Source organism: Macrobrachium nipponense, chromosome 12, assembly GCF_015104395.2.
Source record: "Macrobrachium nipponense isolate FS-2020 chromosome 12, ASM1510439v2, whole genome shotgun sequence".
NCBI lineage: Eukaryota > Metazoa > Arthropoda > Malacostraca > Decapoda > Palaemonidae > Macrobrachium > Macrobrachium nipponense.
In genome coordinates, this window is record NC_087205.1 from 98,359,065 (window position 1) to 98,420,248 (window position 61,184).

A 61,184-nucleotide genomic window follows, 5' to 3' on the forward strand; every position below is an offset into this window, starting at 1 on the left:
CTGCTGTAAAAAGAGTTATATCTTTCATGACACATCAGTTCTGTAGTTTGTGTAACTGCCCGAAGAATTCTGAAGAAGGCTGTAAGGACAACGCTTATTCATAATTTTCTCTGTATATAATTCATCATTCGCGTTGTTCTTACTTCCCTCCGAGAGAGCGTTCAGCGGGCTTTCCGCCAGTGTATAAAGCTTGTATAACCATATATTGTGTACTTTTATATTTTGTATTTTATGTCTCTCAAGAAACACAAATCGGGTCTCGCCGACCCACTTTTACTCTCTCGCGGGTCGGTGACCACATTTCCGTCCGCATGCTGTATATTTATATTTCCCTTGACTGTAATAAAAATCAGTACACTTCTACCTGCCTCTTTGTCCACCTCTCACAACTGGTGACCCCGGAGTGACGGTGACCCAAGCGGTTTTGGCTCAGCCATTAAGGGACTTACTACCGCCGCTCACCTTCAGAGATCTTTAACGGACTCACACGGCGCCTCAGTATAGATCTCTGAAAGCTCCTACCGTGGAAATAACCAACGCCTCTAACGGACTAAATACGGCATACCTGCCCAAGGTGTGTTCAGGCGTTTCCTCAAACGGTTTGGCCCGCCATTCACGACTCTGTCAACCGTTTCTGTGAGAGAGGACAATGGGCGCAGACAGTACCACGCGGGAAACCCAGGCCTCCCCCGCCCCAGCGATGGCCTCGGACACAGCGGCCGCTCAAGCTGTCAAATTGCCCCCCTTCACAACGGCTGACCCGACCGCCTGGTTCTTCCGAGCTGAAGGGCAATTCCGGATCGCGGGGCTCACGAACAAAGTGCTGCAGGCTGACCTCGTCACAGCAGCTCTCCCGACAGATGTGTTCGACCGAATATCTAACTGGCTGACCGGTCGAGCACGAACCGGACTTGTCACGCTCGACGAGATAAAAGAAAGGCTCGTGACAGCCTATTCCGCGCCCATCGCTGAAAGGGCCGCCCGCGCCCTCGACCTAGTCGCGAACCCCATGCGCGGCGCCGACACCCAAGATGCCTGGGACACTGTGATGGGCCTTGTCCGTCTACCCAAAATAGGCCCCGACAGAAAAAAGAAAGAGATCAGCCTGAGCCGCAACTCGAGCCGGACGTCCGAAAACAGCTGACCAACGCGTACACCCTAGAGGACGACGAACTACTAGAGAAGGCAAAGAAACTGACGTTGTCGAACAATGCCGCGAAGCTCGCCGCCCCCCGATCCTCCGTGTGCCTGGCCGCAGAGAAGGAAGAAGACGACGACGACCCAATGGAAGAGATTGGCGCCGTATCCCAAGGGAAGTCCTCCCACACGCAGCGAGGTGAAAACTCCTGGTGCCGCTTCCACCGGAGGTTCGGGAGATTCTCCAAGAGGTGCGAAAGCCCTTGCACCTTCCAGCAGTCAAAAAACGGCGACGGCAAACAAAACCAAGGCCGCCCGTGGCAACGGCCTCGTCGGAACCACACACCGTAGGGTTCTACGTCCGCGATGCGATCTCCGGCCGGAGGATGTTGGTGGACACGGGGGCGATGCACTCAATATTCCCGCCGTCAGGAAAAGACCGTAGCCGCGAGCCCGACAAAACAACCGCCCTTGTCGCCGCAAACGGGACCCCCATCCGTTCCTACGGCACGAAGCCCCTCGAGATATCCATCTTGGGGCGAAACTACGTCTGGGAATTCACAATCGCGGACATCAGGATCCCGCTACTGGGGGCAGATTTCCTGGTGTAGAACGGCCTCCTGGTGGACGTGGGCCGGAAACGCCTCCTCGACACGGGGACATGCCTTTGTCCCTTCCACTGGCAGCAGGCCCGGGGCGCCCCTACAATTTGTACCATCGCCCCCCACAAATACGGCAACCTCCTGCAGGAGTTCCCGAAGTCTTCAAGCCGGAACTTCGTCAGGCGGCAGGGACACCGCCCAAGCACGGAATATTCCACCACATAACCACCACAGGCCCCCCGACACACGCAAAGTTCCGACGACTCCCTCCAGGGGCCGCCTCCAGGAGGCAAAGCAGGCGTTCCCGGAGATGGAACGAATGGGCATCTGCAAGAAAGCGTCGAGCCCTTGGGCGTCGCCCCTGCACATGGTACAGAAACCTGACGGCACCTGGAGGCCCTGTGGAGACTACAGGAGACTCACCTCGCTACAATCCCCGACCAATACCCCTTGCCAAACATGCAGGATTTGACAGGGGCCCTCCATGGGGCGAAGGTCTTCACAAAAATGGACCTCTTAAAATCCTATTTCCAGGTTCCAGTGCACCCCGAGGATGTCCCCAAGACTGCCATCATCACGCCTTTTGGCTCCTTCGTCTTCCATTACTCGACCTTCGGCCTGAGGAACGCAGGGGCCACCTTCCAGCGCTTGATGGACAGCATCCTGGGGGACCTGCCCTTCTGCGTCTGCTACGTCGACGATATCTTAATTTTTTCCAGGTCCTTGGAGGAGCACCTACATCACGTCCGAGTGGTCCTGAAGCGCCTGCAGCAAAACGGGCTGGTCGTCCGTTTCGACAAATGCACCTTCGGCGCCGAGAAGGTGGACTTCCTCAGGCACGAGATCTCCGCGGCGGGCGTGCGCCCCATGGCCTCGAAGGTAGGCGCGGTGCAGAAGTTCCCAACACCAACCACGGTCAAGTCCCTGCAGGAGTTCATCGGAATGGTCAAATACTACCGCCGATTCATCCCCGCCGCCGCCCGCACCATGTCTCCTCTAACACAGGTCCTGAAGGGGAAACCAAAGGCCCTAACGTGGGAGGCCGAACAAGAGAAGGCTTTCAACGAGACGAAGAGGGCCACCAAGACCCTACTGCACCTTTACGCCTCACCACCGACGCCAGCAACGTCGCCTGCGGGGCTGTCCTCGAGCAGATGGTCCAGGGTGAGCCCCAGCCACTCGCCTTCTACAGCAAAAAACTGTCAGCCGCCGAGATGAGGTACAGCATGTTCGACCGCGAACTCCTGGCGGTGTACCAAGCAGTGCGCCATTTCCGCTACCTCCTCGAGGGCTCCCCCTTCACGATCAGGACAGACCACCTCCCTTTGGTACACGCCTTCACCAAGGCGGGTGACGCTTGGTCAGCGAGACAGCAGAGGCACCTGGCAGCCATCGCGGAGTTTGGTTGCACCATCCAGTACGTGCCTGGCAAGAAGAACCCCATGGCAGACGCCCTATCGAGGATAGAAATCAACGCCGTGCATCTCGGGGTCGACTATGAAGACCTCGCCCGGGAACAGGCCGCCGACCCGGAGACCGCCGCATACCGCACTGCTATCACCGCCCTCAAGTGGGAAGACGTGCCCTTCGGACCCGCAGGCACGACGCTCCTCTGCGACATCAGCACAGGCCGCCCGCGCCCGCTGATCCCAGCCTCCCGAAGGAAAGCCGTGTTCGACGTCATACACGGACTCTCGCACCCCTCGGGCCGGACGACGATGCGCCTCCTGACGGAGAAGTTCGTTTGGCATGGAATTCGGAAGGACTCCCTCGAGTCCTTCCTGCGTGCCTTGCCAAACTAGCAAAATCAGTTGGCACACAGAATCAGGCGTGGGGGAATTTCCGCAGCCGAAACGAAGATTCGGCCACATCCACATAGACGTCGTTGGCCCCCTGCCCCCGTCGGAAGGCGCCAGATACCTCCTGACGGTAATCGATCGCTCCACCAGATGGCCCGAGGCAACGCCGATGTCGGAGGCGACCACGAAAGCATGTGCCGAAGCATTCCTCGCCAGCTGGGTCAGTCGATTCGGAGTGCCAGACGAAATCACGACAGACCGCGGACCAGTTTTCCTGTCGGAGTTGTGGACTGCCCTGGCCCGCCAAATGGGGACGTCGCTACACGCAAACACCGCCTACAACCCAGCAGCTAACGGCATGGTGGAGAGAGTACACCGTTCGATCAAGGCTTCCCTGATGGCGCGCTGGACCGACGAAAATTGGAAGAGCCAACTACCGTGGGTCCTCCTCGGTCTCAGGACTGCCCCGTGGGCGAACGGCGAGGCATCACCCGCGGAGAAAGTATACGGGGAGCCATTAACAGTCCCTGGCGAGTTCTTCCCGACCAATGCCGACGACGCTGAGGTCTCCATCGCCAGGCTTCGGTAATCCGCCGGGAAGTTCACGCCCTGCGTCAAAACCTTCTCCGACAGAACCAAACGTTTCCTCCCGAAGGCCCTATCATCGTGCAAGCACGTCTTTGTCAGGGACGACGCCCGCCGCCCGCCTCTAACAAGACCCTACCGCGGTCCCTTCCGCGTCCTACGACGCACTGACAAGGTATATCTCTTATCCATCAACGGTCGCGAGGACTGGGTCACAATCGATCGTCTGAAACCAGCCTTCATCATGGACGAGGACCTCGCAGACGCGGATTCCACAGGGCGCCTCAATCTTCCTCGGAAAGAAGCAACTCCTTCGATCGCCAAACCTCCCGGCCGTAGCCGCGGCCGCCCTCGGAAGACGGTCGAACCCCCCGAGGATCACCTCAGGGGAGGCATCCCGTCCCCGGAAACTCCCGAGGATCTACCACAGCAACTGATATCGCGCACCCGAGGGCGCCTCCGCCGCCCAGCTCGCTTCCGCGAGTGACTACCCGAAGTACAAAGAAGTCAGCCAACAATTATACCTAATTATTGTCTTAGGGGGGGAGTATTTGTAAGGACAACGCTTATTCATAATTTTCTCTGTATATAATTCATCATTCGTGTTGTTCTTACTTCCCTCTGAGAGAGCATTCAGCGGACTTTCCGCCAGTGTATAAAGCTTGTATAACCATATATTGTGTACTTTTTTATATTTTGTATTTTATGTCTCTCAAGAAACACAAATCGGGTCTCACCGACCCACTTTTACTCTCTCGCGGGTCGGTGACCACATTTCCGTCCACATGCTGTATATTTATATTTCCCTTGACTGTAATAAAAATCAGTACACTTCTACCTGCCTCTTTGTCCACCTCTCACAAGGCTCTTTAATAAAGAGCCAAATTGGAAAGAAGAAAAACGTCCCCGGAAGCATTTCATCTGGTCTTTTCTTTACTGCGCCTTGGTCCATGAAAAGCATCATTAAATTGTTGAGCAACTGCACCAAATAGGACAGTGAACAAACTAAATGACTGCCGTAGCTCGGCCTGCTTCCAGGGTTTGAAAAAAAAAAATATGTTCATGGAGAGTAGATACTCATAATTCTCATCATAGTAAGTTAACAAGTCATGAAAATAAGCCTGTATGTTAATTAATTTCTACAAGATTTGGTATATTATATTTTAGTATTCCGAGTATAAAGCTGAAACAGGGATTTTTTTATAAGAAAACGGGAAATTCCAGCTTCGTGTGCCAACGAGTATTTTGGTAACATTGCTAGTATAGTATTCATGAAAGAAATTTTTTAATATCGCATAGCAATTGGGTAACACTACCATTCGCCTTGGCAACGGTTTGAAGTGTCTGGATGTTCCTTCTAGTTGCAGTTTTGATTGCCCTTTGGAATATATAGTGCATACTTACAAACTGCAGTTACTGAGTCCTGTATCATTTCTAGCCTGCATTTCCGCCTCCCGCCCCCTCCCCCTCTCCAGTGTCTTTGGTTTCTTGACGTCTGGCCTTTGTTGGACGTCGATGACCACATTCGTTTAAACACCACTTTTCCTGAACAATTCAATCACAATCAATTGCTTTTGTTTGTATGCAATAGAGGTTTTTTTTCCTTTATCCATTTTGTGATACTGTTTGATTGTGGGTCCTGGTTTTTGTGCATGAAGCCAAACTTTAATCATCAGTTTCCGCCTTTCGTTACTGCATTAAACAAAATATCGTAAGAATCCTGGCTCAAAAAATTTGTATTTCCAATAAAAAAAATAAGAAATGGAAATGCCTTAACTAAGCCTTCTCGTCATGGATAAAAGCATCGAATTAGTCTTCCTCGCCTACGGCTACATGGAGTCTTCAGTTGTCCGAGACCTTTGCTTTCTAACAGATTTTACTACCTTAACAACATCAACTACTTTGATGGCCACTTTACATTTTATCATGGTAGAAATTGCCTGTTTGGCTTCCCCATACTCCATCACCAGATCAACCATGCTGACACCACTTTTATACTTTTAGATTATTTACTCTTCAATCTCTATAGATTTTGTCTCTCTGCATCTCTAGCCATATTAGGGACAGTGATGACTTACACATTGTGCAATTAGTTTCACTAAAATGGCAAAAAACACAAAACCAAGTTAGACAGTTTAGCAGATATGTGCATTTAGCAAAACCCATGCATAGCCAGAACCCTTCCTTTTGTTTCATCTGGGAATGGCACACATACAATGTACTTAATCCTTAACTTGTAACTGATTGTCTGTGACCATCTTTAAACCGAGCTAAAGTCCATTAATGGAGCAAATTTTTCTTTGGAGAAAACTCCTTTAACCAAATTGTCCATTAATCAGGACAATCCCTTAACTGAGGTATGAGTGTATGTACGTACTTTAGTTTTTTCATCATCACTTCAGTTCCAAGCTACATTGCTTTCTGCATATTATTTTTTATCTTGGTTTCTTTCCTCACAGTGTCTTTGAATTGTTCAACTTTACTAGATTCTAATTTTCACTTCTCATTTATAAGCAAATTTTATTGGGCAAGTCTTGTGAGAGATTTGAAAAGTTTTTTACAGACCTTGTTGAACTACTTTATATGATACTGTGCAACAGTAGGAGGCAAGTGCAGTGTTCATTAATAGGAAAATTAAGTGTTCATTTCCTTTTTCTTCTAATCTCTTTGATGATTTACTAAGTTTGAAAGATTTCGTCACTCTTTGTGATCTGTAAGCTTTTTTTTTTTTATACCAAAACACTATAACTTTTTGCTAAGCACCAAATTATATTCTTTATGTAAAGTTGTCCCCAAGGTTGAAATAATGCACATATAATAATTTCCAACTCATTTGTATTTTTGGAAAAGAAAGGATAAAAATCACCGAAAGAAATAAAAAGCATTTCTCAACATTTTCATTAGCCATTAATATCCATTTTATGGAATTAATGTAACAATCATTACAAATCCAAGTAATAACCAAGTACAACCTGTTATTGGAATAAAAAAAAAATTCAAACTATTATTTTTGGGCATTTTACAATTCATTTAAAAAAGCATTAGGCTTATAATACTTTTCAATATTATGTACTACATATAGCATCATACTCATTTATAATAAACTAAATCTGTGGTACTTTATGACCATACCTGATTTTTACTACTCTAATAGCAATGGTTTACCAGTAAAATAAAATAAAACGCAACAGCCCCATATTAAAATACAGTACAGTACGTATAGTGGTTAAATGCATGTACAGAACTTGCATTCAAATTTGCTAACCATAGGAGTGAAAAAGAAAATAAATGTTTGCTAAGCCAAGTATGATTGTAGTGTTATCAGTCATAACAGTCTCTAAGTACAGTACAGTATGTGTAAATGGATTCAAGTAATGTTCCTACAGCCCTGTATTAAGTACTCTACTTGTTACATCTCAGCATTCACAATGAAAGTGCTGGAGATGAAGAGATTTTATATAAAACACACCATTACTATAAGTTACTTGGAACTACTGAGGTAACATAAGGACTAAAGGAATGATTTTCTTTTAGGGACTGAAGTCTGGTAAAAGGACAAGGCTCATATGGAGTTACAAATGAATTATTATCTATACAGTAATGGAAATAAAAGTCATAGTCATAATTTGAGTGTATTCAAATATGGCAGGGTGTTTTTTTTACTTTTATGTTCCAATAATTATGCCCAAATTATACCAAACCAACCAGCATGACCAATTAACTACAGAATATGCTGCTATAAGAGAATGAATATCAGTCTCATTTTCGATACAAATAAAAGACTGTATATAATACAATACTAGTACTAAAGCAAGAAACAATTGTGTTCTTATATATACAGCAACAGATAACAAGACTACCATATAGCTTTCTGAGTTTAATAAATTCAAGATTCATGTATACTGTATACACATTCACTTCTTGTAAACTATTGTTTTTAAGCCATCCATATCTCATGCAATACTGTATGACACAAGCACTTCAGTGGTGATTCAAGTTTATACAGACTGTTAATAGTATGCTAGTGAACAGTAACAGATAAAGAGTGAGCAATCCTTTGGTGAATTCTACCCATTACAACTAGTTCAGTAAACATCCAGCAAGCTGTCTTTTGGCAGTGGTAAGCATTGTCGAAAATCCCGCCATCAAACCAAAAATCCATAGATGGTGCACAAATAAGAGGCTCTTCAAGTTTGCAGCAGTATTTCAAACATGGAAAGAGTCATCTTGTTTCTCTTAATAGTATGTAGCAAAGAAACAATGTTCATATAAATCATAATAGTATGTAGCAAAGAAACAATGTTCATATAAATCAAAGGAAAGCAGGAGAATGTTACATTGCCCCTTATCAGCTGAATAACAAAGGAACTATAACATGCATTTATATGTGTACTATAAGGATTTACTAAGGATGAGTACCTGGATATAAGTGTAATTATATCATAGCCAGGCATTCAAGACATGAAATATAGAAGTTTCCCAGAAAATTTTCCATGACCAGGACACAAATTCTTGTCAATTGTCAATAAAAACCAAAAGCAAAATTCGTTCAGTACTAGTCATATATATTTTCAAAGAAGTGGGGGATTATGGCTTACAGTTAGCCTTCCATGGCTTACTTTGCGCTGTACTGAAGGTTCTTAGCAGTGACCCTTCAGCTGTGATGTTTTATGCTTATTACTTCTCATCCATTCTCACTGGTAACTTGCCAACTAGCTGTCAAACTTTTCCAATCATCACTTTCGCATTTAAGACTCAGTGGTCTCATTGAAATACTGTGTGATGTACTATGTAAATAATGACTTAAACATTAATCACAACATAAACCTGGAAGCTAATTTTTTCAAAGGCCAGTTGTAACTGTAACTGACAAGTTTGGTAGTATTGTATTAATTTTTTGTAGTCATTGAATCCACCTTTAATAGAAAGGCCTTTATTTTACACTCATTCTGAAGAAAATTATTCCTTTTCCTCTGAGTTTGGCTGTCACCTAAATGACCCCAGACACAGTCATCTGTCCTTATGTAAATCCCTTTGCATATAAATACATGTATATTTTTCTCACTCTTCATCTGCAGAAAGGTACTGATACTGCCCATAATACGGCTTCTTCAGCTTCCCTTTACTTTATATTTTATCCTGATTTTTTGGTGATAATAATGTAACATTTGTGACCAGCCTAGTTTCCATAAAAGTTCATTCACTTTGGAGTACCAATAATTTATCTTCCATATTTTAAATGTTTGCCCATTTATCATAGAGCAAAAGTGTTATTTGTTGTTGATAAATAAATATAGGGCTACAACCTTGTAAATCATAAAGGTCTGATACAATACTTGGGTTAAGTATAGTGTAGTAAGGTTGGTTTAAGGTGTTTACCTGTCCAATATGATAAAAATTTGGTGGTAAAAATAAGTGATAATAATAATAATAATATACTATATTTATCATAGTAATAGAGGTAGCTGTATGCAAATGACCTAGTGGTAAATGCAGAATCGGAGGAAGAGATCATGAAAATGATTACCAGGTGCATAAGTGGAATGGAAAGATCAGAAAATTACCATATACGTAGTGACTGGAAAGGAAGCAAAGGAAAGAGTACATCCAGGATTGTGGCTAGGAGAAAGGTGTGGGGAGAGACGTGAGCTCCGTACTTTATAGTAAGAGTAATAGTTGGTGTCAGAAGGCATGCTCAGGATTACAAATTGTATGTATACATAAGGGAAGAGAGGGATAGATGGACAGGTCTTGGAAGAATTTGAAAATTTAAATTTCCATTATCTTACCAACACACTGGACTATGAAGCAGTTGTTAAGGAAGCTGTAAGAAACAGCAACTACAACACATGAAAAGAGAGGTCACTAGAAAAATGAGCAATGACAAGGAAAATGGAGATGTTGGACAGTGTTAAAACTTAATGTTAAGACATGGCTAGAGTACTGGGGGAAGAATGTATTACTATTGGGAAAATGGCAGAGATGGGATTTCCAAAGACTAAGATTTCAAAGAGTAGTTTGAATATGTCATGAAAAGGGACTGGAAAAGCAGTAGATATGGAAGTAACAAGATGAGGACTTATAACAAGGCCCGGGAAATCCTGGAGAAGAAACAGATGAAGGCCTAAACCAGATTAGAGCTCAGGTAAAGAGAGCACAGGATAGAGGAAAATGAAGAGAACTCATTTAAACATCTAATTCCCTCAAAGGAAAAACTATTGTAAAACTGTTCATGATGATGATAATGAGTACTTCAGAAAACAGAAAATAGTATCATAAAGGTTAATATAATTTGAGGAAATAATATTACACCATTATGGAATTGGGCTAAGTAGAAGTAACTGACTGGCTAAACATTAGCCTACAGGATACCTCAACTTTGCATATATAAGATGTAGCCTATTTTATCAAATTCAGTACTTTACTGAAATGATTAGGCAGTCTGTTTCTGAACAGTGACAACAATAATAATCATAACAACAGCAACAATAATATTCTATGTAACCATCTTTATCAGGTAACCATCTGTAATAATTGAAATTGAAAGTGTATATATGAATTTCTTTCCACTCAAAAGAGGTAGTATTACAATAGGTAAATCACACAATTATTTCCTTCACAGTCCACACTTCTTGTAACAATGTTTTAATCATTCCTTTAAGATAATGCATTAAATTTAAAATTACCATAATGCAACTGCTACAAAACAATGTTACAATAATGAATGTACTGTATGTCAAAAAAGGTACTGAACATATAATGTGAGGTATTGTATGTTTCACTGATATTAATCTTGGGAACACATGTCAAACAATACTGTTTAAACTCTGTAGAGAAATCTTTTAGCACTTTTCACATATTTCACTCTAAGCTCTAAAGTCTAATGATAGCAAAAGCATTTGCCTATGGTCCCTTTACAAATCTGGTTTATGGAAAAATGCAGCATTGCACAGTTGAAATTAATTGGTATTTTCTGTCTTGCATATCATGCATCAAATCTACTTACCCAATACAAAATGGCTTGCTAAAAACTGAACTGCTTTTCATTACCATGTTTTACTTATGAAAAGTGCAATACAGATCATCAATATTGAAATTAAGGATGATATAAAATGCCCACAGCAAAATTTTGATTCTCAATTGCAATGCACCAGACTTCTTGAAGGTGCAATAATTTTCCTTATAGGTTATACACACATCAATCCTTTGGGGCTTTGTTGTGCAAAAACCACATAACAGCAAATAAAAACCCTCCAGGACAGTTCACTGTATCTTGGCTTATCAATGCTCGGACTTCAGGAATTGACATTTCTACCACATCAATTAATTCACCTTCAGCTTCTAAGCCTCCACCTGGAAAATAAGGGATTTTTTAGTATCTAAGTACAAACATGTAATTATCCACTGAGTGGTTATAAAGTGCAGCTAGGTTCACCACAAACACATTACAGATATTTATGCATCAGAGTAATCTCCAGGAGTCCCCTTTTCTACCCAACCAAGCATTGTGGTCTCTGAATGCCCCTTATTTCTGACTTTATTATTGTTTTACTCATGCAAAGTTGTTACTCTTCTCATTAATCTCCTTTGTGGTGCTGGTTAGTGATTAATTTGCCATTTTCGGTTTTCGGTAAGTCCTACTGTTGAACACTTGGGTATATCTGCAGGTAGGAAACTCTCCATTGGACACCCATTCGGTCTATGGTTTTCTCTGTGTTTTTGGTGGAAGTACAGTATTCTCTCCAGTCGTTAGTGAGTCACAAATTGTGTTTTGTATATTTTCATTAGTAGTAAACTTATTAACATTGTGTGTCTGTGATAAAGTTGCCAGTACTTACAGTGGCCATATGCTTAAATATGATAATTTGGAAGATTTTTCCTTTGTGGAACTGGAACTCTTAGCAATTTTGCATATTAATTTGTTTGTTATTTTATTTGATGTAGTTTTGTGCCTTAGCTTTCTTGTACATGGTGATATTCACTGAATTAACTGTATGTATATAGTTATGATAATTATAGCATAATTACTTTTACGTATTATTTTTCTTTTTCTGTCTCACTCGAATGGGTGGTATTTATAGTGTGGGGTTCCGGGTTGCAATCTGCCTCCTTATGAGTCCATCACTTTCCTCACTATGTGCACTGTTTCTCATAGCACACTCTTCTGCATGAATCCTGGACCTACTTCGGTATCTAGTTTTTCCAGGTTCCTTTTCAGGGATCTTGGGATCATGCCTCATGTTCCTATGATTATGGGTACCATTTCCATTGGTATATCCCATATCTTTTAATTTTTATTTTCAAGTCCTTGAATATTATCAATTTTTTCTCATTTTCCTCATGTACTCCAGTGTCTGATGGTACTGCAACATCAGTGACTAATATTTTGTTTGTGATACTTTCTTCTTGATTTTGTCCATCAGCACCAGGACTGATCCATTGGCATATATCACCCTATCTGTTCTAATAACATAGCTCCAGAGGATCTTTGCCTGATTGTTTTCTGTCACTCCCTCAGGTTGGTGTTCATACCACTTATTGTTATTATTGTTATGGATCTATCACAGTCATCCTATTTGACTTGGTGGTTTTTATAGCGTGGGGTTCCAGGTTATCAGTTTCTAGGAGCACACTCTTCTGCATGAGTCCTGGAGCTACTTCAGCATCTAGTTTTTCCAAGTTCTTTTGCAGGTTTATTATTATTAATTATTAAATCATCACAAATCTGGTTTTGGCATTTAATAATAGTACGTATTTTATTTAATTATTTGTAATAAAATCCCACATTGATGTTTCAGTGTACCTGACAAACTTCATGTGCAGCATTGAAAAATCCTCCAGTTTACATATAGTAGTGCTTGGGTTAAATTTACTCAAACAGGGTTATGTGTAAGATGTGTCAGGACTGGTCTCCATCTCAAAGGCATTTTACAGTACTAAAAGATGCTGTCAATGCGCTAGCCATATCAAATGAAAGGGATGTGTCCCCAGCATGAGTTAACATTTTTGTCCAGGTTTTTAATCAGAAGCCAGGTTCACCTCAGCTCATTTTCTCGTATGAATCAGTCAAAAAGACATCAATATAGAATTGATATTAGCAACCCTTTTCTATCCATCCACCTCTGCCTAACATTTCCGCAGAGTGTTTGAATTATCATCTAATGGGTCTTAGGTCAGTATTGACAGGCAACAGATCATTCTCATTTTCCAAACATTGCAAACTACTCAATGCCTATACATTTTTTATGGTATGTCCATGAAAACTTACATCTTTATCATTCAGAGTTCATAGAGAATGATAAAAAAGAAGAAATTCTCTTCTCTGGTTCAGGGCCTTGACTTTCCAACTATTCCTGACACTAGCAACCTAGCTAGAAAATGAATCATCACTGCTTTGATTGAATTTGGTGGCAAATTACAGCTCTTTTAGTTTCATGTCCTGAAATATTAGTTTGATTTGCTTTGACAGGTAGCTGTAGTGAGCAATTAGATATTGGGCAGCATAAAATGTATGTGAGAGGCATTACTTACACTCCTTAAATTACAAGAGGTTCTACTTTTTCACTTAAATAATTAACTAACTCCGTCCTTTAAGTGCCAAATTACAAGGTTTATTCTTGATCTTACTATACAGTAACTATGAAAATTAGCTATATATGCATTTTTTTTCTGATACAATTCTAATAAACTATTTTCTCTTATAAAAGTCTTCTTAACTGAGAGGATGGCATAAGTACCACTCTAAATGCTTGAGTGTTACACAGTCAAGTAATGCAAGGTGATTTAAAGTTCAGTAGAGTAATACCATAACAACAACTGAGCATGTACAATTTAGGGGCTATAGTATAATAAAAATGTTATTGTTAGTATACAATAAGGTTTTGTTACATACTTACCTGGCAGATATACTTAGCTTACGTTCTCTGACGTCACGACAGAATTCAAAACTCGCGGCACACGCGACAGGTAGGTCAGGTGATCTACCTTACCCGCCGCTGGGTGGCGGTTGTATGAACCAATCCCCTTTCCAGCCAGATTTTCTCTTCCACCTGTCTCCTGAGGGAGGCTGGGCGGGCCATCAATCGTATATATCTGCCAGGTGAGTATGGACAAAACCTTATTGTATACTAACTATAACATTTTGTACATGAACTTTCCTGTCAGATATATACTTAGCTGATTGACACCCTTGGTGGAGGGAAAGAGACAGCAATACTAACATGGAAAAAAGGGGAAACCACACCTGTTGTAGGATGTAAAATAAAACCTTGGTTCTTACCTGTTTAGGCAGAAGACTTCATAGTTACTGTCTATTAGTCTGCGTTGCCTGAAGAGCTTCAGCGAGGGCGTGACCTACAGCTGACAGACTCTTTGGGTCTATCAAAGGGATTTGGTATCCGCTTACTTGATAGAATCCAAGCAGGATCTTGTCAAAGGGGATTCGCCCTCTTATATGACAGAAACTAACCACTATCATTGCAAGGAGCTCAAACATTAAACTGATCACCTAACCAATCTAATCTTTGTAGACATACAAACATGAAAGAGATGCCTACACGCATGCTCTTTCAAACAACCAAAAAACTTACACTACAAAGGATATGTCTCAGCTCCCTGCCCCAGCACCGAATCTGCCGATACGTATGGGCCTAACGCAAAGCACTTTTCATACGTGATTTTGACGTCTCTCAGATAGTGGGTTCGCGAAAGACTGAGTTGCAAAACGCCAGAATGTCGCTTTCATAATATTAATTAAAGACATGTTTTTATTGAAAGTCAATGAAGTGGCAATAGCTCTTACCCTCATGAGCTTTTGACCTTCAGGAGCTTGAATTGACTTTCATCACATGTCACATGCTTCTTTCACCAGGCTTCTGATGAAGAAAGAAAGCCCATTCTTAGATAAAGTCCTCCTTGGATCTCTTACAAAGCACCAAAGGCTAACATCATTGCCCTTAAGTTTCTTCTTCCTCTGAAGATAAAACTTTAGACTTCGTACTGGGCAAAGCGACCTCTCTGCTTCCTCCCCTACTAGGGCAGATAAACCTTGGATTTCAAAAAAACTCCTAGGCCAAGGATTTGAGGGGGTTCTCGTTCTTGGCCAAGAACGAAGGCAGGAAGGCACAGATCGCTGCATCTCCTTTGAACCCCACTCTCCCTTCTAGGGCATGGAGCTCACTAATCCGTTTGGCGGAAGCCAAGGCCATGAGAAAAAGTGTCTTTCTGTGAGGTCTCTAAAAGAGGCAGACTGAGGCGGTTTCAAACTTAGGGGACCTAAGGAACGCAGCACTACATATCCAGATTCCAACTCGGAATCTTCTGACGAAACCTTCTTGGATGTTTCAAAGGATCTTATTAGATCAATGAAGGTTTTTGTTTTCTGAAATGTTTAGGTCTCTGTGCCTAAACACTGCAGCCAGCATGCTACAATATCCTTTAATGGTTGATACCGCCAGTCCACCTTTTTCCCTAAGGAAAAGTAACAAGTCTGCTATTTGGGTTACAGAGGTACTGGAGGAGGAAAGGTGATGGTTCCTACACCACCGCCGAAAGATGTCCCACTTCGATTGGTAGACTCTAAGGGTAGAGGGCCTTCTTGCTGCTGCGATAGCCGTTGCAGCTCTTGCAGAAAACCCTCTCGCTCTGACCAAACTTTTGACAGTCTGAAGCCAGTCAGACCGAGAGCAGGGAGGTTTCTGTGATACCTGTCGAAGTGGGGTTGTCTGAGCAGATCGATCCTCTGTGGCAGGGATCTCGGAATGTCTACTAACCATTCCAGGTCCTTTCCTGTGAACCAGACTTGTGCGGGCCAGAAAGGAGCTATCAACGTCATCCTTGCTGCTTCCGATGCTGCAAACTTCTTGAGAGTTTCTCCAAGTATCTTGAAGGGAGGAAAAGCATACGTGTCTAGGCCTTCCCAATCTAGGAGAAAGGCATCTATTGACAATGCCCTCGGGTCTGATATAGGAGAGCAGTAGTTGTCTATCCTCGCATTCTTGGCTGTGGCGAAGAGGTCTATGTGAGGCTTGCCCCATAATCTCCACAGCTCCTGGCAAACATCCTCGTGAAGCGTCCACTCCGCCGGCAGGACTTGATCTTTCCTGCTCAGGAGGTCCGCTCTGACGTTCTTTTCTCCCTGTACGAACCTGGTAAGGAGACTGATCTTCCTTTCCTCCGCCCACAGCAGAAGGTCTTTTGCTGTCTCGTACAGGGAGAAGGAGTGAGTTCCCCCCTGCTTCCTGATGTATGCCAGGGCCGTGGTGTTGTCCGAGTTTGATCTGAACTGTCGAAGCTAGGACGTAGGGTTCGAATGCTTTCAAAGCTAGCCAAACAGCATCAGCTCTTTCTTGTTGATGTGCCAGGTTACCTGTTCCTCCTTCCAGGTGCCTGACACTTCTCTTGAGCCGAGCGTCACTCCCCAACCTGTTTCCGACGCGTCGGAAAAACGGAAAACAACACTCAGTTGGGGTTCGGTATGTGAAGGGACATCCCTTCTGCAAACCTGAGAGGGTTCGCCACCAAGAGAGGTCCTTCTTGATTTCTCTTGAAATCTTGAAGGAGAACTCTAGGTTTTGAGAAAGAGACAACGCCAGTTCCGATGTAGAAAGAACTGGAGAGGTCTGAGGTGCAACCTTTCTAGAGAAAGGAATTGCTCCAATGAGGAGAGTGTCCCCAGCAAACTCATCTACTCCCTCGCTGTGCATACGTCTTTCTCTAGAAAGGCTGTGACTTTCTCTGAACATCGGGCTATCCTTTCTGGTGATGGAAAAGCCCGAAAATCCAGAGAAACCATCCGAATCCCCAGATAGATACGATCTTGACTGGGGATTAACTGAGACTTTTGGAAGTTCACCAAAAGTCCAGAGAACTCGCCATGAAAAGGGTCTTTGTAGGTCCTCCAAACATCTTTTCTGTGACTTGGCTCTGATAAGCCAGTCGTCCAAGTAAAGGGACACCCTCACTCCCTCCAAATGTAGCCATCTTGCTACATTTTCATTAGTCCTGTGAAAACCTGAGGGGCTGTTGATAGGCCGAAGCACAAGGCCCTGAATTGGAATATCCTTCCTCCCATCATGAACCTGAGGTATTTCCTTGAAGAAGGATGGACCGGCACATGGAAGTAAGCGTCCTGAAGATCTAGGGACACCATCCAATCCCCTGGACGAAGAGCTGCCAACACTGAGGATGTCGTTTCCATGGCGAACTTCCTCTTTTCTACAAAGAAATTCAGGGCGCTTACATCCAGAACCGTTCTCCATCCTCCTGAGGTTTTGGAACTAGGAAAAGGCGGTTGTAAAAGCCGCGTGAGCATGGTTCGCTCACTAGCTCTATCGCCTCTTTCTCCAGCATTTGTTCTACTGCCAAAGTAAGAGCTTGGTTCATGATGGGATCCCTGTACTTGGCCACCAACTCCCTCGGAGTCGTCGTCAAAGGTGGTCTTGCTGAGAAGGGAATCAGATATCCTTTTCGGATAATCGAGAGGGACCAGTTGTACGCTACTCTCTGTGCCCAGACTTCTGCGAATCTTAGTAGCCTGGCACCTACTGATGTCTGGAGGACTTCTTTCCTACTTTTTCGCTCTGGTAGAGCGTGAGAAGGATCTTCCTCTCTTGAAAGATCTAGTACCTCTGAGGTAGAGGCTATCTAGAAGGAGGGCCCCCTCGAAAGGGCTCCTGTCTAGCTGGAGTCTCCTTCCTCAGTCTTGGTCTGGAAGGTCGGTCTAGGTTTCCGGGCAGACTGGGCGAGCATATCCTGCGTAGCCTTAGCAGAGATAGCTCCAGAGATGTCCTGAATTATCTTCTTTGGAAAGAGAAGAGGCGAAAGCTGCGAATACAGAAGCGAGGCTCTCTGAGCATGAGAGACTGACTTGGTCAGAAAAGAGCAGAAGACCGATCTTTTCTTAATAACCCCTGCTCCAAACAGGGAGACTACTTCGCTAGACCCATCTCTCACTGCCTTGTCCATGCAAGTAAGGACACTGTTGAGATCCTCAGGCGAAAGGGAATCCGGTTTCTGAGTTCTTCCAGCTAAAACCCCTAACGACCAGTCAAGGAAGTTGAAGACTTCCAAGACTCTGAACATTCCCTTCAACAGGTGGTCGAGCTCGTTCATCGCCCAGGTAGTCTTCGCAGACAAGAGGGGCCAAGCGTCGGGAGGAATCCACCGGTGAAGAGAAGTCCGCGTCTGCAGATGAGGGAAGACCCAGGCCTAGGGTTCTCCAGACTCATACCAGAAACCAAGTTTTCCCGTAAGCTTGGAAGTAGGGAAAGAAAAAACAGTCTTCCCTTTCTCCTCCTTAGAAAGAAGCCAATCACCAAAACCTCTCAAGGCCTTTTTCATTGAGATGGTTGGTTTCATTCTCACACAGGAGGAAACCTTCGTCTTCTTTGATGTTGAGAATAAGGAGAGAGGAGAAGGAGGAGCGACCGGAGTAAGCGCATCTCCAAACTCCTGAAGAAGGAGGTCTGTCAGGATCTTGTAAGACGAGACCGAAGAATCCTTTAACACGTCCTCGTCTGAATGTTCCTTCTCATCTACCGAAGAACCTTCAACTTCTTTACGAGAGCAGGCGGACTTCTCTAAAGAAGTGCGCCTATCCTGTGAGGAGTGTCTGGCAGCCGTCTGGCGCCTATCAGGAGAAGCCAAAGCTTCGGGAGAGCTCCTATCGAAGGAGTCCTCTGTGTTCTTGGCGTCTGTCCAGAGAAACACGGGAGTCCAAAGGGGAGCGCCTGCTAGGAGAGGAGAGCCTACTATGCTCAAGGCGCCTACCAGACTCTGTGCGCCTGTCAAGAGGAGAGCGGCTGCCTGGCGAACTGCGCCTGAAATGAGAGGAGCGCCTGCTGGGCTCTTGGTGGCCTACTAACAGGAGAGCGAATCCCTGGAGAAGAGCGCCTACTAGGTGACAGGCGTCTACCAGGATCCAAATACCTGGATCGAGACGCGTGGGTCTCTGTAAAAGCTTGTCTACCAGAAGAGAGGCTTCTTTCGGGCTCTTTGCGCCTGACAGGAACAGAGCGGCCAACATAGGCGAATAGTCGCCTTTAAAACCAGGAGAGTAGCGGCCTATCTTGATCACAGAGCGTTCGGTCAGCCAGGAGAAGCGGCTACCCTGGGGAAGTTAGCGCCTAACCAGGCTCTAGGTGCGTCTGACAAAAGGAGGATGGATGAGAGCTTGTCATTTAGGAAGTGTTCCATGCAGGGGGAGGCTCTCTTATCCGGAGATTGAAGGCTCTTCTTGGAAAGGAGCGAGAAGTAGAAGCCGTGCGCTTATCCTTAGAAGAGCGCCTACTAGGAGCTTGATTCCCGTATCACGGGAGAAATGATGTCGCCAGGAGAGCTTCCTGGGCAATTGGCGCCTGGAAGACGACTGGTGTCTGCCAAGGGAAGAGCGCCTCACTCTATCCGCTGGTACAGGAGAGAGAGCAGACTCCGACTGAGAAGGCAAACCAGGAGATGGTAGCCTAGACTTCTTGACGGGAAGAGAGACGTCCTTCTTACGACGAGCGCCTCCCCCCAAGGAGCCAGCAAGAGCCGAAATCTGAGCTTGCAGCCCCGCAAGAATCAGAGCCGGAAATCTTACAAACTTCTCCACAAGGGACGAGGTTCGAAGCCTACTCTGAGGCGAGTACTCCTGATCCCTCCTGGGCTTCTTGATGTCCACCTCAGGCTCCTCCGGAAAACACTCCGGGCTGGAAGGAAGGGCGCAAGGCGCCTTCCAGGCTCTCTTCAACGGTCGAGAGGTATCCGAGGCGCTCCATCCTCTTCTAGGCGAAGGCGATGAAGAAGAAGAGAAGCATTGTCGCAAAACCTCCTTCTTGGCGCGAATTAAGGCAGCCTGGGAACGAGCATCAGGATCTACCGAGGGGACGCCTGACCGGTGGGGGTTCTCCCTAACCTTCCTGCGGCTGTTGACTTTCCTCCTCCACTGGGACTGGGAGTCTGGAAGAGGTCTAGGCCTGGAAGCATTAAGGAGCCGATCAGACGCACCCTCCACTGCACTGGGGGCACTGCACAATTCACTTGCACTTTCGCTCTTACCTTGCAACGAACAAATTTTCTTCTCCATGCTAAGGATCGTGGCTCTCATGGTTGCCACTTCCGAAGGCGTATCTTCGGGTTCGATGCAGGGAGCAGGAGCTGAAACGGGAGAAGGATCTAGTGCTACGACAGGATTATCTACTTCTAACTCGCTGACACGAGACTTACTAGAACTTCTAGACGAAGCCTTTCTAACCCTGTCTTTCTCCAACTTCCTTAAGTAGGAAGACAGAGACTTCCATTCACCCTCATCCAACTTCTCACATTCATTACATGGGTTAATAAAAGAACATTCATTACCCCTACACTTCAAGCATACTGTGTGAGGATCTACCGCTGCTTTCGGTAGCCTCACCTTGCATTCATCCATAGAACACACCCTAAACATAGAAGATTTCTTAACCTCTACATCAGACATCTTGAAATCAAAGAAAAATCCAAACCAATATCCAAAAACAATCCACAAGCGCGTATGCCAAGCCAACAAGATCAGGTACTTCACCGAAAGTCAGTCCAAAGATATCCAAGGCAACGAGAAACGAATTAAACTATCAGGAGGTAACGACCACAGGTGTAGTCGAAACCGGCGACAGAGAAAATCTGGCTGGAAAGGGGGATTGGTTCATACAACCGCCACCCAGCGGCGGGTAAGGTAGATCACCTGACCTACCTGTCGCGTGTGCCGCGAGTTTTGAATTCTGTCGTGACGTCAGAGACGTAAGCTAAGTATATATCTGACAGGAAAGTTCATGTACAAAATAGTAGTTTTCTGCAACTGAATCTCATATTTGTAAACTAATATAACACAAAATCATACCTTGAGATTTCTTCATCTCATTTGTGACTTCAACATAGAACATTGTCTGAAGGTCTCCTGTTACTCCTACACCAGATCTGTTAATACAGGGAAGGACATGTCAGTATTAATGTCACATATTTTAAAAAAGCATATCATAAATATTAAACTCCTCTGTACAGCAAGTCCTCCTTATTAGTGATAGGTTAATTCCAAAATCAGCTGCAATGATGTAATGACAGGCTCATGATCATTCATCTTACAGATGCTGAATACTGTAGCCCATGATTAATACATTCTATTTTCACAGTTTTGAATACTGACTACCTGTTTACCATATAATAAAAAAATAATCTATAGCAAAGAAAAACAGAATAGTATATTAGTCTGTATACTTACACTGTCTATAAAGATACAGAGGGAGACAGAAGAGACTGATGGTGCGCACAAGTCTCCAGTAGATTGCCCATTTTACAAATCAATGAAAATCTTGGTAATTTGCTGAGAATAGTATGTAATAGGCTTTAATCTCAAGCAGTGTTGTTAAGCCTAAAGCCTTTCATTGGTTTTTCAGGCAGCATCATATTGAACCTTATGGAGCCATAATCTATGGCCTTCTATCCCTCAGTTCCCAAAACCAAACCAACATAGTAAACCATGCTGTACTTCCACAGTGCAGTGAAACATCATAAATGAGAAAGCAAATTTTGTGACCAATGGTACTTAATAAGCTCATTAAACCACTGTTTAGGAAAAATAGCTTTGCAAATTATAAGAAATTTTGCATACCTCACCTAAAGGTTAGTATTTTTTGGAATCTCTCCAATGGGACATCATAACCACACTCTTCAAGAACTTCATCTTTGGCATCTTGAACTAGTGACTGATCTTTGTCATGAATCCCAGCACAAAGTTCAAGAGTGATGCCATCCACACCAGGGAACTTCGAAGTATCAACAACTTTACAGTCTGGCTCCTTTTGTCTCACAATACTATAATACACAGCTGTGAATGAAAATGCATATTTTAGTAATCACAATTGTGACAGAGATGCTCAGTAGTTTTAGGAGTTCCCAAAAGCACACAGGTTTCAAAGTGAAACTACAGTACAAGAAGAGTGTGAATTATAGAGAAAATTAAGTGTACTCTAGCATAAATGGAAAACTAGTAATATGGCTCAGAAAATACCAAACTGGTAATTTAGGATTACTGTACCACCTGAACAGGTAAATAATTGATGAAAAGCAACCTGTAACCACTAATGTATATATTGTACAGTTGGAAAAGAAGACCAGTGGTCTTAAAAAAATGAAATTTTCATTATTAAAATGAAGTTTTAGGTTGTATACTTACCGAACAATTATAGAGCCGTGATTTCCACGAGCGGCAGGATACTAAATTCAAATTTAGCGCGTCGGCGTCGCCAACACTGGTGGTGATGACGTCATCTCCCTCCACTCGCGGGAGAACCAGGTACAACTGCCCAGGTGAATCCAATTCTTTCTGCCCGTCCGTCCACCTAAGGGGAGGAGGGTGGGTATAATCATAATTGTTCGGTAAGTATACAATAAAACTTCATTTTAATAATGAAAATTTCATTTTTATTGTAGTGTCCTTACCGAACAATTATAGAGCTGATTACACATTTATGGGAAGGTGGGATTCAGTGACCACTAGTATTTTTAAATAAATGGTTACATTTATTGCAATACCAGTAAACACTCAAGGTGTCTGTTGTACTTACCTTGTAAGAGAGCTACAGCAGACTGTTACTGCCTCTGGTCGGTGCTCTTCTTACTATTGTAGAGGAATTGGAATTTGACCAAAGTTAGCCTCTACAGGAGTGGAATCCTTCCGTAGTTCAAGCGAGTCAAGGCTGACTGACGGAGGATAGTAACAACAAAGATTGCCCTTGCCCTGGGCTAAGACCAGAAATTCAATCATACAAAACATTGTCACCAACACCAGATTTAAAAACATATATACCCAACCATTGTAAAATCTGACCTAACAGACTGGTGAGTATCCCAGGTACTCAGTACCCCCAGCTTCCCTTGAACTCGACAACCTATTCAAGGTGAAAAGTTAGCATAGAGGTGACGACCCCTGTGCCGTTTCTCCCAACACCATGCCAGAAACCGCCACCGGACCTAACGTTTTACAATTCTCGAAAACCGTTTCTATCTCTTTGAGATAATGACTCGCAAAAACCGAATTCGATCTCCAGAACGTGCTCTGAAGAATCGAAGCTAAAGATAAATTCTTTCTGAATGCTAAAGAAGTTGCCACTGCTCTAACCTCGTGAGCTTTAACTCTCAGAACGGAAGATTGTCGTTCTCGGACTGCGAGTGAGCTTCCCTGATAAGCTCTCTAATAAAGAACGATATAGCATTCTTAGAAAGAGGACGAGAGGGATTTTGAACCGAGGTCCAGAGCTTAGAAGATTGTCCTCTGATACCCTTAGTGGCAAACAGATACTGCTAATAGCCCTGACTGGACATAAGAGCCTTCTTCCTCCGCATGTCCAACCAAATCAGATAAGTTCCTTACCACAAAACTCCTCGGCCAAGGATTAGAAGGATTCTCATTTTTGGCTAGAAAGGTCAAAGATACCGAAAATACAGCATTGCCTTGAGAGAAACCGACTCTTTTGTCTATAGCGTGCATTCGCTGACACGCTTAGCAGAAGCTAGTGCAATAAGAAAGAAAGAGTGCCTTCTTAGTCAAGTTCCTGAGTGAAGCCGACTTCAAAGGCTCAAACGGTGGCCCCATGAGGAACTTAAGCACCACATCTAAGTTCCAAGCCACTGTATCTTGCGGGAGCTTAGTGGTTTCGAAAGACCTAATGAGGTCCGACAGATCTGAATTGGAGGAAATATCCAAACCTCGATGTCGAAAAACCGAAGAGAGCATGGCTCTATATCCTCTGATCGTCGAAGGAGCCAGTTTCTTAGAGTTTCCTAAGAAATAGAAGAAAATCTGCTATTTCTGTTAAATAGGTCGCAGAAGTAGAGACTTTAGCACTTCTACACCACTCTCTGAAGATTCTCCACTTCCCTTGATAGAGTTTGTTAGAAGACTCTCTCCTACAACGAGCGATAGCTTCTGCAGCTCTTCTTGAAAATCCTTTCGCTCTGACAAGATTCCGGACAGTCTGAACCCTGTCAGAGCTAGAGCGGACAAGTTTGGTGGAACCTCTTGAAGTGAGGTTGTTTGAGAAGCCACTTCTCTGAGGAAGAAGTCTGGGGAAGTCTACTAACAACTGGAGAAGGTCCGGGAACCACTCTTTCCTGGGCCAGGGCCAAAAGGGAGCGATTAACGTTAGCGTTACATTGCTGTGCGACATGAACTTGTTCAGCACCTCTATTAGACCGAACGGAGGGAATGCATAAGCTTCCAGACCCGACCAATCCAACAGCATTGCGTCCACCGACCAAGCTAGAGGATCTGGGACTGGAGAACAAAAGAGAGGAAGACGGTTGTTCCTCGATGTCGCGAACAGGTCTATTGACGGTCGTCCCCAAAGGCGCCAAAGTTTCTGACAAATCTTGTTGTCCAAAGTCCACTCCAGAGGTAACACTTGCTGTTGACGACTTAACTCGTCCGCCAGGACGTTCATCTTTCCGGAACAAATCTCGGGACTAGCTGAACCTTTGCTTCGTTTGACCAAACAGGAGGAGATCCTTGGCTACTTCGTACAGAGAGAAAGACTGAGTCACTCCCCCTGTTTCCGCACGTACGAGAGAGCCGTAGAGTTGTCGGAATGCACTGCCACTACTCGCCGTTCTACTAAGCTCCGAAACTGTCTGAGCTAAGAAAATTGCTAAAACACCGTTCCTTTACATTTATGTGGAACTCTTCTCCTTCTCCGACCAAGCTCCTGAAGTCCGTTGATTTCCCAGTAGGGCTCCCCAACCTGTGTCCGATGCGTCGGAAAAGAACTGTAGGTTCGGGAGGATGGGTCGTAAATCTAACCCTTCTTCCAACCTTGCTCGAGAGAGCCACCACCTTAGGTCCTCTTTTATTTGATCTGTGACAGGAAAGGTAATCGAGTCTGGTTGTGTCTTCCTGCACCAAGAGGCTCTCAGGAAAAACTGCAGAGGTCTCATGTGCAGTCTTCCCAACGTCACAAATTTCTCCACTGACGTCAATTTGCCCAGGAGCCTCATCCACTGATTGGCAGAATTCTTACCTTTTTGTCCAAGAACTCCTGAACTGTCTCCAGACAGCCTTGAACCCTCTTCGGGACAGAAAAGCCCGAAAACTTGAGCATTCAGAATCATCCCCAAATAAAGGATGCTCTGAGATGGAACCAACTGGGACTTCTGTTTGTTGACCAGAATTCCTAACTTTTCTGGCAAGATCAGAGTTGTCCAAGGTCCTTCAGCCCACGACTCTCTGATTCCGACCGGAGAAGCCAATCGTCCAGATAGAGGGAGATTCTTACTCCTAATATGTGTAGCCAGCTTCCTATCGGGGATAGAACCCTGGTGAAAACTTGAGGAGCGGTCGCTAGTCCGAAGCAAAGCGCCCGAAACTGAAACACTGCCTTCGAACATGAACCTCAGGTACTTCCGAGATTCGCGATGTATCGGAATGTGAAAATAAGCGTCTTGCATGTCCAGAGAGACCTCCAATCCCCCTGTCTGATGGACTCCAGAACCGACCGAGTGGTCTCCATATGAAATTTTGTTTTCTGGACATGCAAGTTCAGGGCGCTCACATCCAAAACCGGCCTCCAGCCCCCTGATGACTTGGGAACTACAAAAAGGCGATTGTAAAAGCCTGGAGGAAAATCCCCTTCTATCTTTGTTTTTCTAATCTCTTCTTTGAGGAAACCAAGCGCTTCCACTTTCTGCGGCTAGCGCCAGAAATTTGTCTGAGCCCGGAGAGTATGCCTGGAATGGAATTGGCACAGGTGAGAGCGAGGGAGGTGAAACGAGAGGAATACGATAGCCGAACTTGAGTACTTGCACTACCCAGGCTTCTGCTCCTCGTTTTCCCATTCCTCCCAAAACAGAGCCAGCCTGGCTCCCACTGGTGCATGAAGAACCGAGCTTTCATTTGGAAGGTTTGTTAACCTTGGCCGAGGCCTTAGACTGAGGTCGCAAATTCGATTTCGGCCGAAAGAAGCGCTGGGTTTTCTCCTCGAAAGGCGCTTGGGCCAGAGGAGAAACCGAAGGAACAGTCTCCACAGGAGCTTTAGGTCTCTTAGTAGACTGTGCCAGTAAAAATCCGAGTAGATTTCTTATCTAGCGCAGACGAAATTGACAACACTACATCGTCTGGAAAGAGGTTATCTTTCACACAAAAGGAGCAAACAAGAGAGCAGACTTCTGTTGGGACGTAACCCTTTTAGAAGCAAAGGAGCACCAAAGTTGCCTTTTCTTAAGGGTACCAAAGGCGATGAGCGAAGCTAACTCATCACATCCATCCCTAATGGATTTGTCCGCACAGGACAGAACACCAATCCAATCCTCCGCTAACTCCTGGGAAAGAGAAGGACAGTCTTCGATCTTGGCCGCTAAAGCGCCAATAGTCCAATCAAGGAAGCTAAAGACTTCCAAAAGTTTAAATTGATTCTTTACAACGTGGTCCAACTCAGGCGCTGTAAAGAAAACTTTCGCTGCGGCGAAAGCAGATCTTCTAGAGGAGTCGATTAAACTGGAGAAGTCTCCCTGGGAGGAGGCAGAAAACCTCCCAGAGAAGGAGTTCTTCCCCCAGTTACATAAAACCTATACCTCTTACGAAGCAACTTAGAGGAGGGTAAGCAAAAAGAGCCTTCCCCTAAGTCTCTTTTCATAGACATCCATTTCTCCGTCTCTTTCAACGAATGTCTAACCGCTTTAGATAGAACAAGTTTTGGGAGGAGAGGGTCTGAAGTTTTCCTCCTCATCAAAAAAGTCGAAGTTGGGGAGCGCGGAGCCGCTTTCTCAAAATAATCTGGATAAGATACCAGAAGAAATCTAAGGAGACGTGAATAACACGAGGTGATGTGAATCCTCCTCCTCTACTTCTTCTTCATTCTCCGATACCGCCGAAGAAGTAGACGGAACTACACCGGATCTGAAGGTTTCGACCCACCCTTGGACTCATTCATCCAGTTGGTTAACATCTCTAACTGCTTGCGCAAAGGCGCCAGAGACGAATCAAAAACAGTTAACGTAGGCTTGGAAGAGCCTAAAGTGTTCAGCAGGAGGGCGGAAAAACTACTTGCGCCTCGCTCGGAGCCGCCGAAATTCGAGGCGAAACAGGCGCATCAGGCGTAACAGACGAAAAAGCGCCTAAAGCAAAACACCCTTAGAAACTGCCTAGCTACAGCGCTAAAAACCAAATCTCTACTAGTAGATGGAGCCGAAAAAGGCACAGATTGAGGCGACGAACGAGCCGCTAACGGCCGAGGCGCAACCCTACTCTCAGGCTCCTTATACCGCTTGACTGGAGGAGGCGAAGAATCGGCGCCTGAACGCCTCTTTAAGGGACGCGAAAACTTGGGCGAATCTCGCCAAGAGCGCCGTGCGACCGGAGACGAATCGCTTGAATCATTTGAAAGGCGTCTGACCGCAACACCTTTCCAACGCTTAACCGAGCCCTGTTGAGGCGCAACAGGCTCAACAAGAGAGGCGCCTGTCTGTGGGCAAATCCCGATCGACTCCCTTGGACTTCCGGTATGTCTTCTCCCCGGTGCGGGGGAGCTGGACAGTGACCTTTGTCTAGGAGACGTGTCAGGACAGACAGACGCACCCTCAACTACACTCTTACCTGAGGCTGCTTTCTCCAAAAACGTCTTAACTGAATTACCAAGTTGCAAAACCGTATTCGCTAGTACCGAAAATTTCTGATCTAACCTCGATTCCAGACTGGCAATGGTGTCGGAAGAAAACTACACGGGAAGCCGGAGAAGTGGGATTAGTAGGAGGAATAGGAGGTGTAGTTTAAAAGAGACATAACAATTTGAGGAGAAACAGAAGGAACAGATGCATCGCAAGACGAAGCAGAGCTAAGTCTACTTTCCCTAAGCGCTGCTTTTCTAATTCTGTCTTTAGCTAATTTCTCCGAGTATGAACTAAAAAACTTCCATTGAGAATCAGTCCAATCACTACACTCGTTACATGTTCGATCTGCTGAACAAACCTGTCTACACTTAACACATTTAGTGTGAGAATCATACTCTAGCTTGGATAATCTAGTTTTACAATCCTGAGATGCAAAACCTAACTCCCGACGGACCTAGAATCCGACATGGCAACGCCTAAATAAAAAGCAAAATAACAACAACGCCAAAAAAGAGTACTTCACCAATTCCGAAGATCAAATCCACAAGAAAAAAGCGAAGCAAAGTTATCCAACCGCACCGACCACCGATGTTTACCGGACGCCGGCAGGAAAAGAATTGGATTCACCTGGGCAGTTGTACCTGGTTCTCCCGCGAGTGGAGGGAGATGACGTCATCACCACCAGTGTTGGCGACGCCGACGCGCTAAATTTGAATTTAGTATCCTGCCGCTCGTGGAAAATCACGGCTCTATAATTGTTCGGTAAGACACTACAATAAAAAGGCAACTTAGTGCAGAAAGAAAAATTCAACAGTCAAGATTATAGATTGTAATATTTGAAACTTCATGAAAATAATTATACTGTATGACGATTCTGTACCAGGGCGAAACTGTCGTACGAACACAAGCGCTTTCTTGTCGTATTGTAGATAATGATTGAAACACTTTCATGCTGGGTTACTAAGTCCCATACCTTCTTTTTCCCATCCTGAAAACATGAGTAGGTACTGTAATAGGAAATGAAATGTATTAAAGGTATGCACAAAAAAGGGACAATGAATTACTTTGTGATTCTGATAACACACATAACCTGAATATAGTCTCGGACTTATGAGCCAATCAAGATTTTTTATCATTATATAAGACCCACAAATTTGTCTCATATGGGTCAAAATGAACCCCCCAAAACCCTAAAATGGTACATTAGCAAAATTAATATTACATGTACGTACATGGCCATATATTTCAGATAAACTTATTCTTCTCAGCTTAGTCCCATTTATACATAGGGTCGCTGTTTTAGATGAGCAACTTGCATCTACCTCTGTGGTGCTCGTCTGATTCGTCAAGTCCCCTCTCTCTCAAGTCCTCCCTCACACAGTCTCTCCATCTCTTTCTTGGCCCTCCTCGTCTTCTACCCTGCACTTCCATCTCCATAGCATGCCTTCCAGTATGTCTTCTTCCCTTCTGAATTGATATACTAATTCCTAATCCTATCCTCCCTCATTACACCAGACATCCATCTTAACATTCTCATATCCGCTATGTCTATTTTCTTCTCATCTGCCTTTGTCATACTTGCCATTTCTGTACCATATAGCATAGCTGGTCTTATTGCTCCCTTATAGAACTTTCATTCTAGTCTTAATGTCACTCTTTTGTCACAAAGGACTCCAGAGGCAGCCATCCAATTGTTCCATCCTGCTTGTATCCAAAGTTTTATTTCCTCATCCATTCTTCCACCAGGCTCTATTATAGACCCTAAATATTTGAACTTGTCAATTCTATTTCTTCACCATCCCATATTTTAGATCAATATTCAAGATAAATTCTTTTTTATTGGTCCATTTAACTTATTTAATTTGCACAAAAATATTTTTACATTGTTTTACTTATATACTTCTTTAAAAGAGGTCATCCATATATAGACAGCCATATATCCTGGTTGAAGTCATTAAAAGTTTGCAATTTAAAAGACAATAATAAAAATTCAGCGCAGAATCTGTTGTCAGCAAATAAAAAAAAATGCATACTCACACTTGAATATTTTCACAGAATGTAACCTCCACTTGTCAATACATATTTAGTCAAGAGAAATTTTATATACTTGTCAAGAACATAAGGTACAAAGAATGCTTATTTCTAACCTGTTTATAATGCATTCGGTAAGGAATAACAAATTTTGACTCCGTGAGTGGTTCTACAGATACATCTTCAATCTTATCCATGCTGCTCTTGGCTCAGTTTTCTGGAAAAGAATAAAAACAATAGGCAACTAAACTTAATTGGAAATTGAAATACTGAATAGTAACAACTAATTTACAAGAAAATTATTTACAGTGTTTGTCTGCAGTGTTTTATCTATTCAGTATTTTGAAAGAAAGCAAAAAAAAAAAATTTTATAAAAAAAAGTGGTAAAAGCTCATGATGAATTAAACATAAACACTCCATAATTTGAGATGTATCAATAGTGTTCACTTTACATTAGGGTAATATTTGTTAATAACCATGCTGCACACATATCTTAACAAAGTTAACCATTTTGTGCATAGGCTGAAAATATAAGGGTGTAAGGTACATGACTTTCCCCCGGGCCCGAAAAGAACACGCGTATGGAAATTTTTTTTGGTAAAATTTGGTACATCCGAAGTATAACATATGCTTCTGGTTAGTGTTATTATGTTGGCAAATGATTGAATTATTTCCTAAAGCAATTAGAACATCTTTTTGAGGCTTAGAAATAATAAAAAAAACAATGTGATGAACATGAAATTTTTTAAGAAAAATCGCAGATATTTTTTGGAAATAATCATGAAAATATAATAATTAGGTTTGGGGAGTTTGTTTTATACCTACATTGTGTAGAAATGTTTGATCTTTCACGTGGAAGCAAAGATTTTCCTATAAATGTTTTTGCTAATGAACTGTAATTGATTAAAAAATGCTGGTTTTGCAGAGTGCAATTTTCAGATTTTCCAACCTACTTATGTTGACATTTAGTATCGTACCTAAGTAAGCTAGCGGCATCAGGTTTGTGTTTTCTTCGAGATACATTATCTGTCGACCCAATGGCGTCAACTACGTTTTCTATGATTGATGCTTTTTTCTTTGTGAATTTTTCACAAAAATAACTTACACGCCCGGTTCGTCATCTGTGCACTTACAAAAAAAAAAAAATTTATCGACTATACTTGCGTGCATGAGATCATGAGAGGGTTAAGTGAGAAAGTTATGGTGCATTGAGTCAACAGTTATGTTTCAGTAGGTTGGGCCAACTGTATGGGTCAGCAGTTTATGTTGCAATAGTCTTGGACTATGCCAACTGTATTTAGTTAACAGTTATGTATCAGTAAGCTAAGCTATACCAACTAAATTATTGAGTCAACAGGTATACACCAATCGGCATGGCTATGCCAACTGTATTGAGTCAGGAGTTATGTTACAATACGCTAGGCTGTGCCAAGTGTATTAAGTTAACAATTACATTGCAGTAAGCTAAGCTATGCCAGTTGTATTGAGTCAACAACTGATAAAGAAGACTAGGCTTTGCCATATTTATGAAGACAGTGTTGCAACAGTCTTGGCTTTGCCTATTGTATCAAGTTGACAGTTAGGGTAAACAACCGCGGACGATCCATCGTCATCGCTCTGGCCAGCCTTATTCACTCAATATTTAATTCAATATTTAAGAATATAATTACAACTTTAAGCATACCATTCAAAAAGATTGAAGTTTCATCAACATAATTTGATATATGAAAGCCCCATACGAACTAAAATAAGCATGTGAGCTCTTCGTTAAATATGTTTTCAAGGCAGTTTTGAAATCCAATATGGTGGCAATTGTGTGGCTGGCCAGTCTAACCACAGACAATCCACCATCTTTCCCAGCCTTCCCAGCACTCATTTGAACAATGTTAGCGTATATATGTAACGTTTATTGATCTTACTCAATGATTGCAGTTGTAATCAGCACAATAAATCAACATTTTGTTGCCTATATTAGTGAAAGTATGAAACTTTTCATTCCCGGGGTCATGGTTTGAACTGAATTCATTTTTACCTTGTAATCGGTGGTTTTATCCTTACTGCCATCACAACTGAAACTCCACAGTGCTTATTTGATTGTAATTATACACATTTTGGTCTTAATTCACTCCACATTGCACTTGAACCACATTGCTGTTCACTCCACAAACACAGTTACAAGCAGCAGACGACTACACAGTTTATGAGGTGCAAAGCTTTATTCCCTTAATTGTTTACTTTACTCATTATTTAGTTTAACTTTACTTCAAAATGTTTATTTAATTAATGTCTAGTATCCCTTTTTTGCAACCAAATTAACCCCGAAAAATGACAGATTTTTCTGAAGTACGAGCAAACGACGGCATAAAGACTCATCGTTGCCAATCTAGTGGAGCTTCACACATACGCCGATGCATTTACAAACTGTTTCCATGAATTCTAGTTGTCATAGTAATGCAGTAATGATAAAATTGCTGTAATATGTATATATAATACAAATAGATACGCTAATTTCACTTATTTCCCCTGTTTTGTGTAAGTCTTATACCCAGTTTGGAGGGTAAACACATATATAGGCTACCAATTGACGACACTGATAAACAATTGAAGAGCGCAAAACGCCGTAAAGAATGCTGTAGTCCCCTTGAATAAGTACGAATAAGTGCTGGTTAGAGGTCGGGTTTACAATAGTTGTGATGAAAGTGCCCCAGTGTCTATGGGTACAAGTGTTGTGCAGATTTAGCACAGAAAATGGGAAGTTTGTTGACACAAGCAACTCCGCAAACATCGAGATGGCGTCAATCTTCGAAATATTTGGAGTTGTAAGTAAAAACTTCGAAAGCGTTTTGGGGTAGTGTGCATTGCGTTGGCCACACATTTCATTACCCTCTGTTTAAATCTTAAAATATGGCCTTAATTTCTAACTTTGGAGAAAATACTAACTTTGAAAGGAGAGTAGAGGTCTTGCGCTCCTGTTATCACCACCAACAACTCATGATGGATGACCATCTCTGGTGTCAGGACGTGTTAAAGTACTTTTTCGGAGGGTGGCCAAAACCACAGTAGTTGGTGAGTTGGCCAGTCCACTCGGTTGTTTACCCTCCCTACTATGTCAAAAACTAGCATAGGTTCTGCCATTGGCTGTTAGCATCCTAGAGTCAGCAAAGAACACAAGAATTTTTCTGCAGTTATTGATGCTACACTAGCCTAGGGTAATGAACTTGAGCAGGGTTTTAGGTACTTGAACCAGGTTTTATTTCAGAAATTATTATGCAGTTTACAGCACCATTCACTGTTTCAGTTTTGTTAGAATACTGACATTCCTCTGATCCATACTGGAGCTGACAGGGTGTGGCTTTAGTGTTTTACCTAACCTGACAAGGTTGAAAGCCAAGCCAGGGAACAAAATAGATCTAAGGATTATCCAGGTAGGAGAAAAGACAAAATTCCAACTCAAGGAAATTAAATAAGCTAAAAACTTAAAGCTAATGAAGCATAAGTTTCAAAGGGCCACTTAAAAGTTTTTCGCCCCACCCTGTAGGCTAGGTAGCTCAGACGAGGAAAGACTGAATGGGGTTAGGCCATGGATCCAAGGCGAAGACAAACCTTAAATTAAAAAAAATAAAAAAAACAACCAGATTATTCCCCGCATAACTTTATATCAAGTTCAGATACAACTTACCGAGGTTTTGAGGTCACTTTTAATTCCTTTGTTGAAACTACGAAAAACCTGTGACAAAAGTCAACAAGCACGTCTTTGTTGCTATTGCAACAGGAACGCAACGCCGGCAGAATCTGTAATCAGCTGATTTTGTAATAGGCCCGTTTCTTACAACTGTTTAATCAATGTTTGGTTTGTTTTTTTAGGAAATTCTATTCTTTAATATATTATATATTGATGAAATTATAGTAACCCATATTACACAATTGAAATAAAGTTTTGTCCCATTTTTTTTATTAGATATGGGATTACATGTCATACATAAAAATATTGTCACTGTGAAAATAATTATTTCTTTCGTAAGACCTATCCCAGTTGATCGGTGTTGGGTTTTTTAGATTTCAAGTTAGTTTTATTTGATTTTCAGTTCCGTCAGCCTATAGCATCCACTTGTTGCTATATTATAAATTCACCTTTTGCGATTTTTTTTACATCACAAGCAAAGGCTCTGTCACTAGTCTTTTTTTTTTTCTTCTTCTTAGATAAGTTCATTTCCAAATCGGTCACTCGAAAATCCTAATTGTTAAAGTAAATTTCAACAGATTTGATTGCTGTGCAGTTAGCAACTCAAATGTTTGATTTGCACGAGAGAGAGATCGTTATTAGTAAAGGGTTTAGTTTAGAGAGAGAGAGAGAGAGAGAGAGAGAGAGAAGGAGGAGAGAGAGAGGAGAGAGAGAGAGAGAGAGATATCGTTATTAGTAAAGGGTTGAAAGAGATTCTAATTTGGTTTGTTTTGTTCAGATTCTCAGCTCCGCTCCGTTAAAGAATGCAGGGTCACGTTACAAAAGGCAATTGGTATTAGTATATTCTGCAAGCATCACACAAATCGTTGTTTTCGACTAGGGGGTTGTGCAAATGTTACTCAATATGAATTTGTTTGATATTTTCCCAAACTAATCTTGCAAAATATTTTTCAAATGCTTAAGTATTTCTCCAAAATCTGTAAATGAATTTAACACTTTTAGTGCCAACCAGTTACAATTTTTAAAATTGCATATCTTATAAAACACTTGGAATCCATATCCATGATCACTTATTTCTATTCCTCTCAGCCTCCTTCTCTAATGACTTAACACTAGATGTTTAATTCTCTGCAATTTATACATTTTCTAATCATAGCATTATAGTAAGCCTTTGTTCTGTTATTGCTCATTTGCTGCATATGGCTTAACCTTTCTCTCTCTGTATCAGTTTTTCTATTCTATGCGACCATACCTTTGACAACGAAAACGCACTGCGTCGTGGTATCTGTCTCTTATAAATAATGGTTCCCACTCGAGTTCTATCTTATCATGAGTCTTATGAATTAAGGCTCTAACAGTGGATTACGTTTCAGTATATCATACCGATATATTCCCTGCAGCTGGCTTACCATAAATAATTGGAGAGTTGTTCTCAGTATTCGCGACATTCTGCAGATATTAATGTCTTGCAATCACGTTGCTTATGAAATCTTCATTTGATACGTTACATATTATAGTTTTTGGTAGAAAGGTTCTTCACATTTTGTAAAGTTGCGTGTCAGCATTATGAGGAGCACCATCTCTCAACCTCAGTTTCATAATTTGTAATCATATTACTGTCTGTAAATCTGCTGTCAGCAGCCTGAATCCCTCCCAGAGCCTCAACTGCGCCTTTCATTATTTTCTTTAACACTCCTCTCGTTGTCTGATTTAATGCGCCCTATTTTACAGATGACCTCAACTTTCACTGCATCCTCCTCGACACAAATATGATTAAACTATTTTTTCAAATGTCAACCCCAATTTATCTTTCAAAGTTTCCTACTCATTTTTCAAATGATCCCTCAGCACTTGACAGTCATTAACACACACATCACAAATCCTGTTATTTTTGTAGTTTTCATTTTTCAAGAGCGGCACATTGCATGTGTGTGCTCACATACGAAAAACTTTCATCCTACCCAGGCAATGTTCTTCCCCAAGCCTGCATGACACAAATAGCAAATGTCATCTTGACGATGCGATTGATCATTTTACCAAGTTAGTCTTAACCATCAGGAAGTCACCATATCACTAATCACAAGCACTGTTTGTATAGCGCTAGATGTTGGATTGAAAAGCAGACATGCCTGACCAATAATACTGCTCACTTCTTAAGGGAAGATACCTGGATCTAAGACACTAGAGCCCCCTGGCCAAAACGATCTTTCATAACTTTGGATGATCAGAATGCTGGGGGAAGAGTAAAAGGCCTTTGCTGATGTACAGTCCTGTTCAAGTGCAGGATTGTCATCAGTTTATCATTTTCATTTCATTTCTCATTTTTCCATCTAGCCATACTTTCATTTCAGCGCTGAATGATCTTATAGGTCCCAGCGCTTGGGCTATGCCCTAAATTTCATAATCCATCCATCTAAGACACTAGAATGACTAGATTAACATTGGGTGATTTCAATCTCATTAAAGACTTTTAATTCAAGTCCAAAGTTTATGTTTACCGAAAAGTGTGACTTCTAGAAAAGTTCTCGATGTTATTAAAAAAAAAAAAAAACAAAAAAAAAAAAAACTATTTTCATACTGTAAATGGCATGACTTCTCTGAGATAATTTAATCTATCTTTCTGTCCAGCTGCCTTGTATGTTTTGGGCATTAACCCTGCCCCCCTCCTGCCCCACAGCTCCCTTTCTGATGTTCTGCAAGATGATTTTTTTTTAGGGGGCCGGGTTTGGGTTCTAGTACGAGTTTCTACAATCTTCCTACTCTAATTTTCCATATTTAACACTTCATCTTGCAAACAATCCCTGCTGTTTACAAGTTTTGAATCATTCTTGATCTTGCTGGTATACCAGAACTGGGATTCCATAACTGCCACCACCAATGCTTAATAGAAAAAGTATGCCTGGATTTCTGTGATTTTAAAAATTTGTTTTTGTTTAACTGAGCAGAATTGAAATTTTTCCTCCTGTCAAGTCATCTTTTGACGACCTGTCAAGCTGCTAATTCTCACATTTATTTTGAGGAAAATGACATTCCTTGTTAACTTGTTTTCATGACAGTTTCTGTAATTTCTTCAACTTCAATTTCCCCTCTGCTTTCCATGGCTCCTGCAATCACTCACCTTTCAATAGGCTGGCCTTTAGCATCCTGTGGGTTAGTGGCTTTTTCCCTGATTCTCTGTTCATATCCATCAGCCTGAACTAGATATGGCATTGGGTTACCTGTGTCATCAGATAAGACAACAGTTTTATTACCCCAAACTACTATAACCAACATTGCTTGACTCTGATGGGCAAGTCACTCCACATAACACACTAATCCTAACCCCCTTATGTCAACACTTTTATGAATTCTCCTTGCAGGTTACCCTGAAAAACTGAATTTTAAGGGCTTTTCATCGATGTTCGGTAAAAGAAAAAAAAAATTAATGTTATCTGAAAAGAATTTTAACCTTGAATTGTCGGAACTTTGTGGTGTCCACATACAGTACCCAGTGAAAATGTATAATGTTTGCTCTGCCTTATGGAGTATAACTCCTTCAGCCTTATCAATGTACTGTATTTAAAGAGTACCACTAAAAATAGGTTCCAAATTTAAAAAAAAAAAAAATCAACCTTTGTGAAAACCACCACTAAACCCAAACTTGTAGCCTCTAGAAGTTCCTTCCCTCAACAAAATATCAAAATGGTGTCTTGACCATTCTTTTGAGTAGCTAGTAGTACTAGGAATGAATCACTAGTTACTAGTGAAAAATTCATTTTACGTGACCATTGAGTCTTATTTTTAAACCCCTAGTGCTCACTCAAATTACATGTTCTTATTTGAGATTAAAAATGTAGCAAGATAGTCAGAGAAGTTTGACACTAACATAGGAAGAGACCAAAGGGATGCTGCAAGCACTGTTAGTACTACCTCAGTGCACCATGCAAGGCACAGTGTAAATGGTAATCCCCAACAGGCTAATGGAAATAAAAGGGTTGCAACAGTTGAACCTTTATAACACCTCTTTATTTACACAAAGAGCAGTCTTATTGGATAAAAATAAGCAACCCCCCACGTCCTCTCCTATTAACTTACCCGGAGTATGAATAGAAATAGGCAATCCATCACATATTAGTTGCTTCAGTCAGTACCCCATGCATCTTATCAAGAAGTCTTCACAGTGCAAAATTAAAACTGGAAAAATTAGACATCTTTGAACTTAGACAGCCATGTGTTTATAGGGCTCTTTTTTTAAGACTACCCAAAACTAACACCAAGTCCAACTGAAGGAGCTGACTGCTTGTTCAGGTATCTCCATCTCATTAATTCCATTATAAGTCATTCAAGTCAAAAGAATTTGTGAGGTAGGTACGAATTAATCAGAAGAGTACTGATATAGTAAATAATCTCCTAGCACTGAAAACTGAAAATTTCCTCTCCCATAAGTTGATAGTCTACTAAAAGAAATAATGACAGAATGAAGGTCCCTGCAGTGACAAAAATTACATAATGTCCATTTTGCTTGATACATATTCATAGTGGTTTATTACATTCTGGAAATTCTACCCTCAGCATAAAGCTTTTCACAGGGATGCATTACACTGATGCAAAAATGATTTCACAGGGTTGCACATTATCTCCACCACATCTTAGATACTACAAATCCAACGTTGAAATTGCAGCAACATAAATTCCAAGCTTCTGCCCCTTTGAAGTTTGCTTATGCATGTCATTCATGGCCATAGCCACAGCCAATACACTACTGGGGTCTTCAAACAAATATGACCATCCTTTGAGCTTTGAATCAAAATCCTTTGCAATCTAAGGTCCATATTCTAACTTTTGGAGAACAAGGGGCACAGGGTTCTTGAAGTATCATTGCATATAAGAATGTCTTGAAAGCTTAAAAAATCTTCAGCCAAAACCCTGAACACATCCTACATGTATATCAATCCTTACTGAGGAAGAGGGAAGAGCAGTACTTATCAAGATAAGTGAGGATGCATTTCTCAGTAAAATCATTGTATATAAAACTTATTCACAAGGTTTTACTTCTTGTAAAAACTATACAGTCATACCCCTATATACGAAAGTCCCTAAGTACGAAAAATCCAGGTTACGAAGGCAAAGACAAAGATTTTTTTTGCTTCTGTGTACGAAAATAATTCAGGTTGCGAAAGGGTATGTATTGTAAAGTCTGAGATTCGCCCGGGCAGCTGAGAACAATTTTAAAACTCGTGCGCCGCCAACTGAGTAGACTCGCCACCATCCTCCCGCTCTCCCATTGGTTCCCGATGCTAGTCACCACCGAAGATCCTGCTATCCTATTGGTCAGCATCTGTCCCATCATGCCTCTATGTAAAGGCGTTCCTTGACCATTTTGTTATGGCAGCGTTATCGTAAACACCTGGAATTTGTTCGTTCACACAGATTTCGTTTGTTAATGTAAATTCGCGTTAGTGATTTCGCTTTCGTTGTACAGTAAGTTACTTTATCATGTTGTGTGTGAACTTAATTACTTTTGTTATTAGCCATGGGTCCCAAGAATGTTGCTGAAATTCACGGAAAGAAGAGGATGCTTTCTATGGAGATGAAGATGGAGATAATCAAGAAGTGTTAATGTTTTCTGCCATTTGTTAATGTGTTTCGTAAAGTTTAGTGTAGGTATTGAATGGTCCAAATTGTTGTATTTCATTGTTTATTGGTCAATTTAGCTTTATTATAAAATTTACTGTGGTGTTTTTGTAGGGCTTGGAACAAATTAGGCAATTTACATGTAAAACGTAGTTCTAGATACGAAAAAATCAGGTTACGAAGACTGCTTCGGAACGGAATAATTTTGTGACCTGAGGCACTACTGTAGTTTCTTTTTTGCTGAGAAATGCTTCATCTTATAATAATGTGTCATACCTTGTAAACATACAGAGTAAAAAATATAACCACAAACAATAAAAGGTTTTACAATCAAACTAAACCGTATACAAATTCATGTCACTAAAACCACACATACTCTGAATACTTTTACTTTCCAAATGTGTTTTTCATTATAAATCTTCTTCCACTTGAATTTCTAGAACAGTGTCTATTATTTTCTTCTTTAATTTTTTTTTAACATTAGGATTTTTAATACTTTTAAGTTCTTTAACTAAGTAATTTACAAAGGCCACATCTACATCATCAGAGTCATGTTGAGGCATTCTATAGTTTTCATAATACTGAGGGGAAGCATTTACATGTTTTTCATCAATGTCATTATTTATGTGATGAAAAGGTCGGGGCACTTTATGCAACAGGGTTGTGTTATCATTCGATAACATTTCTTCTTCTACAATTGTAATGCCAGTCTCTTTTCTATATGTGTCAGACTCACTATCAATATGATGAGTTATAACTTCTTCTTCATCATCCCTCTCAGAATTTTCATGTTTGGAGATCACTTTCACAACTGCCTGTAAATGAATAAAAGAGATGTGACTGGGATCATGGATCACTTATTACTGACCATAGTGTTAAACTCACACAATATTTTATTTTAACTATACTCACATCTTTTTAATTTCTTGCAGCCAAAATACTTACAATGTAATATGCTAACTACTTCTCACTTATAGGTTCAACCTAACTTGAAAAGTTGACAAAAAAAATTACAAATGGCACCAAACCACAGCAAGAGACACACCTGAAGACCAACTCTGGCATATGTTACCTTGCCTGACAATGCAAAAGCTACAAAGGCTAAAATGATGCTTATTCTACTCTTCCAGCAGTCAAAAACCAACTTGGAGGCAGGCATCACTAAATGGAAGAAGGAGGAATTTCCTGGTTATGACAATGACAGAAATAACTGAATTTTAAATATAAAAAGGAATAGCACCAAGGGCTTTTCAGAGATCGTAATTTTTTTTTTAAACTTAAGGGCCATTGACCATCACAATCAATTAGGTACTTGGTTTACATGGGAGAGGCACCAAACAATCAACCTTCTATTATTATCTAGGAAGGAGACCCTGTTACATACATCTCATTAAAAATTATGGCTGCAATAGTAAACTTTAATTTATAATAAGTTTTCTGTTTTCTAATAATTCCCTTCTCTGCAGGGGAAAGTTCACATAAGAATTGTCCAGAGTAGCATCCCAATAGCCCTTATCACCAATTTCTCGCCCATCACCACCTCATGAATAAATCTAAAAGCAGATTCACAATTCAGCAGATCTTTAACTTTTGATGAAACTATACTCTGTCGCACTGCAGCAGAATTTTACCATCCATCCATACAATTTGTTACATTCTCCATGTTCTCGTAAGTGTTTGTAAAGTAATTATATTAAAAAGAAAACATTTGTGTATGTCCTTGCCCTCCCTTTGGTGAAATGAATATTGGACAATTATTATGTGAACTTTCCCCTTCAGAGAAAGGAATTATGAGAAAAACAGAGAAAATCTATATAAAATGAAGCCTGCTAGTGGAACCATAATTTTTAATGGGACTTGTATATCAATGGATCTTCTTCATAAATAACAATAGTGAAAATTCATGAAAATCATTAATCATTTCCAAAATACCCTGTTAACTCTCAAGTACTAATGGATAACTTGGAACCAAATAACAAAACAGCACAAATAAATTAAAGCAATATAGTACAGCAAAAAAAGAAGATACAACAAGTAGGCTAACAACAATAAAACGATATAATCATTATCTACTGCAACAGGAAACAAAAGAAGTCAGACACTTGAGAAAAACTGAGACCAGCATAATCACTGAAACCAATGGTCTTAAATATGATATTGTTATAATACAATAAAGTTTCATACATACTTACCTGGCAGATATATACATAGCTAAGACTCCGTCGTCCCCGACAGAAATTCAAATTTCGCGCCACTCGCTACCGGTAGGTCAGGTGATCTACCTGCCTGCCCTGGGCGGCAGGACTAGGAACCATCCCCGTTTTCTATCATATTTTCTCTCTTCCACCTGTCTCCTGCGGGGAGGCTGGGTGGGCCATTAATCGTATATATCTGCCAGGTAAGTATGTATGAAACTTTATTGTATTATAACAATATCATTTTCATACAATGAACTTACCTGTCAGATATATACATAGCTGATTGGCACCCTTTGGTGGAGGGTCAGAGACAGCTAATATGGAATAGACAGGTAAACAACATATGTTGTAGGTATAAAAGAAAAACCTTGGTTCCTACCTGATAGGTGGTAGACTTCGTGGCTGTAGCCCGGTAGTCTGCATCACCTCAAGACTTTAGCGAGATATTAGATCTATGGCTAGAGTTCTTGTGGGTCTGTCGATGGGTATAAGAACCGCTTACTCGGCAGAGCCTAAAAGGACTTTGTCAATGGGTACTGGACCACTTCTATGACAACACACCTTGTGAAGGAGCATAACCAATCCCGACCACCTGATCCTAACCACCATGTTAGTCTATAGAATTGTTCTGAGTTATCCCCGAACTCATAACAAACAACCCATAACTCGAAACGAAAAACTCATTTATACAAAATTCTCAAAAAAAAAATTAAATACTCCCCTAAAAGATATCACAAGAGTTCCTTACTGAACAACAGTGACTGTCCGCCAGTGCAGCACTAAGCCCTCTTTGTCAGCAGGAATCTAGAACATATCCAGTAGAAGGTATGTACAAATTTAAGGATTGGTGTTTGCTCCCCCCGTACCCAGTATTGTATCCGCCGATACAAATGGTCCCAGAGAAAAACATTTCTCGTAGGTCACGCGAACGTCTTTAAGATAGTGAGATGCAAAAAACTGAATTGCACCTCCAATATGTCGTGTCAATGATTTTCTTTAATGACATATTCTTCTGAAAAGAGAGAGACGTCGCCACTGCTCTAACTTCATGGGCTTTTACTCTTAAAAGCGGAAAAGAGTCGTCAGGACAGAACTTGTGAGCATCCGTAATGACGCTCCTAATGAAGAAAGCTAATGCGTTCTTAGACATGATTCTTGTGGGGTCCTTAATCGAACACCAAAGACTCTGTCTAGAGCCTCCCATTTGCTTCTTCTTTGTAAGAAGAACTTCAAGGCTCTTACCGGGCAAAGAGACCTCTCTGTTTCTCTCCCTACCAGACTCGATAAGCCTTTGATCTCGAATCTCTTGGGCCAGGGATTCGATGGATTTTCATTCTTCGCTAGAAACAGAGTTCTAAACGAGCAAAAGGCCGAGTCTTTGTTAAAGCCGACTTCATCTTCTAGGGCATGAAGTTCGCCAACTCTTTTGGCTGTCGCCAAAGATAGGAGAAACAAGCATTTTCTTGTTATATCCCTGAACGAAGCTACGTGGGGGCTGCTCAAATCTGTCCGTCCGAAGGAACTTGAGAACTACGTCCAGGTTCCAGCTGGGTGGAGTTAGTTCCTTCGATTTTGTCGTTTAGAAACGATCTAATCAAGGTGCAGATCTTTATTGTCAGCACTGTCTAAGGCCTCTTTTCTAAATACTGCCGACAGCATGCTCCTGTATCCTTTTATTGTCGATACAGACAAATGAGAGACCTCTCTCAAGAACAACAGGAAATCGGCGATTTCGGTTATAGAGGTACTGGAGGAGGACAACTTCTTAGACTTGCACCACCTTCTGAATACCTCCCACTTCGACTGATAGACTCGTCTAGTGGAAGCTCTGCGGGCTCTAGCGATAGCGCTTGAAGCTTCGCAAGAAAACCCCCTCGCTCTGACAAGTCTTTCGATAGTCGAAAGGCAGTCAGAGCGAGAGCGGGAGGTTTTGATGAAACTCTCGAAGTGTGGCTGTCTGAGAAGATCCATCCTTTTTGGAAGGGATCTTGGGAAGTCTATTGTCCACTCAGCACCTCTGCAAACCAATCTTGTGCTGGCCAAAACGGGGCTATCAGGGTCATCCTTGTCCCGTTGGACGCTACGAACTTTCTCAACACTTGTCCCAGGATTTTTGAAAGGGGGGAAAGCGTACACGTCCACATGAGACCAGTTCCAGCAGGAAGGCGTCGACCACGAGAGCTCTTGGGTCTTCCACCACTGAACAAAAGACTTCCAGCCTTTTGGAAAGGAATGTGGCGAACAGATCTACGTGAGGAGTGCCCCAAAGATCCCAAAGAACTCTGACACCTCTGAATGAAGAGTCCATCTGTGTGAAGGACCTGGCTTCTCCTGCTCAGTCTGTCCGCCCTGATGTTTCTCGTCCCCTGAACAAATCTTGTTAGGAGGGCGATGTTTCTTTGTGAGGCCCAAATTAGCAGATCTCTTGCTATCTCGTAAAGCGACACAGATGTGTTCCTCCCTGCTTCCGAATGTAGGACAGGGCTGTAGTGTTGTCCACATTCACTTGGACCACACTGTTCGTCACAAAGGGTTCGAAGAACTTTAGCGCTAAGTGAACTGCTAGAAGTTCTTTGCAATTTATGTGCCAGGACACCTGTGCTGTCTTCCAGGTGCCTGACACTTCTCTCGGTCCTAGTGTTGCTCCCCAACCCTTCTCCGATGCGTCGGAATACAACACTCGGTTTGGGTTCGGAACTTCCAGAGAAATTCCCTTGTTCTCTTTTAGAGGGGACAACCACCATTGCAGGTGTGGTTTCATTTCCCATTGGAAGGAGAAACTGTCGGAGAGAAGTCCCGTCTTCCAGTTCCACGATCTCTTTAGGAAAAAAACTGAAGAGGGCGAAGATGTAGTCTTCCTAGAGGAAAGAACTGTTTCGAGCGAGGAAAGGGTGCCTAGTAGGCTTAACCATTCCCTCGCCGAAGTCCGTTCTTTCCCTAAGAAGAGAGAGACTTTTTCCAAGCCTCTCACGATTCTCTCTGCGAAGGAAATACTCGAAAACCCCGAGAATCCATCTGAATCCCCAGATAGACCAAGTTCTGGTCTGGGAATCAGCTGTGACTTCTCGAGGTTCACGAGTAGTCCCAACGCCTTTATCAGGTCTAGGGTCAAAGAAAGGTCCTCCAAACACTGTCTCTCTGTTCTGGCCCTGATGAGCCAATCGTCCAAATATAGAGAGATGTTGACGCCTTTGAGGTGAAGAAACCTCGCCACATTCTTCATCAGGCTTGTGAAGACTGAGGCGCTGTGGATAGGCCGAAACACAAGGCCCTGAACTGAAATATCCTTCCCCCCGTCATGAAACGGAGGTACTCTCGACGAAGGGTGAATCGGGACATGAAAATAGGCGTCCTGGAGATCCAGCGACACATCCAATCTCCTTTGACGTAACGCCGCAAGGACTGAGGCCGAAGTCTCCATAGAGAACTTCTCCTTTCGAACGAACTTGTTCAGAGCGCTGACATCTAGACTGGTCTCCAGCCCCCCGAGGCTTTCGCAACCAGGAAAAGCCGATTGTAAAACCCCGGAGAGTTTTGCTCTAGAACCAGTTCTATAGCTCTTTTGTCCCACATTTGATTCACCATCAGACGAAGAGTATCCCTCAGTACAGGGTCCCTGTATCTGGCTGACAGTTCCCTTTTTTCTTTTGTTTTTTTCCGGCGGAATAATGGTCGTTAGTGGATGGACTGTCTTGGAAGGGGATAATATCCCTTCCTTATTATGGACATGGAAGAGGCGTCTGAGTTTATGAGTGACCAGGCGTCTGCAAATTCGAGAAGCCTGGACCCCACTGGTGTTTGGAGGCTGTCTGTCTCACTTCCCTTTCTTAAAGGGACGGGAAGGAGCCTTACCTCTCCTCTCAAGACCTCTTCTCTTAGAGGTAGCTCTGGAGAGAGGCCCTCCTCGAAAGGCTGAACCGTAGAAGTCGGTCCTTTCTTGTCAACAGAAACAAGAGGTCTCTTCTTCCTTGCTGTTTGCAGGAGAAGATCCTGAGTCGCCTTCTCAGTCAGTGACGAGAAATGTCCTTCACTAACTGAGAAGGAAACAGGAAGTCAGACATGGGAGCGAAAACCAGGGCTGCTCTCTGTGAGGGAGAAACCGCCCTTGGTTTAGAATAAAGAACTAAAATACTCCTCTTCTTAAGGAGTACTGCTCCGAAAAGAGAGGAGATTTCTCCCGATACCGTCTTGTACCGCCTTGTCAATACAAGCAAGAATACTGAGAATGACTTCTGGGTCAAGACCATCCGAGAGTCATGAGCTTTCTTAGACATCACCCCAAGGGACCAGTCTAGGAAATTAACACTTCCAAAATATGGAAGAGTCCCTTGAGGAGATGATCCGTCTCCGAAATAGCCCAAGACACGCGAGCTCCATTCAAAGCGTGTTTCCTTGACGAGTCAACCAAGGTTGAAAAGTCTGCTTCGGCTGCCGCTGGGAGAGAAAGGCCCATGTTCTCCCCAGTTCGGTACCAGAAACCTCTCTTGCCAGAAAGTATGGCTGGAGGCATACAGAAGGTAGTTCTGCCTAGATCCTTCTTAGACAACATCCATTTGTCTAAGGACTGAAGCGCTCTCTTCATAGAGATCGTAGGTCTCATCTTCAAGACCGACGAAGACTTAGGCACAATCGCACTCGAAAACAGTGATCGAGGCGAGGAGGAGCGGCAGGAGTTAAAGAATCTCAGTATTCCCGTAAAAGAGGTCAGTCAGAACTTTATAATTCGAGACTCCTTCTCTACCGTCACCCTCTTCTTCCGAATCTCCTTCTACACCTTGTGGAGAATCGGCTTGAAAAACGAGAGGATCTTCATCCCGTTCTCTCTCTACTGGTGACAAACTCCTACTAGGAGAGGGGCTCATAGAGTGAACCGACTCTCTCTCACGTCTAAAAGAAGTCTCGCGTCTGCTTGACTTCTCGCGCCTGAAAAGCTCCTCGCGCTTGGCTGGCGCCTCGCGCTTGTCTGGCGCCTCGCGCTTGTCTGGCGCCTCGCGCTTGTCTGGCGCCTCGCGCTTGGCTGGCGCCTCGCGCTTGGCTGGCGCTTCACGCTTGGCTGGAGCGTGTAGCTTGGCTGGCATCTCGCGCCTGGCTGACGTCTCGCGCTTGTCTGGCGCCTCACGCAACTCCTCGCGCCTGGCTGAATCCTCGCGCTTGGCTGAATCCTCACGCCTAACTGGCGCCTCGCGCCTGGCTGGTGCCTCAGGCCTGAGCGTATCCTGATCTCGAGCAACTCGCTCGGAAAGATCCTGACGTTTGTACGCCTCTTCTTGCCTGGAAGACGTCCCATGTCTGGCGGACGCTTCACGTTCTGGCTGGAGAAAGAAGACGAGGACTTCTTAATAGGAAGTCTAGCGTCCTTCTTGCGAGGGGGATCCCTTGAAAGAACTCCCACCAAAGAGGCAATCTGCTCTTGAACTGCCAGCAAAATCCTCTTGGAAGCCACCCCAGCGTCCTCTTCAATAGAAGAAGCAGGAGAACTCGAAGGAGTGCGATCATCAAATACATCTCTAGGAGGCGTCGAAACCAGCTTAGCCTTCTTGATAGAAGAAGGAGCTTCCTCCGAGAAGCGCTCCGGGCTCGAGTCGAACGCGCGCTCTTTCCAATGCCTTTTCAGTGGCCTAGAAAGATCCGAGTCCTTCCACCCTCGTTTAGGTGAAGGAGAACCGGACGACGAGAAACAATCTCGTAGGACGCTTCTATTTGAGCGGTCCTGAGCAGACTGTAACGAAACAGAACCTGCTGAAGGGACGCCTGACCGTTGGGGATTCCCCACAACCTCCGTACGACTTTCGACTTTCCTACTCCTCGGGTATGTGAGTTTGGCAGAGGTCTAGGCCTGGGAGCATCGCAGGGACGGTCAGTACGCCCCCCTCCACAACACTGGAACACTCACTAGCCTTACCTTGCATGGCCGCCATCTTTGTCTTCATTTTACGAAGAGTAGCCTTCAGATTGGCGATTTCAGAAGCCGAATCCGAATGCAAAGCCTGTGAGGATTCAGATACATATGGGAGAATCATATTCATTAATAAAAGGAGAGTTAGACTCAGAAAAAGGCTCAATAGGCCTTGTACTCACACTCTTTTGTGCAGCCCGTCTAATCCTATCCCTCTCTAACTTCTTCAAGTAAGAAGTTAGAGTCTTCCATTCATTAGCATCCAACTTTTCACACTCAATACAGGTGTTAGCCAAAGAACAGTCAAACCCCCTACATTTACGACATACAGTGAGGATCAACCGAAGCCTTCGTTTTTTTTTTTTTTTGTTTTTTTTTTTTTTTTTTTTTTTTTTTTTGTTGTTTTTCCCTTTTTTTTTTTTTTTTTTTTTTAGGATCCTCACCTTGCAGCCTACATTCACACACTCTCACATAACACTTGAATCAGACATTCTAATAGAAAAATCAAAAGCAAGTCCAAATCCAGTCCACAGTAGCGAATGCCAAAACAACGATCCAGTACGTCACCAAGAAATCCAATAAAGATGATCAATAAAGTCTGAAAAGCGAATTCCAGTCAGGAGGTAGTAACAACAATGTTGATACCACCGGCGACAGAGAAAATATGATAGAAAACGGGGATGGTTCCTAGTCCTGCCGCCCAGGGCAGGCAGGTAGATCACCTGACCTACCGGTAGCGAGTGGCGCGAAATTTGAATTTCTGTCGGGGACGACGGAGTCTTAGCTATGTATATATCTGACAGGTAAGTTCATTGTATGAAAATTAAAATTTTCCTTCTTGCAAACTATGTGATTGTCTACCGAAAAGTTCGGTAGTTACACGTAAACAATTCTTCGAAATTTTCGAAGCCAAAGTTATCAAAACAAATTAATATGCGTATGCCGAACCAAAGATCCAGTACTTACCCTGCAAAAGATAGCCCAGAAGACCGATGGCGATGAAATCCAAAAATCAAGTCAGGAGGAACTGCAAACGTTGTTTACATTCCAAGCGACAGAAAAAAATATGATAAGAAAACAGGAATGGTTCCTAATCCTGCCACCCAGGGCAGGACGGTAGATCACCTGACCTACCTGCAGCGTGTGCCGCGAAATTTGAATTTCTGTCTGGGGCGACGACGGAGTCTTAGCTATGTATATATCTGACAGGTAAGTTGATTGTATGAAATTATAGTTCGACAGTCCTTCTCTTCCTTGATACTCCTCCTCCGAGTTTACTTCTAACGGGGTCGGGGGTATAGATGAGTCTCCGCTGCTAATTCAGTACGTCTTTCCTCTGGAGGAGACAAGCTCCTAATAGGAGAGGGGCTAAGGGAATGATATTCCTTCCTCTTCCCCGCTTTAATAGTCGTGGAAGGCGCCAACAGCCCAGGCTTCTCTCCATAAATGGATGACTCTTCCCGCTTGGATGACGCTTCTAGTCAGCCAAGCGTCCTGGCTGACGCCTCCCGTTTGTGTGGCTGCTGACGTCTGGATGACGCCTCGCGCCTGGAAGACGCTTCGCTCTCAAAAGGCGTCCTAACTGGCGCCAAAATTTTGGTTGGAGCCTCGCGTCTAAAAGCAGCTTTAAATGACTATTCATGTCTTGACGACGTCTCACGTCTCTCTGGCGTTACGTGTCTTCCGTAAGATTCTCCCGATCTCGCTCTCGAAACCGAAGCCTCTGCGATATGTTTTTGGAAGCTTCACGTCTGCATGACGCCTCTCGCTTCGCAGGGGAGAGAGGACGAGACTTCTTGATTGGAAGCGCAACGTACTTTCCTAACGAGGCGCTAACACTCCCACCAAAGAGGCCAGTTGCTCTTGTACTGGCAAGATAATCTTCCTTGAAGCTTTTCCCACGTCATCTTCAATCGGGGGAGAAGTAGGAAAAAGGAAGCAGTCTATAGGAAGCCTGTTCGTCTTCTCACAACTCTTTCCAATAAATGTTAAACATGTTAACAGTTATTATCGTCGATCGAGAAGGATCTCTTTGTTAACGCGAATAGGAGCGAAAAAAAAAGAGATTCTCGATGCTCTATGCGATATGAGAGTGTCGTGGAAATGGCCTAAGTGATTAAATGGGTAACGAAATCAGGAACGAATCTTGCCGTTACCGAGCTTGGTGTCCGAGCGGCTACTGGACTCCTAGGTTAATAACTCGCCCTAAAACGAGAAAATCTTGGATGGTGCTCTTGGCTCACTGCGCCAGGCTGGCGCTTCTGGCGCAAATTTTGCGCCAGGCTGGCGCTTCTGGAGTATTGCGCCAGGTTGGTACTTCTGGCGCGTTGCGCCAGACTGGCGCTTTCTTCTAATTCTTTTTATGTTATGTGCAGAACACCTGTGCCTTTATGGTACCCACGACATCCTTTCACATGTTAATTCCGTTCTTAGTAGGAAAAAACTTTATATCGTAGTATAGTCCATTCAGGGAAACAAGTTCTGCCCCAAAGAAAATGTTTCCCATCCGACTCATCTATCTTCTTCTGAGCAGGTACTCTAATAAGCTATGCTTTCGTAAGCCTGAGAGCATTACATAATATAATGTTCTGCTGCGATAGAATCCTTTAATAATGTTACCTACGGTAAACAGCATTGAAAGGTTGTACTATCTCTCGTATTGAAAGCTTCTTAGCAAAAGGCATACAATATTTATTTTATGTAGCTTAACTATCCCCTCAATCCGAGGTTAAGACCGCGATTGTGGGGAGAGATACGGAAAGTTATTCCATCCCGCAGGAGAGAGAGATTCGCCCGACCGCTCATGACTGACACCTACATGGTACTGACAGTAACTGGCGTAGGCGTACTGCGTTGGTCTCAGGCTCTCAGCGAAAGCAGTCCCCGCTTTACTCTTCCAGAGTTGCCAGCTACTCCAATTAATAAAGGAATTTAATAAAATTATTATCGAACTTCAGGAAGTTCTTATTAAAGCATATTTAAGCGAAACAAGACTTCGATAAATCTAGAAGCTAAGTAGGTGTAGGTCCTTAACAATCCCTTTAAGCGTAGTCCTTCCTAGGAAAGAACGTAGAAGGATACTTGTAATTGAGTTGCAAAGAAAAGAAGTAACTACGGTATGTGTTTATGATTTGGCCGTATCGTATTCTCATACAGCAGAAACTCTACTACCTTCTACTATCTTCGTTCTTTTCGTTAATAGAACGATAGAAAGAGTATATATATATATATCCTTAAGGAACGAAGTTAATCAAGGAACTCTTTAAATATTCGTGATTTCTTCATAAATCGCGGAAGAGACAGAATTCCTGTTCATCACTAGGGTTTACGGAAGGAAGTAGATATTTTCTATCCGCATCATACCCAAACATCGATGAGATCTTATTAAGAAAAACTCCCAAAGCTCTTGCCTCCTCAAAACGAGGGAAGAGCATGGATGAAGGAGAGAGTCCGCATAGAGAGGAACTGCCTAACAAAGGAGTCTTCTGAACTAATGAAAAGGGGCTTGTCTTTAGTTATGCTAGAATCCTTCTGACAAAAGCAACGGCCGCCTGTGCGACATCTTGCACATTTGCCGAGGGGAAGTTGTTCAAGTTAAAAATTCAAAGAGGAGTCTCGCGACTGACCTCTCTCTAATGAAGATTTTTGAAATCTTCTGACGCCTGGCGTCTGGATCCTTGCGCCTAGCGCCTGGCGTCTGGATAGTTTCCGCGCGCCTGAATGTTCCGCACGCTAGAAAGGAGACTCGCTCCTGGAACGTTCCGCTTGCGTGGAAGGTCCCGTGCGCCCTATAGATCCAGCGCCTCTAGTCTTGTTATACGAGCCTCTTGCCAGAACCGTTCAATGGAGCATCCTTCTGATTGCCATTCTACTATAAGGCTCCTTAGTTAAGCCGTCTGTTTTCTCTTTGAAGGCGCCTTGCGCCAAGAAAAAGTTCTGGAACGCGGCTCGCACTCAGTTGCTGGAACGCGGCTCGCATTTATCTGTATGAACGAGGCTCGCGCTAGTCTGTTGGAACGCGGCTCGCGCTAGTCTGTTGGAACGCGGCTCGCTGCTGGCTGTTTGGAACGTGGCTCGCGCTAGCTTGCTGGCTGGCTCTCAGCCTCTCGCTCAGTGAGTCAGTGTTCTCTTATTCAGAGAACGAGCCAGATCGTCCGAACTTCTAACATGTACATTCTTCGTCTTTTCGGATGTAAGATGAAGAAACGGAAGAACAGACGCACTTTTTAAAGGCTGCCTTTGTGCAACAATGGGCTATCCCTGGGCAGTCTGGGACGTTTTACAGATCTGCCGAGGGAAACGCCCGATCGGTGGGGATTCTCCATAACCTCCGTAAGGCTTTCGACTTTCCTTCTCCTCTGGGCTTGTGAGTTTGGAAGAGGTCTATGGCCTGAGAGCGAGACAGAGCCGATCGAACGCACCTCTACTAATTAGGACGCCTTTCCAATGGCGAACTTGGCAGTCTGGGACGTTCTACAGATCCTGCCGAGGGGGACGCCTGATCGGTGGGGATTCTCCATAACCTCCCGTAAGGCTTTCCGACTTTCCTTCTCCTCTGGGTATGTGAGCTTGGAAGAGGTCTAGGCCTGGGAGCGAAACAGAGCCGAACAGAACGCACCCTCCACTGCACTAACAGTAAAATCACTTCTTACCTTTCAATAGCTCGTATTTTGAGCTACATTCCTTTGTCTTCAAATTGCAATATGAATTTGAAGATTCTGTGAAGTAAGAAGGAGATGAGGATACCACACTACTAGTAATGTTAATGCTCTAACTGCTCGTTAGTACGAGAGCTATATAAACTTCTAAAGGAAGCGTAACTATTCTTTCCTTACATCGTCAAGAAGGAAGTTAGCTCAATCAATTCTAACATTTACTACACGTTATTATGAATAATATTAAAATTTTCCTTCTTTGCAAACTATGTGATTGTCTACCGAAAAGTTCGGTAGTTACACGTAAACAATTCTTCGAAATTTTCGAAGCCAAAGTTATCAAAACAAATTAATATGCGTATGCCGAACCAAAGATCCAGTACTTCCCTGCAAAAGATAGCCCAGAAGACCGATGGCGATGAAATCCAAAAATCAAGTCAGGAGGAACTGCAAACGTTGTTTACATTCCAAGCGACAGAAAAAATATGATAGAAAACAGGAATGGTTCCTAATCCTGCCACCCAGGGCAGGACGGTAGATCACCTGACCTACCTGCAGCGTGTGCCGCGAAATTTGAATTTCTGTCGGGGACGACGGAGTCTTAGCTATGTATATATCTGACAGGTAATTGATTATGAAAAGTGAAGACAGAAAAATAGACTGAAAAAGTGAAGACAGAAAAATAGACTGAAAAAGTGAAGACAGAAAAAGTGACTGAAAAAGTGAAGACGGAAAAAAAAAAACTGATGACCATAAATACTGCACTTCATCCAATAGCAAGTCTGGCAAGGTACTACTTACCAAGAAGAAAAGGTGGATAAGTATTGCAATGTGTGAAGGACTGATTAACATCGAAAAAAGAACACCTGGGCAGTACTTCAAACACAGTGAAGATCAGTGGGTGATATCACTTTGGAGTGAAAAACTCATCTCTTGATGAACAGCCTGACAAGCATATGGAAAGGATTACAAGCCAAAGGACAGATAACTAGGAAAATAAATGCATGATCAGTGCCAGCTTGAAATAGCAGTTGGTAATGACTGACTAGGGGAAAGCTCAAGGAGGGGACTGAAGGCTTGCTGACAGTAGCACATACCCAAGTAGTACGTACAGGATATTTACACAAAATAGTCACAGTCACATTCGAACAGGAAGTTGAGATCATCAACCATTAGCTCAAAATAAATATACATGAGACAACATAACACAAGTATACAAGAGACAGCATAAGACAAGTCACCAAAGTTTTGAACTAGCAGATCTGCAAAGAAACTCCCTACTTTGTGGAGACAATTAACACAGCATTTTACCAGAAAAAGTGCTGGAAATTTAAAGAAGAATGACCATATCATATAGGCCTGATAATCAGACCTAAATAAGGAAACCCAAAAATATCTCTGACATGTAACTATAACATGGAGCATAAGAGTTAAGAATAATAGAGAAAAGTAACAAGAACTAAAGGTGGAATAAAGACTATGCAAAGCTGAAGTAGTTGTATCTATCATCATAGGAGCACTTAGAGTAATCCAAAGGGTCTCACAAGAGACATAGAAATAATTAGATTAACAAAGGTCAAACCTGGGTTGTCCCAGAAAGTGTACTGCTGGCTACAGCAAGGAAAATGGGAGTGCTGGATACCTAAGGAAATGGGGTTATGGGAGATCAGATCTTCAGAAGGCAAGCTTCAGCCCAGATTTAAGCAGGATTGTGATGCAAAAATAACAATAAACTATAATTGGATTCAATCATTCATAATACAGAGACACCTGGATTCAGTTAAGTTTATATCAAAGATTATGCCAACTACAATAATTTTTTAATTTCTTGGTCTATTATCATAAAATTCAAGCAGAGAAACATCCAAAAGTGAACAGCAAAGAAAACCAATATACATATATGTATGTATAGGAGCAAAAAACCTAAGCAGGCATCAAGGATGTTAGCTGTTGTCTAGTCAGAAGAGAAAAAGAAAAATGTTAAAAATAATGGAAGAATTATATGTACAACAGAAGAAATTAATATTCACAATGGCCATTTGCTTTTGAAAGTGAACCATATGAAATTTCAAAGGAGTCCCAAAACTTGTCTGTGGCAAATCAAACTGATTATGAACACAGCAATATTTTTCTTATATTACCGACTGTAAATTTATTTTTCACGATATATTACTGGCTATGGGGCCAGTTTCAATTAGAATAAGTACTTGAACTTAATGGCAGTAGTATACTGAAAAATAAAATCAAAACGACCAATTAACTAAGGAAACAATTTTCAAGGTATGAAGTCATTTGCTATCATAAGAATCTCAAAGACTGACAATTTGTAAATTACACCTGATTGCATCAGAATCTCAAAGGTTTAAATCGCACCCTAAATATAGGGTGTTGAGAAATATAGCAAATTTTACTTACCATCACATCCTCTTTGCTACTGTGAAACTGTTTTGTAGAAATGATTGTAGTTGGCCTCAACTGTGCACACCATGGACAGGTTCGCGTAAATTCTTGCAAGAAGCCTCTAGTAATACCATAGTAGTATCGCTGAACCTGGAATGAAGGGATGTACTGTATATGAAATACATGAAAATTAACAAAATTCCTCAAGTTAATGTTAACATTCCAAGTCCTCCGTAAAAGGTTTAATATCCTACATGTGCTACAGGGTCCTTTATAAATTAAACCTACTGAGTTTCCATCAAAGGCCAAATCCTATATATAATGCATGTAAGGTGAACATCTTACTCCTAAGTTAAACCAGCTGATGCATACCTTGTTGCTAGTTTGATAACTGGAAAATTATCTCAAGAACTGTAATTCTTATAAAGTATACATATGGCACGTGCATAGGTTGCAAAAAAAAAAAAAAATAAGCTTTAGGTGCAGAAAATGCAAATCCTTTCATGGTTGAGTCTGAATAGTTAAGTTGTTAAATTGTAACCAGATGTTAGGCATATTGTTGAATCCTGATAGAATGCACAGTATGAAAGCTGATAGTACTCTAGAGTTTACCTTGCCCATTCATTCAATAGTAAGCTCTCTGGAAGATGTTTTATTTGTAACTAAAAAAAATTTCTTTCAAAATCCTAAAAGTAAATTTTTAACTAGCTGGTAACAAAGCACAATATTTGTCACTACTTTTCTGTTCTGTAAGTTAAACATACACTAAAGAATCTTTTTAATATTTTCTTGTCACTAAAATAATGATGTTCATGTACAAATAAACAAAATGACCATGAAATTGCAATACGTACCATCTTTGCAGGAATTGGCAGGTCAGACAAAGAAAGAACTTATTCAAATGACTCTGTTATTGACTTAACTAGCATGCGAGTTGATCCCATTCCCTTCAAAGCTCACTTGCTTTCCATCAATGCTTTAATTTCATTACTGAGTGGTAAAGGCATCTGGTAATTTTATTATTCTCAATGTAATTCCATCCAGTAACATTGCTGTAGTTTCATCCATTCTTCCACAGCTGCATTTATGTCTTTTTTTATACTGTTTATCCATTCCTTTAGGTCTCTTCTCACTTTGCTACTTTACTTGCTTAGTAAGCAAGATGGACTAAATGGAAGGCATTACAGTCCAGAAATGTAACTCAGTGGTCAGTGTATGTGTACTGTAATCTTATGGACAGACCTTGATAAAAGTGGGTGCTTCAAGTATTTACACATGCTTGTAGAGAGAGAGTACTTTACCAAGAATGTCACTGTTATTGTACACTTGGTGTCACAAGTTTCCAACAATTGTATTCAAGTTTATAGTATCACATATCTATCCATATACTATACTGTATTCACTGGTAACTTGCACTGCCCTTTTATCATCCTAAAACAGTTAGCATAGATTTTGCACAACTCCCCTATTTGCATAGGAGGATTTGTTCTTCATACAGATATAGCAAAACTCAAGAGATACAAAAAAATCTATAATGAAAATTTGTACCATAAACTTGAAATTATTCCTGTAGCAAACATAAAACACACAGATACGTATAGCAAAACTTAAGTAGTGAGCTCACTGGGAAATGTTTGTCTTAGATAGAAAAAACCTATAATGAAAATTTGTACCATAAACTTGAAATTATTCCTGTAGCAAACACAAAACAATGTTAATCTCACATACTATTTGGACAAACTGTAAATAACTGCTCTCTTTGATAGATTTTATCCTGTATACTTACATACTCTAGGACTTTTTTGTAGCCTGCATGATTGAGTTCCTTTGTATGAATATCATAAACTATGTCAAAAATTTGCTCTGCATGTACAACCTGTAGCCTTGTCTTTGCATCAACAAGATTCTGGAATATAAAGATGAATTTATCATTAATCTGTTTAAATTTATTAGTGTACTGAACACCATGTCTTTATAACAGAACAAATTCTTTCATACACACGATCAACCATGACACAAGACAAAGTTTTATTCCAAAGAAAGGAGTCAAGGAAATTCATAGTGCATCCTATATGGTGAAGTAAAGTGTAAAATAAAAGTTTATCCTATGGGCTATGAGTAGCTCTTTTTGATGATGACTGACAAGATCCACAGCTAAAATGTAAATACAGATTACGCTATAAAAATAATAAATCAATACTTTTCATTTCAAAAGGAAAATTATTTTCAGTTATTTGTTACCACAGTATTTTAAATATGGGTGTACCTATTCTCTAAAGTAAAAAATGCAAACCAATTGTCTTTTCTCCATATACAGTACTTAAATGTCTGATCAAAATTTTCAAAGATACAAACTTCTGTTTACCTACAATGCCTGACTATGTAATGTATAATTTTATTTAATGTAGTATTTAATTGTCCCTTTCTCCAAGGGAAAGAAGGGAAAGATTAAAGAAAAGATTTTTATCTTATTATAAACTTGATTTGTAAAAAAAAAAAATGACTAAATTTTGACAACTTTATTACCCACCAAAATAGCTATATGGCCATAGCCGGCTAACTTTATTGGAATTACAAATTCAACTAACAAATGACTTCACAGAACACAGCATAACACTAACAAGGTACTACTTAGGTATAAGTGTAGGTACAGGTAAAAGACTTTACTCCCACCCCCCACAAAATAAAAATTGTGTGCTACTGTTTACAACAAGCAGACTATTCCAAATTGCAATACAGTACAGTATGGCACTTACCCGAGATTCATGATTGGGAATGGTTAAAATAGGATCGCTGTCATTTGTCACATAAGCAAGACTAAACTTCTTTTGTTTGACCCAGTGCTTGAACTGGGAGTCAACCTTAACTCGAGGATGCAAAAGATGTTTAACTATAGCTTCATATTTTTGGCGGCTTAAGACTAGGCTACATCGGTTTGCGGCCTGTTCAAGGGCAAACTGTTGCATGTGTTCTCGGTATCTTCTTTCCTCCTCGTCCATTCTGGAATAACAAAGAGGCTCATAGAAATAGCATTACTTAATAGTTAAACTTTAGTCAAGTATCTTATAGTACTGGCTTTGCAATATACTGAGGCCCAGTACCATTCATCACTAGACATACATACTTTAGACACATCAAATTCATAAATCATTGCTAATATGAAAGCAACATTTATTATTTCAAGTAAATTATTTCTATAAATATGGATTATGGCATCAACATTTAATTTATGGCTATTCAAAAGGACAATCTCCTTTGCACAGAAGTTATTCTGGTGTGCAACATCTGAAAGTGAATGAGTTGAAAAAATCTTTGTGCTAATTCTCATAATCTGAGTCTATAAGCAATATTGTGAAAAATAACAAATCATGAATGAAAGCTTCAAGCAGAAAACTTCCACAATATTAGCTGCTTTAGATACTTAAACAAAAGGCTAATCAGCAGTATGTCAAATTCCTCTATATAATATCCCATTCAATTCTCTCTTGCAAGCACTTGCACTTCCTTCAGGCTTTTTCTTTCCAATAGTACCTTTCTTAAGTTATCTACATCTTCCCTCTTAATGCTTCTGAATTATATATTCTTTTCACCAACCATATTCAGCATCAAATATAGACATACAGCTAACTTTAGAAATTCACTAACTGGCATCACCAACTTTAATGAAATATCTTTAAATAAAAGATGTCATTTTTATAGCTGAGATATCGGATTCCATAACGTAAGTGGCTGTGATACAGTTCAAACATCATGATTATTGAGCAATAGTATAAACATCCATTGGGAAGTGACTCCTTAGTGTTAAGTGTTAAATATCAGAAGAATGCTTCACTAACAATGGCATCATAGATCATAATTATACTTATATTATTTGGCATAATACTGAAAATTTTTCACAATGTAGCCAATGCTGTTGGCAAAGTACGTTACTTGTGTTTTATTGCAGCGTCACAAGGACATGGAATGCAGGACGTTAATTATACCACCAAAAATAAAAATGCTATAAGATGCCAAAAAACATACCTGTGTCATACCAACTTAATGGTGAAAGGGTTGCAGAGCCGCCAATTTGAAGTAGTGCTGAAGTTGAAGACACAGCGGGAAATGAAGATTTGATCCTGGGCTGAGAGCTTGCCCACAACTGGTTTGCCAGCTACCACTTGAAATGCTGCGGCAGGTCTGTCAACTACGCAGGCTGGAATTGCAATAGGTAGAACAAAATTTTATTTTCTTCTGAACACAATTATTTCTCAAGTAAGCTTCAACTAAGCATCATCCTTTAACATTTTTCATGTTTCCATGTAAAAAGAACATACATATTATCAAACACAGTTTTTTGTATTAACTAAACACATAACATATGTACTAAAATTGATACAGTCGCACAAGAATAATAAAAATTACAAAATATTTTCACTTGTACAGTACATTCAATATCTTGTTATCTTAAATAAAGAGCTACACTAAATTTATGCCAGTACCTTCAATGTATATTACATTGTCACCTGGAACTAATCAAAATCGTTGCAGCAAATACATTCTGGAGATGTATTAGAATCTTTCCTTCAATCTGAGTTTGTTTCTGTTAGCATTTTCAAGTCTTTCTTTACAGTATCCTGGGCATAAGAGTTCATGGACAGACTGAAAAAAAAATAGTAACCATTTAAATTTCCAGTGGTGTTTGCTTGATACAATTTTTTCTTTTGATTTTGAAGCAAAATGGAGCATTATGTCTGTGTTATACACTAAAATATATAGATTCAAAGCATTATAAATGTAAAATTGCAATTTCTTTCACTGTTTATGTGATCAAAATTAGTAAATATTGCAGCTACCACATTTAATTAAGCAAGACACTTATACTTTACTTGTGATTTACTATACATTATGTTGATGTAGTGTACTTGGCATTCTTGTTTACATTAAATCAATGAAGATGAGGTTATGATGCACTGTATAGGTATTTCACTCTGGGATTTACTGTGTTCCGAGTCAAGTCAGGCTAGTCTATGTCAGTAGTGACTCCCTAGGTTAGGTTATGAAAAGACAGTCACGGTAGGATGCATTCCAGTAAATCATGACACTACCTATAAGTCCAGTTATGGTGGGGGTACATAAGGGTAAGGTAGGATCTGGTGGGCTAGGTTAGGTTAAGGTAGAATGTATTCTTGTAATTGGCCTTGCCCAGTCTCTATAATTAGTAGGTACGTCAGCATACCTACCATTTGGTAGATCTAAGCCAGTATTCCGCAGCAGAGCCAAAAAATTTTATACGCTCTTGTAATTATTAAGTATAGGCTAGTACCATTCAAATTAGTGATATTCATTCCCCAATGGGGTCCCCACATAGGTAGTACCTAATTTTTGATTACCTAGTACTGTTGTCTAATAGTCATCTTTCTTGTTCGGTCCTGCGAAGCTTGAAATGCACCAAAAAGCCTCAGAAATTAATTTTGTTCTTGGTAAAGAATCAGTTTGTTACAGTCATCATAGGGTAACAGGCTAAACTAGTCGATTGGGGTTGAGTTTAAAGGGGTTCAATTATCCATGTGCAAAAATGAATGGTGGCTCAATTATAAAAACTTGCCAACCGGCCCTCGCCCAGATAAATTACCAAGTTTAACTTAGGTATTTGGCCAAGTCGAACAGCAGAGGGACTTGCTCTTGGTTAGACCCGACCAAGGTAATCTTGCTCAAACCAATGACTAAGCTACTACCCAGAGATCAAATATAACACATTAATAACACTAGTTTGTAATAATTTATCCATAGTATTACTATTAAAACGGGTTACTGCGGAATGTTACTCATGACAGTTTATTACACGAGCTTCAAGCAGTAGGCTTGGGTTATCAGGCAACTATTTTAAGATGGTTTGTTTACTTACTGCGCCTTCTGCCACCTGCCTTCTAGCCATTTGCGCAGCGCAGATTCGGACATTTTGATGATGGCGACACTCAAAAGATTATTTTTAAAAATAACTGTTTGTAATTGTATTATTTTGATTTTTATTTACTTGTAATGCAAAAAAATATTGCACAGTTTATGCTCTGCCCTTTTTATCTTTTATTTTAATGATTCCCTCACTCTTTTACATAGAAATACTAATAAATTATCATGTGTCATTTAATATCGAGATGTTGCGAACAGTGCCACGAAAATGCTTCGAAGGTTTGAGTTCTTCAATTTGTATGATATTTTGTTGTCAACTTGACAGTGCTTGAACCAAATCTATTTATGTATGTACGCGTGATCATGTATCTGGCAAGAGTTTGTAAAATGATGTTTAGTCAAATAATAAGGTAACACGTTGCGCTTAAAGATGTAAATGCTGCATACACTAAAATGTCTTTGTATCTTGACATAGGCCATTTCAAAGTTTTCTTAGGCTAGGGAAACAGAAGACCCCTAGCATCTTGGACCATAAGACAGTTTCCACGTTTTCTTAGGCTAGGGATAGAACCCAGTCTTTTTGCATGCCCCGTGTTCGATCTGATACATTATAGTGTAGGAACTTCGGGGGCAGGAACTAATTGAGATTGTTTTCAAGAAGATTCTTTGGTTAGTTTTAAAGATATGGTATCCCGCTTTTTTCAGGGAAGGTTACAGTTCGGGAATATGCCTCCCGGCGACAATTTGCAGTTTTAAGGTTCCAAACCATTTTAAAGGCATGACCTTCGTGATTTTTGAAATTATTCTTTTTATCATTTAAGTTCACATGGCTAACATAATTCGTAAACTGAAGATTTTGTTTCTTGAGTTGTAAAAGAAAAGCTTCGTTCCCAGGATATGGTGTCTCAATGAGCTACTTAACATACCGCAGGTCAGTACATTCTACACTGTCCACTGGTATTATTTCCCCCCCATTAACAAACGGTCTACGGTCGTTCCCATACATCCTTATTTTCCTTAATAATTCGATTCGATGCACGCATGAAGTTGATTGGATGCAAGCGGAGTCGGTAAACTCATTAAG

General features: G+C 41.8%; 2 protein-coding genes across 3 annotated transcripts; both read right to left on the reverse strand.

Moving 5' to 3' along the window:
• Positions 1-6,953: 6,953 nt before the first annotated feature.
• Positions 6,954-33,462, reverse strand: LOC135224691 (uridine diphosphate glucose pyrophosphatase NUDT14-like). Its single transcript, XM_064263959.1, is given in 7 exon segments — positions 6,954-11,476; positions 20,979-21,055; positions 21,752-21,962; positions 28,614-28,655; positions 28,658-28,721; positions 29,881-29,981; positions 33,444-33,462. Coding segments are annotated over 6 exon segments (630 nt in total). The 5' UTR covers positions 29,962-29,981; positions 33,444-33,462; the 3' UTR covers positions 6,954-11,321.
• A 5,970-nt stretch (positions 33,463-39,432) lies between these two features.
• Positions 39,433-58,849, reverse strand: LOC135224692 (uncharacterized). 2 transcript variants are annotated; one of them, XM_064263962.1, is made up of 6 exons: positions 58,714-58,849; positions 58,232-58,403; positions 56,965-57,208; positions 55,995-56,114; positions 54,224-54,358; positions 39,433-39,874 (listed from the first exon to the last, which is right to left on the reverse strand). In XM_064263962.1, exons 3-6 carry the CDS (start codon positions 57,205-57,207, stop codon positions 39,470-39,472), a joined length of 903 nt encoding a protein of 300 aa, XP_064120032.1. In that variant the 5' UTR covers position 57,208; positions 58,232-58,403; positions 58,714-58,849; the 3' UTR covers positions 39,433-39,469. The 2 variants fall into 2 exon arrangements, with proteins under 2 accessions (XP_064120032.1, XP_064120031.1); XM_064263961.1 differs by having other exon boundaries at positions 58,690-58,849.
• Between the last annotated feature and the right edge of the window lie 2,335 nt (positions 58,850-61,184).

Bases quoted from the DNA above. Each gene is read 5' to 3' on its own strand.
- LOC135224692 (XM_064263962.1), bottom strand. From the start codon at position 57,207: ATGGACGAGGAGGAAAGAAGATACCGAGAACACATGCAACAGTTTGCC. The intron at 56,115-56,964 runs GTAAGTGCCATA...TTTATATTCCAG, and splicing joins TTCCCAATCATGAATCTCGG to AATCTTGTTGATGCAAAGAC. The intron at 39,875-54,223 runs GTAAGTAAAATT...ATTCATTTACAG, and splicing joins GTAGCAAAGAGGATGTGATG to GCAGTTGTGAAAGTGATCTC.